At 38.7% G+C, this 72,089-nt stretch overlaps 4 protein-coding genes and 1 long non-coding RNA gene across 7 annotated transcripts in view; 2 read left to right on the plus strand and 3 right to left on the minus strand.

The window, feature by feature from the left end:
• Positions 1-15,495: 15,495 nt before the first annotated feature.
• LOC133546595 (uncharacterized) lies at positions 15,496-15,987 on the minus strand. Its single transcript, XR_009805244.1, has 2 exons — positions 15,760-15,987; positions 15,496-15,565 (listed from the first exon to the last, which is right to left on the minus strand). It is a non-coding gene; the product is annotated as an uncharacterized LOC133546595 (long non-coding RNA).
• Positions 15,988-25,297: 9,310 nt separating this feature from the next.
• On the plus strand, positions 25,298-32,627 carry LOC133546598 (gastrula zinc finger protein XlCGF57.1-like). Of its 3 annotated transcripts, none has more exons than XR_009805246.1 (2): positions 25,298-25,801; positions 30,555-31,220. XR_009805246.1 is itself a non-coding variant. In XM_061892382.1 (2 exons), the coding sequence occupies exons 1-2, from the start codon at positions 25,615-25,617 to the stop codon at positions 32,361-32,363; spliced, it is 1,293 nt and encodes a 430-aa protein (XP_061748366.1). In that variant the 5' UTR covers positions 25,298-25,614; the 3' UTR covers positions 32,364-32,627. The 3 variants fall into 3 exon arrangements, 2 of the variants coding, with proteins under 2 accessions (XP_061748366.1, XP_061748367.1); XM_061892382.1 differs by lacking the exon at positions 30,555-31,220 and adding an exon at positions 31,258-32,627; XM_061892383.1 differs by lacking the exon at positions 25,298-25,801 and adding an exon at positions 31,258-31,344 and having other exon boundaries at positions 29,022-30,697.
• Positions 32,628-37,067: 4,440 nt separating this feature from the next.
• Positions 37,068-47,404, minus strand: LOC133546574 (zinc finger protein OZF-like). Its single transcript, XM_061892349.1, has 2 exons — positions 46,938-47,404; positions 37,068-39,428 (listed from the first exon to the last, which is right to left on the minus strand). The coding sequence occupies exons 1-2, from the start codon at positions 47,059-47,061 to the stop codon at positions 38,005-38,007; spliced, it is 1,548 nt and encodes a 515-aa protein (XP_061748333.1). The 5' UTR covers positions 47,062-47,404; the 3' UTR covers positions 37,068-38,004.
• A 7,627-nt stretch (positions 47,405-55,031) lies between these two features.
• Positions 55,032-56,953, plus strand: LOC133546578 (uncharacterized). The gene is made up of 2 exons (XM_061892355.1): positions 55,032-55,038; positions 55,082-56,953. Exons 1-2 carry the CDS (start codon positions 55,032-55,034, stop codon positions 55,999-56,001), a joined length of 927 nt encoding a protein of 308 aa, XP_061748339.1. The 3' UTR covers positions 56,002-56,953.
• A 10,092-nt stretch (positions 56,954-67,045) lies between these two features.
• The window catches only part of LOC133546580 (gastrula zinc finger protein XlCGF48.2-like), a 10,929-nt gene continuing 5,885 nt past the window's right edge, over positions 67,046-72,089 (minus strand). The window contains exon 3 of the mRNA XM_061892357.1: positions 67,046-68,633. Coding sequence (XP_061748341.1) covers positions 67,204-68,633 — 1,430 coding nt within the window. The 3' untranslated portion in view covers positions 67,046-67,203. The remainder of the gene's footprint in view (positions 68,634-72,089) is intronic.

The following is a 72,089-nucleotide window of genomic DNA, read 5'->3' on the forward strand; positions in this document are numbered from 1 at the left end:
AACTAAACATATATTTAATATTAATACACTAAACATGTAGTTATTATTCATACACTAAACATTTATTTAATACTCATACACTAAACATGTATTTAATATTAATACACTAAATATGTATTTATTATATATCCACTAAACATATATTTAATATTCATAAACTAAATATATATTTAATATTAATACACTAAACATGTATTTAATATTAATACACTAAACATGTATTTAATATTCATACACTAAACATGTATTTAATATTCATAAACTAAACATGTATTTAATATTAATACAAAAACATGTATTTAATTGTAATAAACTAAATTTATATTTAATATTAATACACTAAACATGTATTTAATATTCATAAACTAAACATGTTTTTAACATTTATACACTAAACATGTATTTAATATTAATACACCAAACATGTATTTAATATTTATACACTAAACATGTATTTAATATTCATACACTTAACATGTATTTAATATTTATACACGAAACATGTATTTAATATTTATACACTAAACATGTATTTAATATTCATACATTAAACATGTATTTAATATTCATACAATAAACATGTATTTAATATTCATACATTAAACATGTATTTAATATTTATACACTAAACATGTATTTAATATTCACACACTAAACTTGTATTTAATATTAATACACTGAGTATGTATTTAATATTAATACACTGATTATGTATTTAATAATCATATACTAAACGTATATGTAATTACACACTAATCATATATTTAATATTCATACACTAAACATGTATTTAATATTCATAAACTAAACATGTATTTAATATTAATACAAAAACATTTATTTAATTTTAATAAAGTAAACACATATTTAATTTTAATACACTAAACATGTATTTAATATTTATACACTAAACATGTATTTAATATTTATACACTTAACATGTATTTAATATTAATACACTAAATATTTATTTATTATTTATCCACTAAACATGTATTTAATATTCATAAACTAAACATGTATTTCATATTCATACACTAAGTGTGTATTTAATATTAATACAAAAACATGTATTTAAGTTTAATAAACTAAACATATATTTAATATTAATACACTAAACATTTATTTAATATTTATACACAAACATGTATTTAATATTCATACACTAAACATGTATTTAATATTCATACACTAAACATGTATTTAATATTTATACAAAAACATGTATTTAATTTTAATAAATTAAACATATATTTAATATTAATACACTAAACATGTATTTAATATTTATACTCTAAACATGTATTTAATATTCATACACTAAACATGTAGTTATTATTTATACACTAAACATGTATTTAATATTAATACAGTAATCATGTATTTAATATTAATACACTAAACATTTAGTTATTATTTGTACACTAAACATGTATTTAATATTAATACACTAAACATGTATTTAATATTAATACAGTAATCATGTATTTAATATTAATACACTAAACATTTAGTTATTATTTGTACACTAAACATGTATTTAATATTAATACACTAAACATGTATTTAATATTCATACATTAAACATGTATTTAATATTCATAAACTAAACATGTATTTAATATTTATACACTGAACTTGTATTTAATAATCATATACTAAACGTATATGTAATCATATACTAATCATATATTTAATATTCATACAGTAAACATGTATTTATTATCCTCTAAATAAGGCACACTTGGAAATAATGAATTTCTTTATGCGTGCAGTTGCGGCAGAAGTCCACAGGAGGGCGCACGTTCCCTCTTAATAAGTCCGGTCCTCTACGTCTCTCTATCTCTCTTTATCCTTTTTTTTTGTTTCTTTTATTTTTTTTTTACATAAGTTTGGTTTCTCATGCACTTATATTTATACACTAAACATGTATTTAATATTTATACACTAAACATGTATTTAATATTAATACAAAAACATGTATTTAATTTTAATAAACTAAACATATATTTAATATTCATACACTAAACATGTATTTAACATTTATACACTAAACATGTATTTAATATTAATACACTAAACATGTATTTAATATTAATACACTAAACATGTATTTAATATTAATACAAAACATGTATTTAATTTTAATAAACTAAACATATATTTAATATTATTACACTAAACATGTATTTAATATTTATACACTGAACATGTATTTAATATTCATACACTAAACATTTAGTTATTATTATAAACACTAAACATGTATTTAATATTTATACACTAAACATGTATTTAATATTTATACACTAAACATGTATTTAATATTAATACAAAAACATGTATTTGATTTTAATAAACTAAACATATATTTAATATTATTACACTAAACATGTATTTAATATTTATACACTGAACATGTATTTAATATTCATACACTAAACATTTAGTTATTATTATAAACACTAAACATGTATTTAATATTTATACACTAATCATGTATTTAATATTAATACACTAATCATGTATTTAATATTTATACACTAAACATGCATTTAATATTAATACACTAAACATGTATTTAATATTAATACACTAGACATGTATTTAATATTTATACACTAAACATGTATTTAATATTAATACAAAAACATGTATTTAATATTCATACACTAAACATGTATTTAATATTTATACACCAAACATGTATTTAATATTCATACACTAAACATGTATTTAGTATTTATACACTAAACATGTATTTAATATTCATACACTAAATATGTATTTAATATTCATACACTAAACATGTATTTAATAATAATACACTGAACATGTGTTTAATAATCATATACTAAACGTATATGTAATCATATACTAATCATATATTTAATATTCATTTAGTAAACATGTATTTATTATCCTCTAAATAAGGCACACTTGGAAATAATGAATTTCTTTATGCGTGCAGTTGCGGCAGAAGTCCACAGGAGGGCGCACGTTCCCTCTTAATAAGTCCGGTCCTCTCCGTCTCTCTATCTCTCTTTTTCCTTTTTTTTGGTTTCTTTCATTTTTTTTACATAAGTTTGGTTTCTCATACACTTATATTTATACACTAAACATGTATTTAATATTAATACACTAAACATGTATTTAATATTAATACATTAAAATGTATTTAATATTCATACACTAAACATGTATTTAATATTAATACACTAAATATGTATTTAATATTCATACATTAAAAATGTATTTAATATTCATACACTAAACATGTATTTAATATTCATACATTAAACATGTATTTAATATTTATACACTAAACATGTATTTAATATTCGTACACGAAACATGTTTTTAATATTTATACACTAAATATGTATTTAATATTCATACATTAAACATGTATTTAATATCCATACACTAAACATGTATTGAATATTCATACACTAAACATGTATTTAATATTTATACACTAAACATGTATTTAATATTAATACAAAAACATGTATTTAATTTTAATAAACTAAACATATATTTAATATTATTACACTAAACATGTATTTAATATTTATACACTGAACATGTATTTAATATTAATACAGTAAACAGCTATACAAGTACAACCCATTTATTTAATATTAATACACTAAAAATGTATTTAATATTAATACAAAAACATGTATTTAATTTTAATAAACTAAATATATATTTAATATTAATACACTAAACATGTATTTAATATTCATAAACTAAACAAGTATTTAACATTTATACACTAAACATGTATTTAATATTCATACACTAAACATGTATTTAATATTCATACACTAATCATGTATTTAATATTAATACACTAATCATGTATTTAATATTTATACACTAAATATGTATTTAATATTTATACACTTAACATGTGTTTAATATTTATACACTAAAAGTGTATTTAATATGTTTACACTAAACGGGTATTTAATATTCATACACTAAAAGTGTATTTAATATTCATACACTAAACATGTCTTTAATATTAATACACTAAACATGTATTTAATATTAATACAAAAACATGTATTTAATATTAATACACTAAATATGTATTTATTATATATCCACTAAACATGTATTTAATATTCATAAACTAAATATATATTTAATATTAATACACTAAACATGTATTTAATATTAATACACTAAACATGTATTTAATATTTTAAACTAAACATGTATTTAATATTCATACACTAAACATGTATTTAATATTCATACACTAAACATGTCTTTAATATTAATACAAAAACATGTATTTGATTGTAATAAACTAAATATATATTTAATATTAATACACTAAACATGTATTTAATATTCATAAACTAAACATGTATTTAACATTTATACACTAAACATGTATTTAATATTAATACACTAAACATGTATTTAATATTAATACACTAAACATGTATTTAATATTAATACACTAAACATGTATTTAATATTTATACACAAAACATGTATTTAATATTAATACAAAAACATGTACTTAATTTTAATAAACTAAACATATATTTAATATTATTACACTAAACATGTATTTAGTATTTATACACTGAACATGTATTTAATATTCATACACTAAACATTTAGTTATTTTTTATACACTAAACATGTATTTAATATTAATACACTAAACATGTATTTAATATTAATACACTAAACTTGTATTTAATATTAATACACTAATCATGTATTTAATATTTATACACTAAATATGTATTTAATATTTATACACTTAACATGTGTTTAATATTTATACACTAAAAATGTATTTAATATTCATACATTAAAAATGTATTTAATATTCATACACTAAACATGTATTTATTATTCATACACTAAACATGTATTTAATATTCGGACACGAAACATGTATTTAATATTTATACACTAAACATGTATTTAATATTCATACATTAAACATGTATTTAATATTCATACACTAAACACATATTGAATATTCATACACTAAACATGTATTTAATATTTATACACTAAACATGTATTTAATATTAATACAATAAACATGTATTTAATATTAATACACTAAACATGTATTTAATATTAATACAAAAACATGTATTTAATTTTAATAAACTAAATATATATTTAATATTAATACACTAAACATGTATTTAATATTCATAAACTAAACATGTATTTAACATTTATACACTAAACATGTATTTAATATTTATACACTAAACATGTATTTAATTTTTAATAAACTAAATATATATTTAATATTAATACACTAAACATGTAGTTATTATTCATACACTAAACATGTATTTAATATTAGTACAGTAAACATGTATTAAATATTTATACACTAAACATGTATTTATTATTCATTCAATAAATATGTAGTTATTATTCTTACACTTAATATGTATTTAATATTAATACAAAAACATGTATTTAATTTTAATAAACTAAACATATATTTAATATTAATACACTAAACATGTATTTAATATTTATACACTAAACATGTATTTAATATTCATACACTAAACATGTAGTTATTATTTATACACTAAACATGTATTTAATATTAATACACTAAACATGTATTTAATATTAATACACTAAACTTGTATTTAATATTAATACACTAAACATGTATTTAATATTTATACACTAATCATGTATTTAATATTAATACACTAATCATGTATTTAATATTAATACACTAAACATGTATTTAATATTAATACACTAAACATGTATTTAATATTTATACACTAAATATGTATTTAATATTCATACATTAAAAATGTATTTAATATTCATACACTAAACATGTAATTAATATTCATCCATTAAACATGTATTTAATATTTATACACTAAACATGTATTTAATATTCGTACACGAAACATGTATTTAATATTTATACACTAAACATGTATTTAATATTCATACATTAAACATGTATTTAATATTCATACACTAAACATGTATTTAATATTTATACACTAAACATGCATTTAATATTCACACACTAAACATGTATTTAATATTTATACATTAAACATGTATTTAATATTTATACACTAAATATGTATTTAATATTCATACACTAAACATGTATTTAATATTAATACACTGAACATGTATTTAATAATCATATACTAAACGTATATGTAATCATATACTAATCATATATTTAATATTCATACAGTAAACATGTATTTATTATCCTCTAAATAAGGCACACTTGGAAATAATGAATTTCTTTATGCGTGCAGTTGCGGCAGAAGTCCACAGGAGGGCGCACGTTCCCTCTTAATAAGTCCGGTCCTCTCCGTCTCTCTATCTCTCTTTTTCCTTTTTTTTTGTTTCTTTTATTTTTTTTTTACATAAGTTTGGTTTCTCATACACTTATATTTATACACTAAACATGTATTTAATATTAATACACTAAACATGTATTTAATATTAATACAAAAACATGTATTTAATTTTAATAAACTAAACATTTATTTAATATTCATACACTAAACATGTATTTAACATTTATACACTAAACATGTATTTAATATTAATACACTAAACATGTATTTAATATTAATACACAAAACATGTATTTAATATTAATACAAAAACATGTATTTAATATTCATACACTAAACATGTATTTAATATTAATACAAAAACATGTATTTAATTTTAATAAACCAAACATTTATTTAATATTCATACACTAAACATGTATTTAACATTTATACACTAAACATGTATTTAATATTAATACACTAAACATGTATTTAATATTAATACACAAAACATGTATTTAATATTAATACAAAAACATGTATTTAATTTTAATAAACTAAACATATATTTAATATTAATACACTAAACATGTATTTACTATTAATACAAAAACATGTATTTAATTTTAATAAACTAAACATATATTTAATATTAATACACTAAACATGTATTTAATATTGTTACACTAAACGTGTATTTACTATTTATACACTAAAAGTGTATTTAATATTAATACACTAAACATGTATTTAATATAATACACTAAACATGTATTTAATATTTATACACTAAACATGTATTTAATATTCATACACTAAACATGTATTTAATATTAATACACTAAACATGTATTTAATATTTATACACTAAACATGTATTTAATATTAATACAGAACATGTATTTAATTTTAATAAACTAAATATATATTTAATATTAATACACTAAACATGTATTTAATATTCATAAACTAAACATGTATTTAACATTCATACACTAAACATGTATTTAATATTTATACACTAAACCTGTAGTTATTATTCATACACTAAACATGTATTTAATATTAATACAATAAACCTGTATTCAATATTTATACACCAAACATGTATTTAATATTAATACAAAAACATTTATTTAATTTTAATAAAGTAAACACATATTTATTATTAATACACTAAACATGTATTTAATATTTATACACTAAATATTTATTTATTATTTATCCACTAAACATGTAATTAATATTCATAAACTAAACATGTATTTAATATTCATACACTAAATGTGTATTTAATATTAATACAAAAACATGTATTTAAGTTTAATAAACTAAACATATATTTAATATTAATACACTAAACATGTATTTAATATTTATACACAAACATGTATTTAATATTCATACACTAAACATGTATTTAATATTCATACACTAAACATGTATTTAATATTCATACAGTAAACATGTATTTAATATTAATACACTAAACATGTATTTAATATTCATACACTAAACATGTATTTAATATTCATACACTAAACATGTATTTAATATTCATACACTAAACATGTATTTAATATTCATACACTGAACATGTATTTAATATTAATACACTGAACATGTATTTAATAATCATATGTAACCGGTGGTCTTCTCCTCTGCGTTGTGTGTTTTTTATATAAGACGACCGACACCATGGGTTTCTCCACTGCACTTTACTGATAAAACAGAATACAATCGTCATCAAAACTTTGTGCCATCGTCGAGCCCCTCTCCCGTTATCGTAGACAAAAAGGCGGCATAGTTACATACACAGTAAAATAAAAACATACCTGATAAAACAGAATACAATCGTCATCAAAACTTTGTGCCATCGTCGAGCCCCTACACAAATATATAATAATGAACAAGAAATGAATTAAAGTTTTTAACAAGACATTTTCTGTCGTCGCATGAACGCCTACCTCTCCCGTTATCGTAGACAAAAAGGGAAGTTGGAGGGCGTGTCTAACGCATATAAAAAGACAGGTGTCACAGTAAATATTGCAGTAGGAGGGACAATGAGACAATGGTTCCACATTGACAAAACATCAAACAATATTCAGGTATTTACATGTAACTTACATATTTTGTGTAATTATAACAATAATAAAACTTTAGAAAATAAATTATTTACAAGACGTAATTGACCCTGTTACACTCACCCCCCAAAAATTACACAAAAGTCTGGTTTGCAAGAACAGCATACATATGTAAACACAATGGCCATGAAAATCACAAATTTGCATTAAACAGCAATATACGCTTCCTATTTAAAGGATAAGAGAACAAGAGACTTGCTTGGCGCCTAGCAAGAACTCAAAGTACTCTATAGACAAGGTGAGGTGCCTTATACACCACACATACACAGGCCAAACATTGTGGGTGAGAAGGGAAAAATTACTTTTTCAGAACATCGAGTCCACACAAAGAGCAGCACAAATCAGCTTTTTGATCATATCTCACACATTAATAACAGTATGGACGCCTGGCTCAACCCTTAATATGGACTCAAGTTGAACCATGGACTCTATTAAACGGTAAACAGGTTTAATGACTCTGCCAAACCGTGAGGCAAATTGGTTCTCAGCACCAGATGCTTGAGGTGGAACAACTGGGACTAATTGTAGTGAGGGAGAAGGAAGTGCTATCAGGGGATCCAGAGCAGCAATACAGCCACCGTCTGTAGGGGAGACTCCTTCAGCGGACTCTGAACCTTGAGGCTCATCAAAGGAAGACTGCTCACGGACCCATGAGGCAGTACGGCCATCATCACAAGCATCAGCACTCAAGAGGGAACCAGCATGGGATGTCCCAACAGTTGCAGCTGCTGTATCAGACACCTCTGACTCATACCCATCAGACACTGCAATGGCAGGCATGACCACGGGTCCAGCATCATCATCCAAAGCTCCGTCTAAAGGCAGGAAGTTGACCTGGAGCAACAGGTTACGGTGAACAACCCTTTCATTCCCCTCTGGATCCTTGATCCGGTAGATGTGCAGGTCAGGTTTTGAGGCCACCACAGTGTGTATAACAGGCAACCACTTGTCAGAAAGTTTACGCTTCCCTTTGACACCTTTGTTTGCCAACAAAACCTGGTCGCCAAGTGAAAGAGGCTGACCTTTGACCTGTCTGTTGTACTGGTTGCACTGATGCTTCTGCTCAGCTGAGCAGTTCTTCTGGGCAAGCGTCATGGCACAATGCAGGTCCTCTAAAAGGGACTTTACATATATGTTATAGTCACACACAGTCCCATCCCGAAACACATTCTTAAAGAGGAGATCTACTGGCAATCTCGGGGTTCTCCCAAACATCAAATAAAAAGGCGCAAACCCAGTCGTCTCATGCACAGTGCAATTATACACAAAAGTCATTGTTTGGATCATTTGGGGCCATTTTTGCTTGGAACGAGGGGGCAATGATCTCAACATGTTGCCCAAGGTGCGGTTGAACCGCTCCGTCCCACCGTTTCCCATAGGATGGTAGGGGGAAGTGTGAGACTTTTGAACTCCTGACAACATCAACAGTTCAGCAATCAGTTCACTTTCAAAATTCGCACCCTGGTCTGAATGAAGGCGCTCAGGGAACCCGTAAATGTAGAAGAAGCTGTCCCATAATTTCTTAGCAACCCTCTTCGCAGTCTGGTCCTGACAAGGAAAGGCATGTGCCAATTTCGTAAAGTGATCAGTGACTACAAGTACATCCACAGATTTGTTGTGGCTGTCTTCAGCTGTCCAAAAGTCAACACACACAAGCTCTAGGGGAGCAGAGGTCTTAATGCTCTGTAGCGAGGCCCTTGCTGAAGGCTCAGGGGTCTTGCTAAGAACGCACCTCCGGCACTGTTTCACGTAATTGCGGACATCTTTCTCCATGTCATACCAGAAAAAGCGTTGGCGAGCTAGAGCAAGAGTGCGGGGCTGACCTTGATGACCAGCTTGGTCATGAACGCCAGACAGTGCATCTGCCTTCAAGGACTCTGGCACAACAAACTGGTACCTCTTCTTCTTGGTCAAAGGGTCCTTTGTGACTCTATAGAGAATGCCATCCTGAAGTGTCAGCCTATCCCACTGTTTCAAGACTCTCAGAGTTGGCTGATTTTCATTACATCGTTCGCGTCTGGAGGGCCTGCGTTTTCTGTCAACATAAAAAGTAGCTCTTAAGATGACTGGGTCTTTTTGTTGGTGAGCCTGAAGGTCAGCAAGTGATAGGGAAGGCAAAGTGTCTTGGCCAGGAGGTTCCAATGTTGTGAGGTGGTCAGCTAGTGAGGTAGCACGCTGGCGGGGAGCACAGTCCCATTCATCCAAAGAAGAAAGGATGGAAGAGACATCTTCTTCAGACATTGAACTTTCAATAGCGTCAATGTGAGGATGACACATCAGTGATTGAGGCTGGCAAGTGAGGCGGAACGCATCCTGCACACATCCATCACTGACATCACAGACCCCATTCAGCAGCTTAGCATAGGGCTCACCCAGCAGTCGCTCCCTTAAAGGAGTCACAAATGGGTCTCTACTGAGTGCATCTGCCACAACATTCTGCCTACCAGGGATGTGCTTAATCTCAAAATTATATGGAGCCAACTTGGAGACCCACCGCTGCTCACAGGCATCTAGTTTTGGTTTAGTCAAGATGTGAGTGAGGGGGTTGTTATCCGACCAGACAGTAAACCTGTGACCCTTGAGCCAGTGGCTGAATTTATCACAAACTGCCCATTTAAGGGCCAAGAACTCCAGTCTGTGAGCAGGGTAGTTGACTTGGCTGCGGCTGAGAGTTTTGCTTGCAAAAGCAATTGGTCTCGCTCGTTCTTCGCCATCGGGGACCTGGGACAGGACTGCACCTAGACCATCAAGGGAGGCATCGGTGCAGAGGATGAAGGGCCTTTCAAAGTCTGGATGAGCCAGCACCACACTATTAAGAAGTGCACTCTTCAGATCTTTAAATGCCTTCTCACAGGCAGACGTCCAGTCCTGGGGAGTCAGTTTTCTGAAGGTGCCTGCTCTTCTACGCCCAAAGGAGCCTTTGGCACTCCTTTTCTGTCCTGCAGTCAAGGTGTACAATGGCTTAGCGAGAGAAGAACAGCCAGGGATGAAATGCTGGTAGTACAGCACCATGCCAAGGAAGGACTTGACTTTCCGCTGTGATGGGGTACAGCCGTCATCCTCCATAAGATCCTCTTTTTCAAAAGCTGAGATGACCTTGACTTTCTCCTGGTCGACTGCGACGCCCCCGCTGTTTACTACATGACCCAGAAACTTTACGGTCCTTCGCAAGAAGTAGCACTTCCTCTGCGCTAGTTTCAGGTTGTTGGTTCTGAGACGCAGGAAGACACTCTCCAGCCGCTTCAGGGCTTCCTCTTCGGATGGAGCAAACACGAGCAGGTCATCCAAATAGCAGAGAAGGCTTGAGAAGTTCAAGTCCCCAAAGATGCTGAACATCATCTGCATAAAGGATGCAGGGCTGTTGCACAAGCCCTGGGGAAGTCTGTTGTACTCGTATAGGCCTAAAGGTGTTGTGAAGGCCGTATACCGCCTGTCAGACTCATGGAGGGGGACGTTGTAAAACCCCGATGTAAGATCCATGGTACTGAAAAAGGCATTTCCCCCAAGGGCGGCAAGACAGTCAGCCTGGTGGGGTAGCGGGTGTGCATCCTTCACGGTCTTGGCGTTAAGCCAGCGGAAGTCTGTGCAGATCCTCAACTCCCCTGACTTCTTCCAGACAAGGACAAGGGGTGAAGCATACTCACTGACTGACTTGCTGATGATTCCTTTGAACTCCATCTCAGACAGCACCTCTCTCAGCTTATGATAGTGAGCTGGAGGGACACGGCGATAGGGGAGTCTAAAAGGGCGATCATCAGTGAGGTGGATTCGGTGGACGAAATCCTTTGCTTCACCACAGTCCAGCTTGTCCTTAGAAAATACATCTTCGTAGGTGAGGACTAGCTCAGCCAGACGCTGTTTCCATTCCTCTGATACTTCACACCCTTCAAGATCAACATCTGCCAACCCGCACTCTTTAAGCTGCTGAAGGGGATTAGAGGTGGTACCTGACCTGGAGGTTGGGTCACTTCCCTCACAGGTCTGCTGCATACACACATTCTGTGACAAAGGAAGGTCTTCCATTGCAATACAAGGAAAAACATCTGCTACCTTAGCATTACGGCGCAGTGTCACAGGTCTCTTTGTTGGGTTCAGAATTTTCATCGGGACCCAACGATCACCCCACATGGGTGTCACGACCCGCCCAACAATGATGTCTCTAGGGGTTGAACGGGAAGAGGTGGGCTCCACAATGACAGTGCTCCCAGGTGACACAGGAGCACTGCTGGGCAGCTTCCCCCATACTAGAGACTCTCCCTGAGGTGCAAGAGTGACAGATTGTCTTAGCTTGACTGTACCAACTTTTTCAGGCACTTTGGGACCAGACCAGCGTGTGATACAGCTAAGTAGTCCAAGAAACTGTTCACAATTGGGGTCAGAAGTATTGGAGCAGACCAGCTGCCAGTACTTATTATCCGACTTCATCGCCTGTATAATGGGTCTTATGACATTGGTCCCAATGATCATCTCATCTTTCTGCCCTGGTACAAGTAAAGTTGGCACAATGAACTTAGACGCATAAACTTCAATTTCAAGGTCATAAATGCACCTGGGTTGTGTCATAAGGCCACCACAGCCAATAAGTACCACCTTCTCCGGCACAGGCCGAGGGCTAGGGAGTAGCCCAACAGCTCTAAGCTTTGACTCTGCCTCCACATTTAGCGTGCATGACATGCTACCTGAATCAAGCATCCCTCTTAAAACAGACTGGCGCCCCACAGACACTGGAGCATAAAACAACTCACTAGCTCCTTCCACTCTATGGGAACCCACAACAACCACTGTTTTGTCATCAGAAACACTACTACAACAGTTCACATAGGTCAATTGCACATCTTCATTTTCACTGAGGGTGCTACTAGCATCGCCCATGCTACCCCTCTCACTACACAGGCGGGTTAGTTTAAATCAGCATTGGGTGGAAAAGATGGCGGTATAGCCGGGGAATGTGAGGCTTGTGGGCACTCACGCTTCATGTGACCAGGTCTCAAACAGTTAAGGCACAATCTGTAGAGCTTACAGTGTGCATGAGTTGAATGTTCACTGGACGTACATACTCGACACGTGACTGCCAAAGAACTTTGGTGATTTCGGGGTTGAGCAGTCTGACGGCTGCCTGACGTTTGGCGCCCTGGTCTTTGATTGTTAGCCAAAGAAGCATTGCACAAGGATAGAACTCTATCAAACATGGCCACAACTTGAGCACCAGGGTCGTTAGCTGGTGGGTCAAAAGCGGCTGGCGCCACATTGACAGAAGATGGCTGTAATGGGGAGGCGGACTGATGTGCGACAGCCGCAGGAGCATCAGACGGAGGGTGACTGCAGGAAAGGGTAGGGGAAGGCTGAGGAACAGTATGCAATGACTGCTGGCGTGCTACCGAGACAGCCCCTTGTGAAGAACAATCAGTCACTAGGCTTTGACTATAAGTTGACAAGCCCACCATACATTGAGACTGGGGTGCTGTCTTTCTAACCTTTCGTATGTGAGCATCCAGATGCTCCTGAACCTCAGCTGCAGTCCACTGCTCAGGCGACTTTAGTTGAAACAACAAGGCAAGATGAGGGTCAGGACAGTGGTTAATAAACATCATGACGACTTCAGCACTGGGGTCCTCAACAGATTTACCCTGCCTATGGAGACACTCGTCGGCAGCATCGATGGACTTATTAAGGCGGATCCAGTAGTCCATAGCACTCTCACCAGAATGGGGAATTGTGAAGTAAAAGTCTTTCATAGGTAAGTTAGAATATGATAACTCACTGAAGTTACCTTTCAAAATGTCAAACATTGCAGTGGGCAGGTCAGGTGCATTCAGATCAGGGGGGCTGCGCAGCGACACTTTTACAACATCCCTCGCTTTACCTGTTAGTCTGGACATAATTAGCTCAAACATTTCAGGAGGACTGTCACATTTTACTCTATTTAGGTAACATTTCATCATGTCTACCCATTCGTGAATTGAGAACAAATCTGAATTATCGCCCCTAAAGTAAGGTGGTGCTTTGACGTCAGGCTGCACGACAACTTTCACTTGTGGCGAACCATCTTGCCCGGAGGAAGGGCTCACAGCGGTGGACTGAGGCTGCAAGGCACTTGGCTGGTGCATCATGCTGATGTTGGCAGAGATGTTGTCTTCTATCTGTTTAGCTAAAGATGTGATCATGTCTCCAAAAGCATCAACAGTTATAACTTGTGTGGGCTCACGCACTGCTTGAGTAACTGGTGTAGAGCTAGAGATGGGGTTTAGTAGCGGGTTAAAAACTGGTTGGTCTATCATGAAACTAGGACTGCTTGACACCAACCTACCCCTCCCCATTCCAAATGTGACACCATGCCCACGACCAGCCATTGCAGGAATTTCAAATACTGTACTAATACTTCACCAACACAACAAAGACAAATTCCCACAAAGGTAGTATAGCAAAACAAGGCCAATAGTGACACAAGTTGACACATAAAAAAAAATACTTCACGGTAAAGCCCACTGTAAATACCCCTGACAAATCAATACATAGCACAGCACTGTAGCAAAAAAAACACAAGTGCTATTAGGGCATATCAAGCCTCTCATAAGCCCACACTGATCAATAGATGAACAAAATAAAACACAATCAAAAGGCTTCACTAATCACTCATACAAACAGGCATGCCCATTATACTTTTTTTTTTTTGATAGGACTATCTGTCACAAAATGTTCATAAAATGTACCAGCTGGATATAATAACATCACCAGCACAAACCTAAACGAGCTTAAATCCCACACACACACTTTAAATCAGCGTGGTTTGTCAGCACACCTTGCGCGCACGCGGGAGCGCGCACCTTTGTCCGCGGCGAAAGGGAGAGAGAGGGAGGAGCAGCAGAGTGCAGCGGGCGGGAAACTCCGGCAGCTTTCCCGGGCACCAGACGAGGGCTGGTCGGCGATGCAACGGGTCGTACGGCACCAAGTGTAACCGGTGGTCTCTTCCTCTGCGTTGTGTGTTTTTTATATAAGACGACCGACACCATGGGTTTCTCCACTGCACTTTACTGATAAAACAGAATACAATCGTCATCAAAACTTTGTGCCATCGTCGAGCCCCTCTCCCGTTATCGTAGACAAAAAGGCGGCATAGTTACATACACAGTAAAATAAAAACATACCTGATAAAACAGAATACAATCGTCATCAAAACTTTGTGCCATCGTCGAGCCCCTACACAAATATATAATAATGAACAAGAAATGAATTAAAGTTTTTAACAAGACATTTTCTGTCGTCGCATGAACGCCTACCTCTCCCGTTATCGTAGACAAAAAGGGAAGTTGGAGGGCGTGTCTAACGCATATAAAAAGACAGGTGTCACAGTAATTATTGCAGTAGGAGGGACAATGAGACAATGGTTCCACATTGACAAAACATCAAACAATATTCAGGTATTTACATGTAACTTACATATTTTGTGTAATTATAACAATAATAAAACTTTAGAAAATAAATTATTTACAAGACGTAATTGACCCTGTTACACATATACTAAACGTATATGTAATTATATACTAATCATATATTTAATATTCATACAGTAAACATGTATTTATTATCCTCTAAAAAGGCACACTTGGAAATAATGAATTTCTTTATGTGTGCAGTTGCGGCAGAAGTCCACAGGAGGGCGCACGTTCCCTCTTAATATTCCCGGTCCTCTCCGTCTCTCTCTCTCTCTTTATCCTTTTTTTTTGTTTCTTTTATTTTTTTTTTACATAAGTTTGGTTTCTCATACAGTTATATTTATACACTAAACATGTATTTAATATTAATACACTAAACATGTATTTAATATTTATACACTAAACATGTATTTAATATTAATACAAAAACATGTATTTAATTTTAATACACTAAACATATATTTAATATTAATTGTTAAGATTGTATATATCCACGCTCTTACTCAGTGACTGTGTTATAGAGGTAGGATGTTGTAGCGCATGTTATCCCCTTGAGGGCGCTCTGGAACTGTGTAGTGTTTAACACAGAAGCAGTTGTGTGTTCAACAGAAGAAGAGAATAAAAGTCTCCTCGGTGAGAGGACGTTGATGTTCAAGACTCGTTGAAAGTGTCGTTCATGTGCACGCATAAAGAACTCTGTTAAGCTCAAACACCTTAACAGGTTATGGGCCCAGCAACCCAAATAACGCCAGGAACTGCAGCAACCCCAGGAACCGCAGTAATTCCAGGAACCGCAGTGATTCCAACCAACTCAAGCAAACAAGGCAAGGTAGCGTTGAGTCGACGCACGGACACAGAAGCCAAGGAAGTTTGCAGGTGTGGACTTGAGCTAACAGAGGAGAACTACTTGACCAAGGATAAAGGTAATGCAAACGTGAAGTATTACACGGAGCATTAAAGGGACTTTAGCCAATGAAGTAGCGTGTACTCTCGAAGAAGAAGTAACCGCGGCAAAGTTTGAGCTAATTAGCATAGCACAGTGCTAAAGTGCGGAGCTTAAACAAAAATGGCGGCTCGTACTACTGGAGCAGTATCCCCGCAACTGTACTTCGATGGATCCGAAAGCAAGTATGACCTTTGGGAAGCAAGGTTTTTGGGACACTTACATATTTTAAAGTTGAAAGACACTGTTCTAAATGAACCAGTTGGAGAAGAGCAAGCAGCAGCGGACAGAATAAAGAATCCAGACTGCTATGCAGAGCTCATAAGGTTGATCGATGATAAAAGCCTGTCTTTAATTAGACATGATGCTACATACGATGGAAGGAAAGCACTGAAAATGCTGAGGGAGCACTACTCAGGAAAAAGCAAGCCACGAATAATCAACCTGTACACGTCCTTGACAAAACTACGGAAAGTAGATAGAGAGTCAACTACGGACTACATTATCAGAGCAGAAAACCTGATTACAGCACTTCGTGATGCCGGTGAGACTCTCAGTGATAGTCTGATCATAGCCATGATTCTTGGAGGACTTCCTGACGCTTACAAGCCATTAGCTGTACATGTAACACAAAACGAAGACAATGTGACATTTACAGATTTCAAAAGGAGATTACGTATTTACGAAGAGTCAGAGAAAATTAGTACTGCCGAGCCAACAGACAATGTGATGAAAATGTTCACAAAACAGGATAGAAATATCCAGAAGACGTACACCAGCAGCACTCAAAGTAGAAGTGGAGATGAAGATCTGACATGTTTCAAATGTGGATTAAAAGGACACAGAGCAAGAAATTGTATCCGAAAAGTGTGGTGCAACTTTTGTAAGAGCAACACACACCAAGAAACCATATGCAAAAAGAAAGATAAACGAGACAATGTCAAAAAGGTTACTGATGAACATTCCAGTGATTACCTCTTCAAAGCAGCACAAGAAGAAAGTGAGTCAGCACCCAAAATAAAGATGAAAGGCATTATGGTGGATGCAGGAGCGACATCCCACATTGTAAATGATGTGAATAACTTTACAAGCTTTGACAACACCTTTCAGCCAGAGACTCATTCAGTGGAACTAGCTGATGGGACAAGATGCAGTGGAATGGCCCAAGGAAGAGGAACAGCTACGATACATCTAATGGATAGCAATGGACGACAGCACAGGGCACAACTACAAAACGCTCTGTACATGCCCTCCTATCCCCACAACATCTTTTCAGTGGCGAGAGCAGCTGACGGAGGAGCAACCATAACTTTCAAGAAAGGACAGAGCCACATGACCACTAAAGATGGTAACAGATTTAAAATACACGAACATGAGAAGCTGTATTATCTACCAACTGTTGATGCAAATGAAGATCAGTGTAAAGTTTTTCATGACGTACAAACATGGCACGAGATTCTAGGACACTGCAACTATGACGATGTAATCAAACTCCAAACTGTGGTCAAAGGTATGGTAATTAAGGGAAATGTTAAGCCGGATCAGATGTGTGACATATGTACAAAAGGCAAGTTTACCCAAACGAGAAATAGGGAGCTAGATGCTAAAGCAAATAAACCCCTGGAGTTAATCCATACAGACCTAGCAGGACCAATGAAAACTGAGAGCATAGAAGGACACAAATACGCACAATGTTTCACAGATGACTATTCAGGTGCTGTATTAGTATATTTCCTTAAGTCAAAAAGTGATACAGTTACTGCAACAGAAAAGTTCTTAGCAGATGTAGCACCCTTTGGAGATGTAAAGTGTATACGTTCAGACAACGGCACTGAGTTTACAAACAGAGAGTTCCAAATGTTACTAACAAAGAACAAAATAAGACATGAGACGTCAGCGCCTTATTCGCCACACCAAAATGGCACAGCAGAGAGAGGATGGCGAACACTGTTTGACATGGCTAGATGCTTACTGATAGAAAGCAAACTACCAAACTATTTGTGGAACTATGCCATTCAAACAGCAGCTCATGTTAGAAACAGGTGTTACAATAGACGGATAAAGAAAACAGCATATGAGTTACTTTCAGGAAAAGTACCAAATGTGTCACAAATGCAAAAATTTGGGTCTACATGTTTTAGTTACAAACAAGAAAAAGGAAAACTAGTCTCCAAAAGTGAACAGGGCATTTTCATAGGATATGATAAAAACAGCCCAGCATTCCTTGTATATTATCCAGAAATGGAAAAAGTCCAAAAGATCAGATTGGTGAAATTCGCAACCAAAACAAGTGTAGAGAGAGACACACAAACTTTAGAGCCATACGCAAGACATGACATTGGAAACAGAGACAATGCAGTCTGTGACAGTGACCAGAAGGATGAGGACGGAGTTCAACCTGAAAACAAAACTGAGGATTTAAATGAGCAGGAAGATGTGGAACAATCAGCGGCAAATGCCGAAACAGAAATCAGAAAGAATCCATTCAGAGTAAAACAAAAGCCATCTTATTTACAAGATTATGAGACTGATGATTCATTGGACAGATTACAAACATGCGTTGATTTCTGTTATCGAGCAGTTTGTGACATTCCAGAAACTTATCAAGAAGCCGTGTTATCATCCGAGTCAATGCACTGGAAAAACGCCATGAATGAGGAGATGAAGTCACTAGTGGAAAATGACACATTCCAGTTGACTGACTTACCACCAGGTAAGCGAGCTTTAAAAGCTAAGTGGGTTTATGCACTCAAAACAGACATAGATAGATCTAATAAATTTAAAGCAAGATTTGTTGCTAAAGGATACGACCAGAGAGCAGGAACTGATTACGACGAGACGTTTTCACCGACAGCTGACATGTTAAGTGTAAGAATTGTCATGCAGAAGGCGGCACAGGAGGACTTAATCTTACATCAGATGGACGTGAAGACCGCGTATCTACACGCACCCATCGACTACGAAATCTATTTAGAACAACCACAAGGTTACGAGAAAAACTCTAACACTGGTGAAAAACTGGTATGTAAACTAAACAAATCATTGTATGGACTCAAACAGTCGGGCAGAAACTGGAATACAGTGCTACACACTCATTTATGTGGAAATGACTTTGTGCAAAATGATGCAGATCATTGTGTATATACAAGAGAAAAATATGGTCAAAAGGTAATTCTTATTATTTGGGTAGATGACCTTATTTTAGCTACCTCAAGTGAAAAATCAATGCAGGATGTCAAAAGAATGTTAACTCAGAGATTCAAAATGAAGGATTTGGGAACCCTAAAACATTTCTTAGGAATAGACTTTGAACAAACACATGGACTAGTCAAAATGTCACAAGACAGATATCTGAAAAAGGTTTTACAAAGGTTTGATATGGAAAATTGTAAACCAAGAGAAACTCCTTGTGAACCAAAACTTGATTATGCAGAAAATGTTGAAAAGTTGAAACAACCAAGACAGTAAGTACAGAGAAGCAGGGGGAAGTTTAATTTACTTATCAACATGCACTCGACCTGACATAAGCTTTGTTGCGAGTAAACTATCTCAACACTTTAATGAACCTACTATGGAACATTGGAATACAGTGAAACATGTATTCAGATACCTAAAAGGTACATCAGAACAAGGACTTCACTTCAAGAAGAATGTAACTGAAAGACTCGGTCTGACAGTTTACTGTGATGCAAGTTGGGCATCAAATGAAACAGACAGACGTAGCACATCAGGCTATTGTGCAACTTTGTGTGGAGGCAGTTCATTCATTTCATGGAAGACAAGAAAACAACCAACAGTAGCTCTTTCTACTTGTGAAGCAGAATACATTTCTTTAGCTTCAGCTATACAGGAGTGTCTTTACATTGAACAGCTACTAAAAGGACTTGATAACTGTCAATATGTTAAAAGAAAAGTGTACGAAGACAATCAGGGTACGATTGCACTCACTAAAAATCCTGTTAACAAACAAAGATGCGAACACATTGATGTGAAATACCACTTCATAAGAGACATTGTTGCTACTGGTAGGGTAATACTGGAATATTGTCCTACAGAACAAATGGTTGCTGATATTCTGACAAAACCAGCTACTAAACAGAAGTTGAAATGTTTCTCACAGAATATGTTTGGCATGTTGGCATGAAGACTTGAAGGATAAATCCTAACAAAACAGGATGATGGAAAATGTTCTTGAAATATTGTTTAACACAGTGCGCTAATAGCGAGTGGGGGTGTTAAGATTGTATATATCCACGCTCTTACTCAGTGACTGTTATAGAGCTAGGATGTTGTAGCGCATGTTATCCCCTTGAGGGCGCTCTGGAACTGTGTAGTGTTTAACACAGAAGCAGTTGTGTGTTCAACAGAAGAAGAGAATAAAAGTCTCCTCGGTGAGAGGACGTTGATGTTCAAGACTCGTTGAAAGTGTCGTTCATGTGCACGCATAAAGAACTCTGTTAAGCTCAAACACCTTAACATCTATATTTGTTTTGGCGGTTAAGCATAAGCTGTAGTGTGACTGGATGGAGATGGAAGGGGATTGTGACGGGATGTATGAGGAAGGTATGGACATGGATAGGACTAGAGGGGAGAGAGGAAAGAAGGGGAGAGGAGGTCATGAAGGAAAGTCGAGTGCTAAAAGAGTGCACGAAAACGAGGAAAATGTTGATAAGAGGAAAAGGGTTATGGTAGATAGTTATAGAATAATTTATACATTTAAATCAAATCAAGATATGAATGACGTTAGTTTGATGACACTGTTTCATATAGTTTATGAAATAGTTCATGCAATCTACAGAATAAATAAAGCGGGAGGTGTGGTAACCAGAGGTGGGTAGTAACGCGCTACATTTACTCCGTTACATTTACTTGAGTAACTTTTGGGATAAATTGTACTTCTATGAGTAGTTTTTATGCAACATACTTTTACTTTTACTTGAGTATATTTATAGAGAAGAAACGCTACTTTTACTCTGTTCCATTTATCTACATTCAGCTCGCTACTCGCTACTTTTTTTTATCGATCTATTAATGTTTATTTTGGTTAATGACAGAGCTTCAAAGTAGAATCCACGCATGCCTGCGTTTCACCAATCACATGCAGTCACTGGTGACGTTGGACCAATCAAACAGAGCCAGGCGGTCACATGACCGTCACACGTTAAACGTTTTGACAAACTTATTGGGGTGTTACCATTTAGTGGTCAATTGTACGGAATATGTACTGTACTGTGCAATCTAATAATAAAAGTTTAAATCAATCAATCAAAAGTTTAAAGGAAAAATGACACTTTTTATTTCAACCGTACTTCCCGTCAAAAGCCTAAAGACTGATCGCACAGTTCCTGTCTTCACAATAAAAGCGCCGCTCCATCGCGCCTGCGCTAACAAAATAAGAGTCTCCGAAAGCCAGCGCAAACGAGCTAGCAAGCCACGGAGTTTGCCGCCAATGTATTTCTTGTAAAGTGTATAAAAACGAATATGGAAGCTGGACAAATAAGATGCCAAAAACCAACGACGTTCATGTGGTATTAGACAGAAAAGAGGAACTTTTTTTCTCCTCCATTTGAAAACTTGGACGTCTGATTCCAATCAATGCAAGTCATCAGAATCAGGTAATACACCAACTTATATTCTTGTTTTTCATGAAAGATAGGAATCTATATGTTAAACATGCATGTATATTCATTAAAACACGTTCAACATGAGAACAAAAACGGCAAAATGAATAAATATAGATTATATACTGTATATATAAATGTATGTATATATATATATATATATATATATATATATATATATATATATATATATATATATATATATATATATGATATGTGTGTGTATAAATGGTTTGTGTGTGTATGTATGATATGTGTGTGTATAAATGATATGTGTGTGTATGCATATGTATATATGAGGTATATCACCTCGACTTGGTCATTTATTAAATAATTGATTGAGGATGAAAAACTTATTGGGGTGTTACCATTTAATGGTCAATTGTACGGAATATGTACTGTACTGTGCAATCTAATGATAAAAGTACCAATCAATCAATCAAATCAATGAATGCCTACTGAGGCTATGGTGCTGTTAAGTTATTCTGGCTCAATGTGCCATTTTTCATTTTAATTTTAATGTACTATTATTTAAAATATATTATTGTTTTAGTAGCTTAAGAGATATTCCTGGCTCTGAATTTGCTCATTGCTATTCTTGCATTTTTGTGCATTATTTGTTGCCGTAATCATTAAACAAACAGGTTACTCATCAGTTACTCAGTACTTGAGTAGTTTTTTCACAACATACTTTTTACTTTTACTCAAGTAAATATTTGGGTGACTACTCCTTACTTTTACTTGAGTAATAAATCTCTAAAGTAACAGTACTCTTACTTGAGTACAATTTCTGGCTACTCTACCCACCTCTGGTGGTAAAATTTCTCTGGGTTCCTGCTCATGTAGGAGTTGTGGGGAATGAGTTAGCTGATAAATATGCAAAAAAAGCAAGCACTAAAACAGAAGTAAACATGGAGATGAAGCACAGTAAAGAAGAAGTGAAGAGCATCATTAAGATAGAACACAATAAAAAGTGGCAGGATAATTGGAATAAGGAAACAAAAGGAAGAGAGTATTACAAAGTCCAGAGGAGAGTAGGTGTCATGAGAGGAGGGGGTAGAAATAGGAAGGAAGAAGACATTATTACTAGAATGAGATTAGGACATACATGTCTAAATAGACATGTATGTCAGCCTTCCCGGTAAGGTTTATTCAGGTGTACTGGAGAGGAGGCTACGTCGGATAGTCGAACCTCGGATTCAGGAGGAACAGTGTGGTTTTCGTCCTGGTCGTGGAACTGTGGACCAGCTCTATACTCTCGGCAGGGTTCTTGAGGGTGCATGGGAGTTTGCCCAACCAGTCTACATGTGCTTTGTGGACTTGGAGAAGGCATTCGACCGTGTCCCTCGGGAAGTCCTGTGGGGAGTGCTCAGAGAGTATGGGGTATCGGACTGTCTTATCGTGGCGGTCCGCTCCCTGTACGATCAGTGCCAGAGCTTGGTCCGCATTGCCGGCAGTAAGTCGAACACATTTCCAGTGAGGGTTGGACTCCGCCAAGGCTGTCCTTTGTCACCCATTCTGTTCATAACTTTTATGGACAGAATTTCTAGGCGCAGTCAAGGCGTTGAGGGGTTCCGGTTTGGTGGCTGCAGGATTAGGTCTCTGCTTTTTGCAGATGATGTGGTCCTGATGGCTTCATCTGACCGGGATCTTCAGCTCTCACTGGATCGGTTCGCAGCCGAGTGTGAAGCGACCGGAATGAGAATCAGCACCTCCAAGTCCGAGTCCATGGTTCTCGCCCGGAAAAGGGTGGAGTGCCATCTCCGGGTTGGGGAGGAGACCCTGCCCCAAGTGGAGGAGTTCAAGTACCTAGGAGTCTTGTTCACGAGTGAGGGAAGAGTGGATCGTGAGATCGACAGGCGGATCGGTGCGGCGTCTTCAGTAATGCGGACGTTGTACCGGTCCGTTGTGGTGAAGAAGGAGCTGAGCCGGAAGGTAAAGCTCTCAATTTACCGGTCGATCTACGTTCCCATCCTCACCTATGGTCATGAGCTTTGGGTCATGACCGAAAGGATAAGATCACGGGTACAAGCGGCCGAAATGAGTTTCCTCCGCCGTGTGGCGGGGCTCTCCCTTAGAGATAGGGTGAGAAGCTCTGCCATCCGGGAGGAACTCAAAGTAAAGCCGCTGCTCCTTCACATCGAGAGGAGCCAGATGAGGTGGTTCGGGCATCTGGTCAGGATGCCACCCGAACGCCTCCCTAGGGAGGTGTTTAGGGCACGTCCAACCGGTAGGAGGCCACGGGGAAGACCCAGGACACGTTGGGAAGACTATGTCTCCCGGCTGGCCTGGGAACGCCTCGGGATCCCCCGGGAAGAGCTAGACGAAGTGGCTGGGGAGAGGGAAGTCTGGGTTTCCCTGCTTAGGCTGTTGCCCCCGCGACCCGACCTCGGATAAGCGGAAGATGATGGATGGATGGATGGATGGATGGATGTCTAAATAGTTCACTAAAATTGATTGGAAACATACTACAGGGCTGTGTGATTTTTGCCATCAAATAGAGAATGTTGACCATGTTTTAATACAATGTAGGAAATACAATAGAGAAAGAGAAATACTGGAAAATAAGTTAGCAAAAGAAAATATTAGGTTAGAAGTGGGAAGTATATTAGGATTGCATTCAGAAAACATAGGATATAAAGCAATATAAACATATTTAAAAAACACTGGTTTGAATAAAAGAATATAGAGTAGGGATCCACCTCGGTCCACACTCCATTACAGTAGGTAGCGCTAATGCACACCACAAGGTTGCTTGCCAACCGCCTTAAAAAAAACAAAAGAAGAAGAAGATGTATGCTTTGTTCAATCGAACGAATCGTTCGCGACCGACACAACGCTAGCACATCGACGCAGAAAGCCGCGAGCAGGACGCTAATAAGTCAGTCTTATTATTTGTTCTCCAGTTTATAATATTCACGTCGTATAAAATACATCTGTGATTCTTTATTTAAGGATAAAGTGGTCTCGATGCGCTATAAGCACTGTGCCGCTTCTCCTGCTATCTTTGCTTGTTAGTTAGCTTAGCTGGCTAGTTAGCTTAGCTTGTTAGCTGCTAACAGAAGACACAGAAGTTATCAACACATCGCTAAGTAGAGATCAAGTGTGAGAGTAAAGTGTTGTGATTGTGTGAAAATGTCTACATTACACATGTTGAGAGCGTTGGTGGATCAGCGACTAACTGCTGCCGTTGAAGAAATATTTGTAGTGTTAGAAAGAACGATAGCAGAATACGAGGAGGAACTTTCTAGAACAAAGGAGGAAAACTATCAACTACTGGACGCTGTTTTCAAGAAACATCAAGTTGTGTTACACAGAACAGGTTTGTTGACTTCTTACTCTCACATCTTTACTAACTTCATACTTGATTGTTAACAAGACAATGACATTTATTATGTGAATGGAGTAGCCTTGTCAAGTGAAAGTAAACAATCCGGCATGCAAATGAAAGAAGATTCATGGAACAGAGTAATGTAACTAAAGAAGAACATGGGTAATCAACAGAAAACATTCCTAGGTTTTGTTACAGAGGTAGTCAGCAAATCATAATGACAGCAAGCACTAAAGTGTCCGTTCGCAACTTGCTTAAAATTACTTTTTTTTTTTTTCCTACAAAACAATACAACTAGATCATCCCTGACTTGCTTATGTTACTATTCGTGGTTTAACAGAATGTATACATATTTTTAAATGTCCATTATCTTTCACAATGACTAACTGAGAAAGGCTCCGGCGACCCCGAAAGGGACAAGCGGTAGAAAATGGATGGATTGATAATTATATAGAATAAAAATGGTTGGGAATTAGTGCATGCTAGTCACTTACTGCTGTCTCGTACACACACTGGGAGCGTGTGCACGTACACAGAAACAGTTCGAGAGAAGCAACTAACACTTTGCAGTCATGTTGTTGTTGTCATAATAGAATATACTTTCAGTGATAACTAGGGATGTACGCTTTGCTTTTTCACTCGGGCACTGGTGCTATTAAATGAAAACATTTAGTAAGTAACTCAGAAAAAAAATTGAAGTAATATGAAGTGTTCTAAATATTAATTATAATATCAGCACTCAAACAACAATATACAGTAACACACATGTGCACTCATACTAATAAGACCTCATTCAGCTTTTTATAGCCAAGTAATACTATAAAAGTATAGTCCAGTAGCATGTATCAGTAACATAACATGACTGACAGCACATGCATGTCCATTACTGATCATAATGCCACGCATACACATGCCAGAATGAGAAGTGACACTGATAGGTTTTCAATGGAGTCAGTCCCCAGGAACGGGGATTTGTTTAAAGTCTGTAAAAAATCGGATAATGTTAACACAAGGTCTAAAGGGCAAATATTTATCCATGAAAGCAGAATATCACATACTACACATGGCTTTTAGCACAAAATGATGTAACTCCACACATGCAAAACATGTACACGCACATTAGCTTTGTGTGTTGATCTAACGCAGGGGTCGGCAACCTTCAGCATACAAAGAGACATTTTAGCCCGTTTCCCCCCAAATAAAACCCACCTATAGCCACAAACTCTGTTAGATTCCTAAAACGATGATAACACCACTTATAGTTGTGTTACACGTGTGCTATAGGATTTATGAAATCAAACACTTATTTGATTTATCTCTGGGTATAACAAAGCAAATCATCAAATTATTTTGAATATTAGAAACAAAATACACTCTTCCTTCCTTTAATAATTAATTGAAATTAAAAAATCAACTCATTCCAATGTTCTGAAGGCATAAAACTGTGGATTATTCATTTGACTAAAAACAACTACTTGGTCATCAATAAAAACAGCAAATTAATAACAATGTAAGTAAATAAAATATCTATCTTTGTTGATCCGTCATTGCTAGGGGTTGATCGCTAAAAACAATACAATTGCATGGCAGCAAGAGATGTCGCATAAGGGCTGTGACATACATTTACATCCACAATATATTCACATGGGTTTTATTTTCCTATGACAAGATCCCAGAACTCTCCAAAATTACAACTGTAAAATTCAAATGAACTAACTAAATAAAATGAAATATAATAGATCAAGTAACCATTATTTGTTGACATTCGGTTTCAAAGCCAAAGGGAGCCACGACGGAGGCATGAAAGAACCTCATGTGGCTCCAGAGCCGCAGGTTGCAGACCCCTGATCTAACGCTAGCTATCATTGAATATAGATTCAATATAATAAGATAGTGTAAGTCAGTGTTTTTCAACCTTTTTTGAGCCAAGGCACAATTTTTGTGTTGAAAATATCTGGAGGCACACCACCAGCAGAAATCATTAAAAAATAAACCTCAGTTGACAATAAAAAGTCGTCACAATTGTTGGATATGACTTTAAAGCATAACCAAGCATGCATCAATATAGTTCTTGTCTCAAAGTAGGTGTACCTGTCACACCGTGCCGTGACTTATTCTGAGTTTTTTTTGCTGTTTTCCTGTGTGTAGTGTTTTAGTTCTTGTCTTGCGCTCCTATTTTGGTGTCTTTTTCTCTTTTTTTGGTATTTTCCTGTAGCAGTTTCATGTCATCCTTTGAGCGATATTTCCCGCATCTATTTTCTTTTAGCAATCAAGAATATTTTTTTTTTCTTTCTTTGTGGGGACATTGTTGATTGTCATGTCATGTTGGGATGTACATTGTGGGCGCCGTCTTTGTTCCACAGTAAGTCTTTGCTGTTGTCCAGCATTCTGTTTTTGTTTGTTTTGTAGCCAGTTCAGTTTTAGCTTTGTTCTGAATAGCCATCCCCTAGCTTCAATGCCTTTTCTTAGGGGCACTCACCTTTTGTTTATTCTGGGTTTAAGCATTAGGTACCTTTTGACCTGCAAGCTGCCTTCTCGCGGTTCCCGACATCTACAAAGCAATTAGCAACCAGCTGCCACCTACTGATATGGAAGAGTATTACACGGTTACTCTGCCGAGCTCTAGATTTCAGACACTCAACAACAACACATCATTTGCAGACTATAATTACTGCTTTGCAAAAAATATTTTTAACCCAAATACGTGAAATTAGATAATCTCCCACGGCACAGCAGACTGTATCTCACGGCACAGTGGTTGAAAAACACTCGTGTAAGTAATATAGATGCTAAAATGTTCTGTTAAACCACAAATGGTAACATCTATCCTTTGATGTTCTGTGTGTGTGTGTGTGTGTGTCTGTGTGCGTGCGTGCGTGCGTGCGTGCGTGTGTGTGTGTGTGTGTGTGTGTGTGTGTGTGTGTGTGTGCGTGCGCGTGGGCGTGTAAGTCAACATTGAAGAGTTATGACATGATGGTGTTGTTACAGTGTACACACCCCGTTTCCATATGAGTTGGGGAATTGTGTTAGATGTAAATATAAACGGAATACAATGATTTGCAAATCCTTTTAAACCAATATTCAATTGAATATGCTACAAAGACAAGATGTTTGATGTTCACACTCACAAACTTTATTTTTTTTTTGCAAATAATAATTAACTTAAAATTTCATGGCTGCAACACGTGCCAAAGTAGTTGGGAAAGGGCATGTTCACCACTGTGTTACATCACCTTTTCTTTTAACAACACTCATGGTTCTCGAGCTGGAAGAATCCTCAGATCCTACAGTGAGGAATGCACAGGTACCAATCCGAACAGGCCGGAAGTGGCAAGCAGGGCCAGAGGTTGCCAAAGCCATTGGCAGGCTCCAACACCAGGAGATAGTTGGCAGGGTGCAAGTAGGAAGAGCGGGGCTTGGCTGGGGAGATTCTCCACGCCTTTGGTCCAAGGCCACAAAGAGGGAACGCAGAGCCATGGTTGTGGAGGAGGTCTCAAGGGCGAACCAGGAGCAATATACCATCAAGGCCGTGTCTCAAGGTCGCCAAGGAAGATGGACCACTTGGGAAGGTACCCTTAGCAGACCCATCAGCTGGGCCGACCTATGGAAGATGCCCCAAGCCAGACTCAGCTTCCTACTCAGGGCAACTTATGACACCTTGCCATGCCCCAGAAACCTCCACCAGTGGTACGGCCAGGAGGAGAGCTGTCCCCTGTGTGGTGCTCCCAACGCCAGCCTGCAGCACTTGCTATCAAGCTGCAAGATCGGGCTGACACAGGGTCGCTTCAGATGGCGACATGATCAAGTCCTGATGAAACTGGCAGAAATCCTGGAGAGCAGTAGACGAGAGGCCAACAGCCAACCCATAGCCAAACAACATTCTGTCATGTTTGTGAGGCCAGGGGAAGGCAAAGGAGACACCAGCCGAAGAGGCCCCCGCAGTGTCCTCTCTCTGGCAAGGGACTGGAGTATGAGGGCTGACATTGGCAAACAGCTCCAATTCCCCCGTGAGATCACCACCACTTCACTCCGCCCAGACATTGTGCTGTGGTCTGCTGTTACCAAGTCTGCCATGCTGGTTGAGCTTACCATCCCCTGGGAGGAGGGAATCCAGGCAGCATACGAGCGCAAAGCAGCCAAGTATGCAGATCTGGCTGCTGAGTGCAGAGAGGCAGGCTGGTCCACTCCCATCTACCCTGTGGAAGTAGGCTGTCGGGGCTTCGTCGGTACATCAACCATAAGGCTGCTCCGAGATGTGGGATTGACTGGGGCTAAGCTCCGAAGGGAAACAAAGGCCCTTGCTGAGGAAGCAGAAAAGGGAAGTTTCTGGTTGTGGCTGAGGAGGAGAGATAAGTACTGGGGGTCGAGGCAATAAGATGGGTCAGCTGCAGGGGGTGGCAGGGAGACGTCCCTGCCACCGCTCCGCCACCAGGAGGCGTTCCGGGGTTAAAGAGAGCGAAACTCCTATGAGCGGTGGTCCCCGGCTGATGACCCTGCAGCTGACCCAAGGCGCTGTAGGAGGCGCGTCAGGCATACTTGCCCAGCAGAAACAACACCATATCTGTACAATCAATCTGCTTTGCAAAAAATATTTTTAACCCAAATACGTGAAATTAGATAATCTCCCACGGCACAGCAGACTGTATCTCACGGCACAGTGGTTGAAAAACACTCGTGTAAGTAATATAGATGCTGCCGTGTGTGTCTTTCTCTCTCCGTCACTCTCATCATCTTTCCCCTCAAGATTTCCAACGCTGCTGATAAAGGGAACAGGTGATTGGATCACTCGCTCCAGCTGAGGTATCTGCTCACCTGTATGCTGCTTCCTGGCCGGCCCCTGCACACGCCCCGCCCGCAGGGAACGCGTAGGCCACGCCCCTCTCCACAGTTATATTATTCTTTTATTTTTCCATATTTAACATATTGTGTTGAAGTTTGTGGAAATGTTTACAGCAACAGTCTTCCAGCTTGTATTCTTAGGTTATTTCAATTAAGAGGAGAAAACTATCATTTACGGGGGATATTGATTTTTGAAATAGGTAAAGTAAGAAGGAATATAAAATGCAAATTTATCACAGTTTTAGGAGTTAAATGGTGGAACAAGCTCAGTGATGAGTTGAAGACATGTAGTTCTCTCACTGGGTCCATGTGTACACTCTCAGTTACATTAACACTGATATTATACATGTGGGCCAATAGATAGAAATGCTGTTAAATGTAGCTTTGATGTGGCAAGCTACTTTTGCAGTGTAGCGTGTAGTGTAGCTTGCTACAATTCTCTGAGGATAGTTTAGCTACATTTAATGGAGAGTAACTTGTAGCTTAGCTTACTACATTTTCCAGGTCGCTTGCCCATCACTGTCTGTTTGGCCTAGCTCACATGTGAATAGTTTGAATACTGCAAACTTCAATACAGTAACACCTCATTTGTGTTCTATGTTCTGCAGACGTCCAGCAGGTGTCAGCAGAGAGTCATGAAGAGATTCCCTCCAAGCAGCAGGAGTGGAGCTCCAGTGTGGGACAGAAGGAGCTACAGGACCCCTCCCACATTAAAGAGGAAGAGGAGGAACTGTGGGATCAGCTTCAAAGGTTGGTGGAGGATAATGATGAAGATGAAGCTCAGTCCTTACAGCTTCATCACAGTCAAAGTGAGGAGAACAGAGGGGCGGAGCTTGTAAGTCAACACATCACAGAAGCTGATGGAGAGCATTGTGAAGATATAAAGTCAGAACCAGACAGCATCTTTGCTCCACTGTCAGACATGGACCACACGATGTCACACTCTTCTGATCACAGTGACCACATCCAAAAACCTTTGGAGAGTAAAAATGACTCCAAAGGTGATACGAGACATCACACTAACAACAAACACTTGGACTGCTCTCAATGTGGGAAATCATTTAAAAGAAAGACTGATTTTACAAGACACAAGAGAATACATACTGGAGAGAAACCTTTTACTTGCTCTGTTTGTAAAAAAAGTTTCTCCACAAAGCAACACATGACCACACACATGAGAACACACACGGGAGAGAAACATTTTACTTGCTCTGTTTGTAAGAAGAGTTTCTCCATTAAGTCTGCCATGACCAGACACATGAGAACACACACTGGAGAGAAACCTTTTCCTTGCTCTGTTTGTAAGAAGAGTTTCTCCAGAAAGCAACACATGACCACACACATGAGAAGACACACTGGAGAGAAACCTTTTCCATGCTCAGTGTGTCCCAAAAGATTCTCCATAAATGAACAAATGAAAAGACACATGAGAACACACACTGGAGAGAAACCTTTTACTTGCTCTCTTTGTAAGAAGAGGTTTTCCAGAAAGCTTAACATGTCCACGCACATGAGAACACATACTGGAGAGAAACCATTTACTTGCCCTGTTTGTAAGAAGAGTTTCTCCACAAAGCTTGTCATGACCAGACACATGAGAACACACACTGGAGAGAAACCGTTTAGTTGCACTGTGTGCGATAAAACATTCAGGGTTAAGAATAAGGTCAGTAAACACAAGTGTGTAACAGTCATGGAAGCTGCAGGGATTTAAAAACACTTAAACAGTGATTGTGCTAAATGTACTTTAAAACACAGCATGTTTAATATGAATGAATATTTGATGTTGTATGTAGTGCCTCTCATCTTCTACTGTTATTCTATGTTGTTCTGGAATTACTTTTAAGTTGTGTGCATTTATTGAATATCATGTATGTAGCTACTATTTTATTTCATTTTCTCATTGTTAAAGAGAGAACTTCTTATTATTTACAGTTGTTTTTTGTTCACACATTTTCTTCCATTGCATTTTTATTGATGTTATTATCCAATTAAAAGAATGAATGAATAAAATTGTTAACAAAATGTGGACTGAGCAGCATTATTACATCATGGATGTTAACTCCTGCAAAACATCAACAAAGAAGAAAAAGGCTGAAGTTAGCAACACATCACTGAACTTTAGAGTCATCGTGAGTGGAGTTGCTTGTTTTTATTGCTGCATTTGTACTTATTTCACCTCACATCTTCACTTTCAACTCTAAAGTCTTCTTCAAATATATTGTTGAAGGTTTTGAAGATCGATGTTTATGATGTGTGTGTAGTCTGTGGAAAGGGTTGTTGTCCCTTGTGGATCCAATTGTTCACTTGCACAGATACATCTTCATCATCATCATCATCATCATCATCATCAGACATAACCGGTCCACTACTGGATGAAACCTTAGCATTAATGTTCTAATATCAGTGTGACCTCATTATTCCTTGATTATAAGACATAAAGGCCTACTGAAATGAGATGTTCTTATTTAAACGGGGTTAGCAGGTCCATTCTATGTGTCATACTTCATCATTTCGCGATATTGCCATATTTTTGCTGAAAGGATTTAGTAGAGAACATCCACGATAAAGTTCGCAACTTTTGGTCGCTAACAGAAAAGCCTTGCCTTTACCGGAAGTCGCAGACGATGACGTCACATGTTTGATGGCTCCTCACATCCTCACATTGTTTTTAATGGGAGCCTCCAATAAAAAGAGCTATTTGGACCGAGAAAACGACAATTTCCCCATTAATTTGAGCGAGGATGAAAGATTTGTGTTTGAGGATATTGATAGCGACGGACTAGAAAAAAAATAAATAAATCAAGTTTAAAAAAAAAAGGCGATTGCATTGGGACGGATTCTGATATTTTTAGACACATTTATCAGGATAAACCTGGGAAATCCCTTATCTTTCTATTGTGTTGCTAGTGTTTTAGTGAGTTTAATAGTACCTGATAGTCGGAGGTGTGTCTCCACGGGTGTCTTGAGGCCAGTGTTTGCAGGAAGTTGACGGCAGCTTTATGGATGGCACAAGCTCAGCTGATCTCCGGTAAGTGGCAACTTTTTACCACAATTTTCTCACCCAAAACTGCTGGTTGACATTTGGTCAGGATCCATGTTCGCTTGACCGCTGTGATCCATGGGAAAGCTTCACCTCCGGGAATTTCAAACAAGGAATCACCGTGTGTTTGTGTGGCTAAAGGCTAAAGCTTCCCACCTCCATCTTTCTACTTTGACTTCTCCAATATTAATTGAACACATTGCAAAAGATTCAGCAACACAGATGTCCAAAATACTGTGTAATTATGCCGTTAAAGCAGACGACTTTTAGCTGTGTGTGTGTGCAGCGCTCATACTTCCTATAAACCTGTGACGTCTTGCGTACACGTCATCATTACGCGACGTTTTCAAGAAGAAACTCCCGGGAAATTTAAAATTGCAATTTAGTAAACTAAAAAGGCCGTATTGGCATGTGTTGCAATGTTAATATTTCATCATTGATATATAAACTATCAGACTGCGTGGTCGCTAGTAGTGGCTTTCAGTAGGCCTTTAAAATACAGATTTCAGCACTGTATTGCTGTGTTGGATCCGCTTTGGACTGGACTCTCGCGACTGTGTTGGATCCATTGTGGATTGAACTTTCACAGTATCATGTTAGACCCGCTCGGCATCCATTGCTTTCCTCCTCTCCAAGGTTCTCATAGTCATCATTGTCACCGATGTCCCACTGGGTGTGAGTTTTCCTTGCCCTTATGTGGGCCTACCGAGGATGTCGTAGTGGTTTGTGCAGCCCTTTGAGACACTAGTGATTTAGGGCTATATAAGTAAACATTGATTGATTGATTGATTGATACTCCAACTCACCACACTGAGAAGTGGGGGCGATCCTGAGCTAGCAGATGCATGTTGCTATCATGTTTTATCAGCGAGGAAGACAGCAATTGTGTATACTTTTTTGTCGGAAGCAAGTTGTATTTGTGGTATACTGAAGTTTCATGATGTTGTTTGCACATCAGATTGACTCTCTCTCTCATCCACAGTCTGGAGTGCAGCTGACGCTGGTCAATCCAACACACCTGAGGTTGATTAGCGTGCCTTTATTAACTGGCTGCTTAGCGCCGGTACTTTGTGGTTACTGCTGTTCCTCACGCATGACTGTCCTTCTCGTCTCACTTGCTAAACCCTCCTGTTTTTGCTCGTGCATCTTGCAGGTTTGCCTGTTTATCCAGCGCCGACTAACGCTTGCAGTTTATCATTTTGTGTTTCTGTTTTACTTCATTCTTGAAGTATGTTTCCTAGCTTCGTCTAGAGATTTATTTTTGTACTTTGCTCTTTTATTTTTTATCTTATCTGTCAGTATTATTCCCAGTCTTTACTAGCGCTTTTGGTTTAGTTTTGGTATTTATCTTAGTAGTTTTTATGGTGTGTTTTTGTGCTCCACCATCGCTTTATGTTTTTGTGGCTACATCTTCCTTGCGCCCAGAATAAAAGAATACATTTTGTCTACAAACAATATGTCTCTGCATCCTTGGGTTCCATCTAATTCAGCTCCTAACAGTATTGCTCTGCTGAATAAATGAATCACTATAGCTGCCAATATGGAAGATTATTTATATATTTAAGAAGATATAATTTCCTAAACAGGTAGCAAAATGACACCACAAAAAGTGAACTAGCAGCAGGACTCAGTTAGTATTTTATTAATTTAAAAATGAATTAACTATAAAGAGTAACATGAGAGTGGATTTTTCACAAGAGTTCACCAAAAACTGGAAATTGGGAATGCTAGTTACAATCATTTCGTTATTTTTAAGATGCAGAAGAACGAGGCGGCACCGTGCAGTGAAAAAAGGGATATTTATTGATAAAAGAACAAAAACCCAGAGCAACTTTTCTATGAAGCAAACAAAACAAACTGCTGAAATCCAGCAAAACACTCACAGAAAATCAGCAAAAAAAGAAAAAAAAACTAACCAAAGTAATATTAACAATAATAACGATAATAATAATAAAAAAAATGAAAGAATATGAACAGTTAGTAAATAAATAAATAGAAAAAACTATGTACATATAGGGAGTCATCTTTAAAAAAAAAATAACAGTTTAATCACGAATTGGAAAAAATAAAATCAGGCTTATGTGGCGTGACATAATGGAGCCAGTATTCCCAGTATGAAGTACATTTCTCTAGTTTATCATTTAAAAAAAGCTGTTATCTTCTGTGTTTTATAAATGTCCATTGTGATTTCCATCCATTTCTTCAAAGTTGGGCTCTCCTGTAATATCCATTTCCTGGTAATGCTCTTTTTACAAACCACTAGTAGGATATTCATGAAGTATTTCTCTTTTTTCAGCCAATCCTGAGGTGCGATGTGTGAAAAACAGAATGTTACTTTCAAGGGGTGATTTGAAAATATCCTGTAGAGCTTGGTGTATCTCTTTCCAATAGTCCTTTATGGCAGAGCAGTCCCAGAAAACATGCTAGTGGTTTGCCTTTAGATTCCCACAATTTGTCCAACAGGCAGGGGAGTTGTTATCATACTGAGACTTCTGAGAAGGTGGAATAAAACTTTCCCAGCCAAACTCTCCACTTGGGTGAGCTGCTACAAGTCCATTGATATCTCCATTTTATTGTCCATTCTTCCTCAGATATAGTTATCCCTCCTTCCTTCTCCCATTTTGTTTTAATATATAAAGTTGAATATGATTTCCTATACAAGCATGAAACACTTCTATCAATAGTTTCTGAATTGTAAACTTTTGTAAATAGTTCAATTAAACATATGCTGGTCTTTGTTACATTTTTCACCTTCATATTAACAAAATGCCGCAACTGCAAATATCGATAGAAGTTTTGTTTTTTTAATAAATGTGTCAAATTTGTCACTGACAGTTTAGTTAGGTTTTGTCCTCTGTGTTTGTTTTTATTTCCTGTAAGCGCTCTTATTTTGGTTCAGTTTCCTGCTTGTCTTTCTGAGAGCTGTTTCCCCTCAGATGCGGCTGATTGGCACCTGGCCACACCTGGACTGTCAATAGGCCGGTTGCTATTTAGACCTGCTTTGCCCTCCAGTCAAGGCTAGAGTAGTGTTGTTGTACTGGAAACTAATTTACAAACACAACTTCATCACACACAATACTCCACTATGGAATTGTTCTTATATTAAAATGAGAAACAAATCCATCTTTGTACAGCAATGGTTTGAAAAAGGCATTTGGTCGCTGATGCACTTATTGAGTGAGAAATGTATTTTATGAATTGAAGATTTCATTAACGACATCCTGCAAATAAAAATAATTACTAAAAATAAAAGGCTTTTGTAAAAAACATTCTAATTACAGCATACCATCTTTTGTAATTATTTACTATTTCTTCAATAGTATATTAAAAAAAATGGAACTTGAAAGTTTCCAATCTTCCAAAGGCAAAGGGGTTCATTTTGGAAAAAAAACAACATCGGAATTGACCACTTAAAATAATTTTTAGGATATTGAATTGCAATTGAAGACAACACTTGTTCGTTCTGTGATAGGGAATGTATGCAAAGTAAATCTATGTATAATATTGGCTTTTGCCAAAACGACAAACTTTGATTGATATTGATATTGTTTTGGGGATGTTAAAAAGAAAAACAACCATAAAAATGTTTAAAACACAATAATAGGAGTTTTTGTTTTATCCACAAATGTAAGTTTGTAAAAACAAAACCATCCTTGCACAAACAATTCAGCCATTTTCTCTCACTTTTATATTGCATAAAGGTCTGGGGACATACATATGAAACAATCACAACACAATCATCATATTACAAAAGACAGTAATAAAGATCATTAATAAACTGGATTATAGAGACCCAACAAATGATTCATAAAGTCACACATTTTAAAACTGTATAAAAGACAACTGTTCAGATGATGTATAAAGTAAATAATAATATGCTTCCTGAAGTGGTCCAGAAGATGTTTCAGATGTGAACCAGTACATATGTATATCATATAAAGGTGATAATCTATGGGATTATTAACAATTACAAATACAAATATGTCACACTTCAATATTTCATATTATCAAATCTATAAATGTAGAAGCATATTAACCAGTTTGTTAGACAAACAACAATGTCACACATGTTATATGTGCTGATGTTGTTAGAAAGTCAAAATGAAAGTCTGGACAGTTTATTTCAAATCCTGCAGTTTCATTTGCTGCTGCTGTTCTCACCAGCACACTTGTGTTTCTTACACTGGTACTTAGAAGACAATCTTTCACCACACACACTGCAACTCAACACTTTCTCTCCTGGGTGTCTTCTCATGTGTCTTACAAGCTTTGATCGGTCACAAAAGCTTCTGTTGCAGATTCAACAGAAATGTCATTTTTCACCAGTGTGTGTTCTAGTGTGTCTTTTCAAACACTGACTTTGTGTAAAACCTTTACCACAGGTTGAACAGGAAAAAGGTTTTTCGCCAGTGTGTGTTCTCATGTGTACTTTTACAGACTGTCGATTTAAAAAATCTTTACAACAAATTGAACAAGAAAAAGGTTTTTCTACACTGTGTATTTTCATGTGTTCTTTCAAACTCTGACTTTGTGTAAAACCTTTACCGCAGATTGAACAAGAAAAAGGTTTTTCTCCAATGTGTGTTCTCATGTGTATTTTCAAACTCTGACTTTGTGTAAAACCTTTACCACAGGTTGAACAGGAAAAAGGTTTTTTGCCAGTGTGTATTCTCATGTGTACTTTCAAATGTTCCTTCCTTGAAAAAGATAAGCTACAGATTGAACAAGAAAAAGGTTTTTCTCCAGTGTGCATTCTCATGTGTACTTTCAAATATTTACTTAGAACAAAACCTCTACTACAGATTGAACAGATAAAAGATTTTTCTCCAGTGTGCGTTGTCATGTGTACTTTCAAATTGTGACCATTTGTAAAACCCTTACCACAGACTGAACAGGAAAAATGTTTTTTGCCAGTGTGCGTTCTCATGTGTACTTTCAAATGTTGCTTCCTTGAAAAAGATAAGCCACAGATTGAACAAGAAAAAGGTTTTTCACCGGTGTGTGTTCTCATGTGTTCTTTCAATTTCTGAGTTTCGACAAAACCTTTACCACGGATTGAACAGATAAAAGGGTTTTCACCAGTGTGTAATATTGTGTGTTTTTTCAAACTCTGCTTTTCAACAAAACCTTTACTACAGATTGAACAAGAAAAAGGTTTTTCTCCAGTGTGTGTTTTCATGTGTCTTTTCAGACGACAATGGTATTTAAAGGTTTTGTGACAGTGAGGACATGTGAAGTGAGTGTTGTCAGTGTGACATGTCTTATCATCTTTAGAGTCTTCATCATCAGTGTCAGGAGAGTGTGACGTTGTGTCCTCACTATCTGATAGTGGAGCTAAGAGCTTGTCTGCTTGTGATCCTCCACAGTGGTCTCCATCAGCTTCTGTTGTCATGTGTTGTGTTGAGCTGCTGCTTGGAGGCTCCCCCCCTCCCCTCTCCTCACTTTCACCTTTCACCTCATCATCTTCACTCTTCACAGGGACACCAGTCACTGGGAACTCCTCCAGTCCTTCAAGATGATCTCCCTCTTGAGTGATGCTGTGTTCCTCCTCTTCCTCTTTAATGTGGGGCATCAGTGAGTCTTCCTCTTCCATTTTACTGGGAAGGGTCTGTGTCAAAGAGGAAAAGGAGACGCCAGAGGGTCCGTGGTGCCTGGTCTTCCTCTTCGATGGATCCTCCTTCACCATCCTGAAGCTACACTCCTGTTTTTCAGGCAGAACATGTTCTTCACAGACATCTGCAGGACACAAAATGACAAACATGCTTGCGAAATGTCCAGATTCAGTCAGTAAGTTCACATGAACTTAAAAAAAACAAGATATTATATGAATTGGCCTGAAAACCAGCACACTGCTCTTCACAACATTATTAAGAGGAAAATAAGACAACTTTTTACGAGGGCTGGGCAATATGGCCTAAAATCTATATTGCAATAAATTCCCTTTAACCTGAGTGCAGCTGGGATAGGCTCTAGCGCCCTCTGGGATTTTGATGTCAGTTACTGATGTATAAACTTGGAGAAAAGATTAAGTCGTTTACAGTGTAAATCTTTATTCTGTATTGTTGTTGCTGTTATGACGCCATCTTGTGGTCGAGTTTGCTCACTGCGAGTGCTCTGGTTTGAAAGTGTATTTCCTTTTCCTTCGTGCCTTGAACCCGAAGTAAGGTTTCTTCATTGATCTCGCCAAGCAACGTTTGTAAGTGTAACCAGGATTTCCACTGGATGTGGAACGGCAGCGCCACGGCAACAGACTCGATCCGTTTTTTGTTTCAGAGTCAATGTGTCAGTTTCCACCGCCTGGCTTCTATAAAAGGTGAAAAAAGAACAATCCAAACACAAGCACAGACGAAGCAGAAACAGACTGCTTTTTTATACTGTTAATCCTGCTAAAGTGATTTGGGATCCTGCAATGAAACCCAAAGGTATTTTGGGAGGTCACATAAACATCCGAAGCCTAGTTCCCAAGTGTGATGAAATCAGATTATTACTGTCCGAGTCTAATCTTGATTTTCTATGCATAAGTGAAACGTGGCTGCATGATAACATTTTAACCAGCTTAATCAGTGTTCCGGGATATAAATGTTTTAGAAGGGACCGAACTGTAGGAAGGGGAGGGGGTACTGATATATGTCAAAGACTTACTTAATGCAAAGGAAATTCCCCTGACTGCTGATATATCTACTGAATGTTTATGTATCAATGTCACACTATCACAAAACATGCAGTTCAATGTATTGGTGGTATACAGCCCTCCATCTGCGTGCGCTGCAATGCTATGCGAAGACTTAGATGTACTGTTTAAGAATTTTAAGAATAACAGTGAAGTACCTGTCTTCGGAGACTTCAACTTAAATTGGCTAGATAAACACTGCAGAAAAAAAATAAAAGACCTCACATCCAAACATGACTTTAGTCAGAAGATACAAACCCCACATGTATCACTAAAAACACTCAGACACTAATTGAGTATCTTGAGTAATCTTCACAAACAAGCCTGACAGAATCATAAAATCTAGTTACCGGCTTGTTAGATGATAATCTGACATTAGCTGCAAGAAAACCCACAAAGAAACGTCTGACGAGGTTTAAAAGTCAAGATCAGAAAACTTTTAAACTTGAGATCCCTCACCAATCAACAACTGCATTTGAAAACGAATTAAAGGGTCTTACTTGAGACGAGCTCCAACAACATGACCAAGTACACGCCTGTTGTAATCAGCTAATGTCTACTATCGGACGCATTATTGATCAATATATTAGAAAGCGAAAAAATTATGATATCCGGAAATTAATGAAAATAAGAGATTATGCCTCAAAAACTTTTATCAAAACTCGTAGTGACAGATTCGAAAATATTTAAAGACTTACGTAATCAAGTAGTTAAACATCTCGGAATGTCCCAATCAAACTATTACATCCACATGCTTTTAGAGGCCAAAGGAAATGGCAAAATGATCTGGAAACTACTACACAACCTATTAAACCCAGAGGGTAACACCACCCAAACCCAATATAAACTAAAGTAGGAGACAAAATCATTACTGATTGTACTCAAGTCTCAAATGAGTTCAAAGAATTCTTTATAGAATCTGTCAAAAACCTTTCCTCGGGTTTTTCCTGTCTGACTAATGATGATCAAACAACAGACATACCTGATAAACAAGACAGCTCATTTCAGCTCAAGGAGGTTAGTCAGACAACTGTCTTAAATGCCATACATGACCTAAACACCACATACTCAAAGGATATTTATAACCTAGACACAGCTTTTATTTTTTAAATATAGCGGCATCCTTATACAGCCTCTTACCCGTCTTATTAATATTTCCATTAAAACTGTGCAATTCCCAGATGGATGGAAAACTGCACAGGTAATACCACTTTTAAAATCTGGTGATGCTGGATTAACATCTAACTATAGACCCATCAGCCTTCTTCCAGTTTCATCTAAAGTCCTGGAGAAGATTGTTTCGGAACAACTAATGCACCACCTTGAGACAAATCACTATTTGAATCCCTTGCAATTCGGATTCAGACGTAACCATTCTACAGAACCTGCCACTTGTTTTTTAACTGAAAAGATCAAACATTCCCTTGACAAAGGACAGGTAGTCGGTGCAGAATTTTCAGACTTAAAAAAGCATTTGATACAGTCAATCATAACATTTTAATTTCAAAACTACTGTAACTACTGTAAATTCAACTTATTCAAACAGTCATTGTCCTGTCTTGAGTCATATCTAAAGGGCCGTGAACAATGTGTCACCGTTAATAATGTGAGATCTTCCTTCCGCAAAATTGAAACAGGGATACCTCAGGGTAGTGTCTTGGGACCGATACTATTTAGTCTATACATCAATGACCTACCAGATGTATGCACAGATATAGATTTACAGATGTATGCGGATGACACAGTCATATATACATCTGGTAAGACCTGTACTCTAGTTGCTGAAAAGCTAAAAGCCAAATTAGACAAAATAGCATCTTGGCTGGCATCATCCTGTTTAACCCTAAACACTAAAAAGACTAACTGTCTGCTTCTCCATAAAAAAACAACCTCAAAAAAACCTGAATATAAAAATTAATGATGAGGTCATTGAACAAGTACCTGAAGTCAAATATTTGGGCATAATCATAGACTATCAGCTGAATTTTAAAAGTCACATTAAGAAAATGTGCAAAACTCTGAAGGCCAACCTAGGCTGTTTTAAGATTATAAAAAACTGCTTAACTCTCAGCTGTGCTTTTACTTTTATGAATTCAATGATTCTTTCACACATATCTTATAGCTTAACTACATGGTCCCAGGCACACCATCAGCAGTCAAGACCATTGAGTGTCTTTATTACCGTGCCTTGAAAGTCCTAGACAAGAAGAGAATACGATATCATCATTGCCAAATTTTAACCACATTTTAATATTTCCATTAAAACTGGGCAATTCCCAGATGGATGAAAACCTTGCCAAATTTTAACCAAATAGAATATTTTAAGTTTTACCAATTTTATTTTGTTACATACAGTCGAACTGGTTTTTAAATGTTTGGATAACTCTGCTCCCCAATTGCTCTGCAAGGCCATTACAAGACTGCAAAGTGGTACCAGAACTACCACCAGAGCAATGTCAAAAGGCAACTGTTGTGTTCCATTCTGTAGAACATCTTTTGCCCTGACTGCCTTTTCAATAAAAAGACCACAACTATGGAACTCTTTACCTGACACTTTGAAAAGTATGACTGCACTTGTCACTTTCAAAAAACAAACAAAATTATGGCTAGTTGAGCAGCAATCGTGTTCCCATGTTTAGTTTTTTCTAATTTTTACTAATTGTTTTTTATCTAGCCTGCACTTTGTGTTGTTGTTATTATTATTGGCTTTTATCTAGTTTGCACTTTGTATTATTTCTATTATCATTATTATCGACTCTTTTTTGTCTTATTTTCATTTTCTTGTTTTAATGATGTTGGATCTGTGTTGTTGTTGTTGTTGGGGACAAGTGTTGTAAATTAGCTTTGGCTACAAACACTATGATGCATACATTGGATAACTGTTTCAGATGTCTGAGTTTTTTGGATCCGTCCCTATTTCAAATAAACCTTAATATATAATGTATGTGAGTGGAATGTGTTGATGTTGGAATGGTTTGAATAGGTTAAAAAATGTGGGGATGGTGCAACTTGGAGAAATGTTACTCAGGTGGGTGTACGCATGTGTGGAAGGTACGTAGACACAGAAAACTCCCCCACAAGAATGTTTGTGTGAGAGGTAATAAAACGGAGGTATTAAAACATTAGTCAGTCAATCAAACAAACGGTCAATGAACTTTGCAGTCATGGATACACTGTGTGTTTATTTTCTCCAGCTGCGGCTCTCAAACTTCGTTCGTTTGGTCTGAAAGCGTAAAAAAGCGCTGCCTCAATAAGACAAAAATAAAGCGGGTCTGGGGGCCCAAACGTTGCCATTCTTGTGTGAGTGTAGGCGTGTAGTCCTTATGTGACATCATCATGTCATGTTCATGAGGAAGCTGAGCTTGTTTCATACACGACTCCCCTCAGCCGTCTCCACTCCAACACACATGAGCAGCTAACTTAGCTAACATTAGCAGGTGACCTATGAGAAAATTCTCACAAGACCACAACTCATCTTCTCTGACCTTCCCAAAGTAATAATCCAATCAATAATCACTGAACTCAACAAAAAATAAGGCATATTATTTCAAAAATGACTTCCGGTGTCACAGAACTGGCTAATATAACAAAATCTGCTTTTCATTGCACAATATCAGGGAAATTGACAAAAAATGTAAGAGCAATGTTGTCATTCTTAGGAGAAGCAACATTTGTCAGGGAAAATAATGCCTTGCCGGTAAAGTCTATTCAGGTGTACTGGAGAGGAGCCTAGGCCAGATAGTCGAACCTCGGATTCAGGAGGAACAGTGTGGTTTTAGTCCTGGTCATGGAACTGTGGACCAGCTCTATACTCTGGGCAGGGTCCTCGAGGGTGCATGGGAGTTTGCCCAACCAGTCTACATGTGCTTTGTGGACTTGGAGAAGGCATTCGACCGTGTCCCTCGGGAAGTCCTGTGGGGAGTGCTCAGAGAGTCTGATTGTGGCGGTCCGCTACCACTATGATCAGTGTCAGAACTTGGTCTGCATTGCCGGTAGTAAGTCGGACCCGTTTCCAGTGAGGGTTGGACTCCGCCAAGACTGCCCTTTGTTACCGATCCTGTTCGTAACTTTTATGGATATAATTTGTAGGCGCAGTCAAGGCGTTGAGGGGATCTGGTTTGGTGGCAGCAGGATTAGGTCTCTACTTTTTGCAGATGATGTGGTCCTGATGGCTTCATCTGGCCAAGATCTTCAGCTCTCACTGGATCGGTTTGCAGCAGAGTGTGAAGCGACTGGGATGGGAATCAGCACCTCCAAGTCCATGGTTCTCGCCCGGAAAAGGGTGGAGTGCCATCTCCGGGTTGGGGAGGAGATCTTCCCCCAAGTGGAGGAGTTCAAGTACCTAGGAGACTTGTCCACGAGTTAGGGAAGAGGGAATCGTGAGATCGACAGGCGAATCGGTGCGGCGTTTTCAGTAATGCGGACGCTGTATCGATCCGTTGTGATGAAGAAGGAGCTGAGCCGGAAGGCAAAACTCTCTTTATCGGTCACTCTACGGTCCATCCTCACTTATGGTCATGAGCTTTGGGTTAAGACAAGATCACGGGTACAAGCGGCCGAAATTAGCTTCTTTCGCCGGGTGCCGGGGCTCTCCCTTAGAGATAGGGCGAGAAGCTCTGTCATCTAGGAGGGACGGCGTGGCACAGTGGAAGAGTGGCCGTGCGCAACCCAAGGTCCCTGGTTCAATCCCCACATAGTACCAACCTCGTCACGTCCGTTGTGTCCTGAGCAAGACACTTCACCCTTGCTCCTGATGGGTGCTGGTTATCGTCTTGCATGGCAGCTCCCTCCATCAGTGTGTGAATGTGTGTGTGAATGGGTAAATGTGGAAGTAGTGTCAAAGCGCTTTGAGTACCTTGAAGGTAGAAAAGCGCTATACAAGTACAACCCATCTATCATTTATAACTCAAAGTAAAGCCGCTGCTCCTCCACATGGAGAGGAGCCAGATGAGGTGGTTTGGCCATCTGGTCAGGATGCCACCCAAACGCCTCACTCGGTAGGATGTCACGGGGAAGACCCAGGACACTTTGGAAAGACTATGTCTCCCGGCTGGCCTGGGAATGCCTCCGGATCCCCTGGGAGGAGTTGGATGAAGTGGCTGGGAAGAGGGAAGTCTGGGCTTCACTGCTTAGGTTGCTGCCCCCGGAAAATAATGTGTTCTGGACCACTCATTCATCCTTTAAACACGCTCTCATTCAAAATAGCGACTAAACTACGAAGCTAAAGCTAGCAGGGAAAATCCATACACCCGCAACACATCTCATCTGCTTGTGTTGTTGTGAATGACATCATCAATGTTGGAATAATGTACAAACAGGACAGCAGTCGCAACTGTCGCCTCCACACATCGTTATGAGAACAGCAACACACTTCCCCCTCACAATAATAGGTCTGACTGCGCTAACAAAATAAAGTTTTTAAAAAAAAAAGCACCTTAAACAAGCGTAATGAACTTATTGATGCATTTACACAATTATTATGCTTTGATCCAAAGTACGGGTCAACATTGTCTAAAGATTTATTGCACAAATAAATGTGAGCAATTCTACATTTAATTAACAAACTGGAAAGAAAATAACATTTGCCTTGGTGCCCTAAAATATGAACCCTCCTTTTACGCAACACTTGTCTTGACCTTAAAAAGTAAAAATTTGAGGGCTGTCTATAATGTCCCATCCATCCATCCATGTTCTACCACTTGTCCCTTTTGGACTCACAGGTGGGCGGAAGGCGGGGTACACCCTGGAAAATTCCATAAAACCTTTACACTATTTATTTAAAATGTGTCCTAATTAAAATGTATCCTCCAGTTTGTGGCTATTAAAAGACATATTTCAAGAGGATATGCATTTTTAGAGCATGTTTTAAAGAGATAGCATTTAAAAAAATTACTTCTGGCTATATTATATTGATCAACTAATTCTTATTAGTGAGCGGAATAGAGGCGCTCTCATTGACTCCATTGTGAGAATTAGGATGGTCAAGATTGTGCTAATGTTTGTTTAGGACTTAGAATGCATACAATATAAAAACATGTTATTGTCTTACATATGGATTGTGAATGATATAAGAAAAAAATAAAAAAAATCAGATCCCCTTTGATAATTGTTCTACATCCTGTGAACAGGCTGATGCTGTGGTGAAAGTGAGAAAATAAATGCATGTCGGGAAAATGCAAATTTCAGCAAAAATGGCTGGCAAACGTTTTAAAACCTGCTTAGAGATTGTTGGTAGAAAACCCAGAAAGGCATGTGTGTGTTATAAAATGATGGTAGAGTTACCTTTATTATTTGGGTTTAGGGGGCCATGTCATGGAGCTCGTCCACAGCCCAACTCTGACTTGTTCCACCACTGACAGTTTATTGTAGAAATAGACTGGGATATGTAACTCATCTTTAGTAGTTACATTCCACAGAACACAGACAACCACGTGGTTGCAAGACCACGTTGCAAGTAGCAGACGGAATGCATCATCCTCACAAGACAACACAACTTCTTATACACAATATATTAAACATAGTGTTATTAATAAATGTAAAGTTAGTAAAGATGTGAGAGTAAGAAGTAAACAAACCTGTTCTGTGTAACACAACTTGATGTTTCTTGAAAACAGCGTCCAGTAGTTGATGTTGTCGCTCCTTCTCCTCTTTTGTTGGACAAAGTTCCTCCTCATACTTTGCTATCCTACTTTCGCACATTTTCACACAATCACAACACTTTACTCTCACACTTGATCTCTACTTAGCGATGTGTTGATAACTTCTGTGTCTTCTGTTAGCAGCTAACAAGCTAAGCTAACTAGCCAGCTAAGCTAACTAACAAGCAAAGATAGCACGAGAAGCGGCACAGTGCTTCTAGCGCATCGAGACCACTTTATCCTTAAATAATGAATCAAAGATGTATTTTATGCGCCGTAAATATTATAAACTGGATAACAAATAATAAGACTGACTTATTAGCGTCCTGCTCACTTGGCACACTTGACGTTACAAGGCAGTACTGCTCTCTTCTGCTGCTTTCCGTTTACACCGGAAGCTGGGAATGACGTCACAGCTGAGCGGTGGAAGAGGTAGCTCTATATAAGATATTGCCTGCTGTCACTGTTACCATGCTTTTATAACCTGTAATATTTGTTTGAAATACAATGTGATATAAACGAGTGTCTTGTTTTTCAAAAATAAATTCAAAGTATATCAAACAAAGCTTTAATGTTGGGGTTCAGTGGCGCCCCCGTGCGACATTCATTGCAATGACAAGAGTGAAAGTGCTAGAAATTGTAGCGATATTACTGCCTGATTCCACATGTTTTTATTGTTGTTCCCTTTTTCTCCAAGATAATCTATTTTCCTACAAAACATTAATAAAACATTCAAATATCACAGAACGTGATTTCGCACGAACTCTGACATAAAACAAATTGTAAATGCAGGAAGTGACGTAATCTTCGAGCATGCGTGGACCGATCGTGTCGTGAATTTATATCAATTTTTAAAAAGTGTGAAATATTTGCTCTCATACACAAAAGTGTCTTTCTTAAAGTGAAATCCAAATTCTATCATTGTGTTAATGATTTGAATTTATTAATCCAATCTTGGAAGATTGTACAAAATAGAAAAAGCCTTTATTATATTTACTGAAATAGTTTAAGTTTATCATTTATTTATATATATTTTATTTTAATCTTATTGGAATGGTCTCTCATATTTACTTTTACTTTCTTTAACGGGTTTTGTTTGTAAGAGGATTGGATTTAATGTGATGGGTTTTTTTTATATTGCTGAGTAAAATATTGAAAAAACATTGACTCATATTGTATTGAAAGAACCTTAATGTGTCCAAACATTGTTTATGTGTGTTTAATTGTTCAATAAGAAAATAAAATAAATACTCAGAAGTAGAACTGGCTAGCAAATAAACTCTTATGTTAACATAAGACATGTTGAATTCATATTACATGACATTATATAAATATGTATATTAAATATAATTTGAATAGTTGGCAAGTAAACAAAATGCATTTGCTATACCTAATTGTATTATATCAATTATAACTCAACCCCACACTTTATAACATGTATTCACACTTTGTTGTGTGAAAATATTTTACACAAACTTACATTCAATTATAGTAATCATTATAATATAATAAGATATATAACAATGTGTGTTCTGGATCTAAATTAATGCATGGAAAATAAATAGATAAACAATTAATCTTTTTTACCTGGAAACTTATCTCCTTAAGTGTGCAAATAAAGTCTTACGTATTACTTGTATTACATTTGAATAGAACCTTAGTGAGCATATTAACAAGATTCTGTTAGAAAATGTGCTGAGTATGAAAAAAGTCATTTTGAATATGCGTACAGGATGTAGAATGACGATGATCTCGACCCACTATAAATAAACAAATCAGGAAGATTGGAGCATGTGGAAGGAAGTTATGACTGTTATAATTTTCCACCACAAGGGGGCGATTTAGGTGTCAATATCAATGACTGGACATCAGACCCCGACCTAAAGGCCCACTGAAAGCCACTACTAGCCACCACGCAGTCTGATAGTTTATATATCAATGATGAAATATTAACATTGCAACACATGCCAATACGGCCGCTTTAGTTTACTAAATTGCAATTTAAAATTTCCCGGGAGTTTTTTCCTGAAAACGCCACGTAATGATGACGTGTATGCTTGACGTCACAGACTGTTAGGAAATATGAGCGCTGCAAACACACACACACACACACACACACACACACACACACACACACACACACACACACACACACACACACACACACACACACACACACACACACACACACACACACACACACACACACAGCTAAAAGTCGTCTGCTTTAACGGCATAATTACACAGTATTTTGGAGATCTGTGTTGCTGAATCTTTTGCAATTTGTTCAATTAATATTGGAGAAGTCAAAGTAGAAAAATGGAGTTGGGAAGCTTTAGCCTTTAGCCACACAAACACACGGTGATTCCTTGTTTAAAATTCACAGAGGTGAAACTTTACTATGGATCACAGCGAACATGGATCCCGACCCAATGTCAACCAGCAGGTTTCGGTGAGAAAATTGTGGTAAAAAGTCTCTTCTTAGGTCAGCTTGTGCCGCCCATAAAGCAGCCGTCGACTTCCCTGAGACACTGGCGTCAACACACCCGTGAACACACACATCTGACTATCAGGTACTGTTAAACTCACTAAAACACTAGCAACACAATAGAAAGATAAGGGATTTCCCAGAATTGTCTAATCTGTCCCAATGCAATCGCGTTTTTTTTTTAAACTTTTTTTTTTTAAACTTTTTTTTTTTTTTTTTTCTTGTCCGTCGCTATCAATATCCTCAAACACAAACCTTGCTCCTCTCTGAGCTGCTACCTTACCGTGGTAGAGGAGTTTGCGTGTCCCAATGATCCTAGGAGCTATGTTGTCTGGGGGCTTTATGCCCCCTGGTAGGGTCTCCCAAGACAAACAGGTCCTAGGTGAGTGATCAGACAAAGAGCAGCTCAAAGACTTCTATGGAATTACAACAAAATGAACTCAGATTTCCCTCGCCCGGACGCGGGTCACCGGGGCCCCGCTCTGGAGCCAGGCTCGGAGTTGGGGCACGATTGCGAGCGTCTGGTGGCTGGGCCTCTCCCCATGGGGCCCGGCCGGGCACAGCCCGAAGAGGCAACGTGGGTCATCCCTCCAATGGGCTCACCACTCATAGGAGGGGCCATAGAGGTCGGGTGCATTGTGAGCTGGGCGGCAGCCGAAGGCAGGGCACTTGGCGGTCCGATCCTCGGCTACAGAAGCTAGCTCTTGGGACGTGGAACGTCACCTCACTGGGGGGGAAAGAGCCTGAGCTAGTCCGCGAGGTAGAGAAGTTCCGGCTGGACATAGTCGGACTCACCTCGACGCACAGCAAGGGCTCTGGAAACAGTTCTCTCGAGAGGGACTGGACTCTCTTCCACTCTGGCGTTGCCGGCAGTGAGAGGCGACGGGCTGGGGTGGCAATTCTCGTTGACCCCCGGTTCAAAGCCTGCACGTTTGAGTTCAACCCGGTGGACGAAAGGGTAGCCTCCCTCCGCCTTCGGGTGGGGGGACGGGTCCTGACTGTTTGTGCTTACGCACCAAACGGCAGTTCAGAGTACCCACCCTTTTTGGGAGCACTCGAGGGAGTACTGGAAAGTGCTCCCCCGGGTGATTCCCTTGTCCTACTGGGGGACTTCAACGCTCACGTTGGCAACGACAGTGAAACCTGGAGAGGCGTAATCGGGAAGAATGGTCGCCCGGATCTGACCCGAGTGGTGTTTTGTTATTGGACTTTTGTGCTCGTCACGGATTGTCCATAACAAACACCATGTTCAAACATAAGGGTGTCCATATGTGCACTTGGCACCAGGACACGCTAGGCCGCAGTTCCATGATCGGCTTTGTAGTTGTGTCATCGGATTTACGGCCTCATGTTTTGGACACTCGGGTGAAGAGAGGGGCGGAGCTTTCTACCGATCACAACCTGGTGGTGAGTTGGCTGCGATGGTGGGGGAGGATGCCGGACAGACCTGGCAGACCCAAGCGCATTGTGAGGGTCTGCTGGGAACGTCTGGCAGAGTCTCCTGTCAGAGAGAGTTTCAATTCACACCTCCGGGAGAACTTTGAACATGTCACGAGGGAGGTGCGGGACATTGAGTCCGAGTGGACCATGTTCCGAACCTCTATTGTCGAGGCGGCTGATTGGAGCTGTGGCCGCAAGGTTGTTGGTGCCTGTCGTGGCGGTAATCCCAGAACCCGTTGGTGGACACCAGCAGTGAGGGATGCTGTCAAGCTGAAGAAGGAGTCCTATCGGGTTCTTTTGGCTCATAGGACTCCGGAGGCAGTGGACAGGTACCGACGGGGTAAGCGGTGTGCAGCTTTAGCAGTCGAGGAGGCAAAAACTCGGACATGGGAAGAGTTCGGGGAAGCCATGGAAAACGACTTCCGGACGGCTTCGAAGCGATTCTGGACCACCATACGCCGCCTCAGTAAGGGGAAGCAGTGCACTGTCAACACCGTGTATGGTGCGGATGGTGTTCTGCTGACTTCGACTGCGGATGTTGTGGATCGGTGGAGGGAATACTTCGAAGACCTCCTCAATCCCACCAACACGTCTTCCTTTGAGGAAGCGGTTCCTGGGGATTCTGTGGTGGGCTCTCGTATTTCTGGGGCTGAGGTCCCTGAGGTAGTTAAAAAGCTCCTCGGTGGCAAGGCCCCAGGGGTGGATGAGATCCGTCCGGAGTTCCTTAAGGCTCTGGATGCTGTGGGGCTGTCTTGGTTGACAAGACTCTGCAGCATCGCGTGGACATCGGGGGCGGTACCTCTGGATTGGCAGACCGGGGTGGTGGTCCCTCTCTTTAAGAAGGGGGACCGGAGGGTGTGTTCCAACTATCGTGGGATCACACTCCTCAGCCTTCCCGGTAAGGTTTATTCAGGTGTACTGGAGAGGAGGCTTCGCCGGATAGTCGAACCTCGGATTCAGGAGGAACAGTGTGGTTTTCGTCCTGGTCGTGGAACTGTGGACCAGCTCTATACTCTCGGAAGGGTTCTTGAGGGTGCATGGGAGTTTGCCCAACCAGTCTACATGTGCTTTGTGGACTTGGATAAGGCATTCGACCGTGTCCCTCGGGAAGTCCTGTGGGGAGTGCTCAGAGAGTATGGGGTATCGGAATGTCTTATTGTGGCAGTCCGCTCCCTGTATGATCAGTGCCAGAGCTTGGTCCGCATTGCTGGCAGTAAGTCGGACACGTTTCCAGTGAGGGCTGGACTCCGTCACCGATTCTGTTCATAACTTTTATGGACAGAATTTCTAGGCGCAGCCAACGCGTTGAGGGGTTCCGGTTTGGTGGCCACGGGATTAGGTCTTTGCTTTTTGCAGATGATGTGGTCCTGATGGCTCCATCTGACCGGGATCTTCAGCTCTCACTGGATCGGTTCGCAGCCGAGTGTGAAGCGACCGGAATGAGAATCAGCACCTCCAAGTCCGAGTCCATGGTTCTCGCCCGGAAAAGGGTGGAGTGCCATCTCCGGGTTGGGGAGGAGACCCTGCCCCAAGTGGAGGAGTTCAAGTACCTAGGAGTCTTGTTCACAGGGGGGGGAAAGTGGATCGTGAGATCGACAGGCGGATCGGTGCGGCGTCTTCAGTAATGCGGACGTTGTATCGATCCGTTGTGGTGAAGAAGGAGCTGAGCCGGAAGGCAAAGCTCTCAATTTACCGGTCGATCTACGTTCCCATCCTCACCTATGGTCATGAGCTTTGGGTCATGACCGAAAGGATAAGATCACGGGTACAAGCGGCCGAAATGAGTTTCCTCCGCCGGGTGGCGGGGCTCTCCCTTAGAGATAGGGTGAGAAGCTCTGCCATCCGGGAGGAGCTCAAAGTAAAGCCGCTGCTCCTCCACATCGAGAGGAGCCAGATGAGGTGGTTCGGGCATCTGGTCAGGATGCCACCCGAACGCCTCCCTAGGGATGTGTTTAGGGCACGTCCAGCTGGTAGGATGCCACGGGGAAGACCCAGGACACGTTGGGAAGACTATGTCTCCCGGCTGGCCTGGGAACGCCTCGGGATCCCCCGGGAAGAGCTAGACGAAGTGGCTGGAGATAGGGAAATCTGGGCTTCCCTGCTTAGGCTGCTGCCCCCGCGACCCGACCTCGGATAAACGGAAGATGATGGATGGATGGATGGATGGTTCCTAATTATGTTGTCCATGAGGACCGTGAAGATTCTGGACTAACGGCACAACTATTTGTATTTTTAATTCCAGCTGACTGACATAACTATGATACATTTTCACATTGAGTTCAGCTGCCGCTGCTACACATTACAATCAGCTTTGAATAATGACAAATAAGGAAGCAACTACGCGCCAAAGTTTGATGTGTGTGTTATTGAGAAGAAGATGACATTACTGCATTTCACCTTGCACTGCACACATAGTTGACTTCTTTTAATTTTCCTGAAGGAATCAATGAAGTACTATCCATCTATCTATTTAAGACTTCAAATAAACAGCTGCTGATAAAAGACTTCCCTGCTTTAAAATGTTACAGAACATCATGTTGGAGGTGTTCAAACTCTTGTGCTAATAGAAATGCTATTTAAAATGCCTTTTTTCCAGGTTTTTATTTCCACAAATGACATGTAGTACCGACAAGAGTACTGATAAATACTGGTATCGATAAGGAATATTTATTAGGGTATCATATCAATAAATCTATAAATTTACAAACACTACTGAAGATACAAGCCAGATATCTTAAAAAAATAAAATCATTTTTTATTTGGATTTAGTTACTACTCCGGTGTCCAGCAATGTCTCAACACCGTTGAGAGATTAATTAATGTAGTTTATTTTTACTAATTAGCTATGTTTTGTTGATGTTAAACATCAGAATCAGACACATTTTATTAACCCCCGAGGGGAAATTAAAATGTTCAGCAGAATCCCATTCAAGGTCAGACAAACATTCCAGGGAGACAGAACAGGATCGCTGACGGGTCTGCCAACTTGCGGCGCCCCTTGCAAAAAAGGTGAGATACATACAGGTAAACAAGTGGGGGCAATGAGAGAGAAAAAAAAAATCGGTCTAAGCCTGGGCCCCTGGAGAGGGGGTCCAGACTGAGGCCAAGGGAAGAAAACAACTTATTGCCATAGCACACATTCCTCTTTCATGTGTGGAAGAGGGAAACTTCAAAGAAGACAAAGGACATTAAAAGAGCAGAGCTGATGCAACCATCCACTTCTACATACATACATGAATAAAAAGTAAAAGAAACATATACACTGTGGTGGCTTTTGTGGTGTCCCACGCCATCGTCTGCTGGGGTGAAGGGAGCTTGGCCAGAGACGGGAGCAGACCCAACAAAGCAACCAAGAGAGCCGACTCCACTCTTGGCCGCCAAACCAAGTCTCGGCCAGTGTCCAGTCCGCATGGATGAGTGAGGATATGTCCAAAGAGACCGAGGTGTCCGATACCTGCTCATTCAGCCAAGACACTGTGAAGCTTTTCCGTCCCGGCGCTCAGTGCTAGCTCCGCAGTCCTGTCTCTTCATCTGCATCTCCTCCAGTCTCTCCAAACGGACTCTGGTGTGGCAGAAACCCAGCAGCTGGTCTCCATGGCCAAAAGGCTCTCAGGAGGCAGATCCAGAAGTTCACAAAAAAGCACCGCAGAAGTCACGAAAGTGCCACCCCTTGTCACACAGTCCCAAAAGGTCCGGACCAAAAGGCAAAAAAAAAAAATATATATATATATATATATATATATATATATATAAACATGAAAAGAAGAAGGAAACACAAAAGGATGACACAAGAGCACAGAGTTCCTGCCAACAGCAGCCACTACAGGGTCGCCATCTTGGGGGGGAAAAAATAAAAAAAATTGCAGCATACCAGCTACAACAACACACAAATCATAAAAGTTTCCTAAAGGAAAATGTTCATATTTAAATAAGTAGAGTAAATAAATCATAAACAGGATTTTACAGTTTAAGTGCAAATGTTGATGCTCCTCTTAGACACTGTTCTTTGTTCTCTTTCGGGTGTACAAGCAGCTGTCTTGTTTGTATGTAAGTGTTTTACTGCTGTGTTTATTTTTTTCATGAGTTTTTGTATTGCTTCGCTGATGTACCGTATGGTTTTGACATCTTGAAAGTCAACGTGGGGACTGATGAGATCCTCAGAGACAGAACAGCGGCAAACAGCTTCCCGCCAAGAAAAAGAAGAGGGCCAAGAAAAAAGTGTCGGCCGCCAAGTCCGCCGCCAAGGGCAAGAAGAGCGACGCCCAAGCAGGACGCTCCTCGTCCAGCCCCAAGAAGTCCAGAGCGGGGAGCAAGTCCAAGGCCATCGTCATGGACTCCAGCACAGACGACGAGAAGCATGGCGAGGAAGAGAAGGTGACGGCGAGGGACAAGTCGTTGGAAAAAGAGGAAGAGTCGTCGGAAAAAGAGTTGAAAACTTACCTGCACGACGAAGTGTGCACTTGGATCTTCAATCCGCCAAACTCTTCCCACATTGGAGGAGTGTGGGAAAGACTAATTGGCATCACTCGCCGTATCCTGGATGCATTGCTCCTTAAGGAGGGAGGCTCTCACCTTTCTCATGAGGTGCTCACCACTCTCATGGCTGAGGTCATGGCAATTATAAACGCAAGACCTCTCATTCCAGTTTCAACTGACCCAGAGATGCCAGCAATACTAACACCTGCAACCTTGCTGACACTGAAGAGAGACGTCATATCTGCACCGCCAGGAGACTTCAACGTGAAAGACATCCACTCACAACAATGGCGGCAAGTCCAATCTCTCTCTGATAGATCCGGGAAGCGATGGAAACAAGAATACCTGTCAACCATACAAACTAGGAGAAAATGGAATGCAGAAAGGCCTAACCTGCAAATTGGAGACCTAGTACTACTGAAAGACGGCCAGGTGAGAAGAAATGAATGTCCCACTGGACTCATCGTCAAGTCTATCAACAGCCATGACAACAAAGTAAGAAAAGTAGATGTTAAGATCATCCGACAAGGTACTCCAATAATCTACACTAGACCTGTTTCAGAGGTTGTGTTGCTCCTTCGTAAAGAGACTGTATAGTGGTATAAAACATTATACCAAGCGGGGAGTGTTATGCCCGTTTGATTGTGGACTATTACTGACACCTTGTGGCGATGGGAAATGCTGCGCGTCATTAGTTTGGGCACTTCCGGTTTACTTTGGGCACTTCCGGTTTACGATGTTCGTCTAGTTCATAAACAATAAGAAGTAGTCGAGTTGTGTTAACTCTTACAAGCCTTGGAAAAGATAAGTCTGTAAGTAAACTGTTTAACTTGTTTATGTAACTCAATACTAAGGTGGAAAGTTGCTAAGTTTGATAGTAAGATGTGTATTGAAAAACGATTTTTGGGCACTAATTTAATGAATGTTTGAGGATTTAAAATGGCTGCTGGTCGCATATTTCCACCATCGAAATAGTTTCAACACTCAGCAGTATTTGTTTGGCGATAATGCTGTATATTTGTGTGAAGCTAATGTTTAGATATTGTGTATAACATTTCAGTATGTTAATTGAATCATATAGCTTATACATTGTCATTGTGTGTATTTCAGTTTTACAATAATAAAAAATAAAAGTTAATAAATAAAAAGAAAAGTTCTTTTTCAATTTCGTTTTCGCTATCTGCCTCCATACTCCAACCATCCCTTTCAATACATGCGTAATCTGTTGAATCGCTTAAGCCGCTGAAATCCGAGGCTGAATCCGAGCTAATGTCGCTATATCTTGCTGTGGTAACCGCCATGTTGTTTGTATTGGCATCGCTATGTGACGTCACAGGAAAATGAACAGTGGCTTCGCACATAGCCAAAATCAAGCACTTTAAAGGTTTTTTTAGGGATATTCCAGGACGGGTAAAATTTTGAAAAAAACTTCGAAAAATAAAATAAGCCACTGGGAACTGTTTTTTATTGGTTTTAACCCTTCTGAAATTGTGATAATGTTCCCCTTTAAGAAAGTCAGTGATTTCACTATAAAAGTGGGTGACATTGTTATCACCAGGAAAGATGAGATCACCTACCTACGTTCCATTCTAGAAGCTAATCTTTCCTGTGATAAAATGGCAACCAAGGTAATAAAAAAGGTCAACCAAAGAACGAGATTCCTCTACAGAATCTCCTCTCTGGTCAACAAAAGCACCTTGAAGATTCTAGCGGGAACTCTCATTCAACCCTTTTTCGATTACGCTTGCACCTCCTGGTACTCCAGCACCTCCAAAACCCTCAAATCTAGACTCCAAACATCCCAGAATAAGCTAGTCCGGTTACTTTTAGACCTCCACGCCAGATCACACCTCACTCCAACCCACTTCTCCAAAGTGGGCTGGCTCAGGGTGGAGGACAGAGTAAAACAACTTGCACTGAGCCTAGTCTATAAAATCCGCTACACCTCCTTGATACCGAAGTACAAGTCCAACTACTTCCTTAACGTAAATGACCGCCACAATGACAACACCAGGGGGAGCTCCACAAACCACGTTAAACCCAGATTCCGATCTAACAAAGGTCTTAACTCGTTCTCTCTCTATGCCACATCAATGTGGAATGCACTCCCAACAGGTGTAAAAGTAAGTGCATCTCTATATTCCTTCAAAACCGCTCTAAAACAACACCTCCAGGCAACTTCAACCCTTTACTAATACCCTCCTCCATTCACATCCCATGTCCCCGGATTATAAATAACCTAATGTAAATAATCAAATGTACTTCTAATGTATATACTTGTTCTTATGCTATCTGAACTCACTATGTTCTCTGCTGGCTGTACATATCCTACTGTAAGACCTACACTGTTTCAATGTCCACATTTCTCTGTTGATGCAATTGTTGATGACTGAAGTTCTGATATCAACCAAAGCTCCTCATCCCACCCCCCGGATTGTAAATAATGTAAATAATTAAATGTATATACTATGATGATTAACTTGTGTGATGACTGTATTATGCTGATAGTATATATTTGTACCATGAATTGATTAACGTGGACCCCGACTTAAACAAGTTGAAAAACTTATTGGGGTGTTACCATTTAGTGGTCAATTGTACGGAATATGTACTGAACTGGGCAATCTACTAATAAAAGTATCAATCAATCAAGCAATCAAATTCAGAAAATAAAGACTTATACTGTGATTGAAAACAAATGTATTTAAGGAGTGTAAGATTGTCATTTATGTCCCCTGTGGACGACTGAGGAAGTGCCTGCTCTAAAAACAATTCTTAATCCCCACTATGTTCTGGGGACGTAAGAGGGCTGACGTCACCAGATCAGATTTCTTCTATTGACTCCGGGGGAGTCAATAGAAGAAAAACAAAAAGGATTACCAGGCGTGTATGGTGAGTCCTGGACGAGTTGAAAGTGGCTGTGTCTGTGAAGGGGTGATGGTGGAGTTAGCTACGCGACGCCCTTCGCCGCGGCTTCCGCCTCTGCCGACGCGTGCGAGGGGGTGAGACGGGGTGTTGCTGGACCCAGTGGAGTCAAGCGGGACTTGGAGACCTCCAAGCCCCAAGATCATCACATACGGCGCGCCGCGGAATGTCCCAGCCTGCATTGCTTAGGCTAACGTCCACGTTATCCTGTCGAATTCTTCGACTTCCGCTGCGAGAGAAGCTTCATTAACTCGGACTTTACTGTGACATCTTGCTGGCATCGTGGTGAAAAGCTGTTCTCTCGTGGGTGCAGTGGAGGATGGAACACAGCGTGAGGATAAGGATAATGATTTGTTATACACTACAAAAACAATTTTTGAACAAAAAACACTTGCATTAGGCACTAAAGACAAAACAAACAGAACTAACGTGGAAGATAAAAGGAACAAAAAGCGCTAGTATATAAACTAGGGACAAGCAAACAAACAAAATAGCATGGAAGCTAATCGTATAACAAAAAGTCTTTTACCACAATCGGGAAATGGGACATCATCTGTTTTGTGTAGCAAACTAAACTCCGAGAACAAAAGGCAAACAAAGACAGGCATATATAGGGGCAGAAATAATCAACAGTCCGGGGTCTTGTTGTTGTATATTACGCTTCATAATGTGCCACACATTTTCGATGGGAGACATGTCTGGACTGCAGGCGGGCCAGGAAAGTACCCGCACTCTTCTACTACGAAGCCACGCTGTTGTAACACGTGGCTTGGCATTGTTTTGCTGATATAAGCAGGGGCGTCCATGTTAACGTTGCTTGGATGACAACATATGTTGCTCCAAAACCTGAATGGACCATTCAGCATTAATGGTGCCTTCACAGATGTGTAAGTTACCCATGCCTTGGGCACAAATACAACCTCATACCATCACACATGTGTAAGTTACCCATGTCTTGGGCACTAATACACCCCCATACCATCACACATGCTAGCTTTTGAACTGTGCGCCTAGAACAATCCGGATGATTATTTTCCTCTTTGTTCCGGAGGACACCATATCCACAGTTTCCAAATATAATTTGAAATATGGACTCGTCAGACCACAGAACACTTTTCCACTTTGCATCAGTCCAACTTAGATGAGCTCGGGCCCAGCCAAGCCGGCGGTGTTCCTGTTTGTTGTTGATAAATGGCTTTCGCTCTGCATAGTAGAGTTTTAACTTGCATTTACAGATGTAGCGACCAACTGTAGTTACTGACAGTGGTTTTATGAAGCGTTCCTGAGCCCATCTGGTTATATCCTTCACACACTGATGTCGGTTTTTGATGCAGTACCACCTGAGGGATCAAAGGTCCGTAATATCATCACTTACGTGCAGTGATTTCTCCAGATTCTCTGAACCTTTTGACGATTTTACGGACCGTAGATGGGAAAATCCCTGAATTCCTTTCAATAGCTCGTTAAGAAATGTTGTTTGACAATTTGCTTACAAATTGGCGACCCTCGCCCCATCCTTGTTAGTGAATTACTTAGCATTTCATGGAAGCTGCTTTTATACCCAATCATGGCACCCACCTGTTCCCAATTAGCCTGCACACCCGTGGGATGTTCCAAATAAGTGTTTGATGAGCATTCCTCAACTTTATCAGTATTTATTACCACCTTTCCCAACTACTTTGTTACGTGTTGCTTGCATCAAATTCTAAAGGTAATGATTATTTGCAAAAAAAAAACATGTTTATCAGTTTGAACATCAAATATGTTGTCTTTGTAGCATATTCAACTGAATATGGCTTGAAAATAATTTGCAAATCATTGTATTCCGTTTATATTTACATCTAACACAATTTCCCAACTCATATGGAAACGGGGTTTGTAGAATTAGCTTTCATCATCTTAGAGGTGAGAAAACAGTTCAGTATGTCAATATAGCAGCATAAGCTAGTTACTTCTGTGATCAACGCGCCGCTAAAAGTAGGTCCTTAATGTTAGCGCTTATAATAACAATATCATTAATACTTGGTTAATATTCAGGTCAAAAAATGTAAAATGAGTATTGTTGGCAATTTTTGGATGTTTTTTTGGAGGACTTTGTGGGTCTAACAGAGGAGCTCCCATTGACTCCAATGTTAGCTGATTTTTTGCTCATGATTATTTAATAATTCAAGTTCATAATAGTTTGAAACAAATGTCTTACATAAGGATTGTGAATGATAGGTAACATTTTTAAAAAAGTGCAGTTTCCTTTGAATTTGTCAGATAAGTAAACAGCCCTTCAAATTAAAGATGTAAAACAATTGAGGTTGTTTATAGATATTATCCACTATGAAGTTACAGTCAAACGAAGCACACAAGGGAAAGTACATTCATATACACATGAAGTACACACATGTGTAAGAATCATGTTTACCACCAAAATATTGTCTCGTTCTCCTAAAGCCAATATCGAGTATCCTTTGGTGAGCTGACCGTATCGTCACACCCTTAGTTGAAAGCACACCATCCCCATGACATGACACTTCCACGAGATGTAGAACAGTAGTCCCACATTTTAAACATACACACACATCTGAAGAATATTAAAATTAAATATATTTGGTGGGCCAAACAAAATGACTCGACGAACCAATGTTTGGTATGGGCGATATGACCTCAAATCTATATCCTAATAACAATATATGTCACGATGTATGATTTGATATATGATTGAGAATAGAATAATTTCAAAACTAGGTACAAAAGCTCCTAATTTGGCAGCTGACATATGCAGTTACATATTGTTCGTTTCTAATAGTATTATTTTGTCAAAACAGTTATTAATAATGTACTTGTTTATTTACTGTTATATCTGGTTACTTTATTTGAGAAAATAATACTGGAAATGTAATATTTTACTGCATATTTCAGCAACTAAATTAGGAGCCTGTGTAGCCTGTTTTAAAATGGTTCTATCAGTAATTCTAAATGAAATACTGTATCGCAAAATCAATTTTAAACCATATCGTTCATCCATAGTAAAAAGTCCTGTCGTCCTGGTTTTTGTTTCTTTTCCTGTGAATAATGTTGTAAAGAGCAGCGTGTTTGTGCGTCACTGAGATTTCAAGACAGTTCATACGATAACTTGTTTTTCCTAAGTGCATGTAAAAGTACTGAATGCATTGTGTGACTGAGCAGAGATGCTGTGTTTGTCTTGCAGACGTCTGTGAAGAACATCTTCACCCTCAGCAACAGAAGTGGAGCTTCAGGATGCGGACGGAGGAGCCACAGCCCTCCCACATTAAGAAGGAAGAGGAATACCCACTGATACCCCATTTTAAAAAGGAAGAGGAGGACCTACTGACCCCTTACTTTAAGGAGCAAGAGAACCCGCTGACCCCCTACTTTAAAGAGGAAGAGGAGGAGCAAGAGCCGCCGCACATTAAAGAGGAAGAGGAGGAAGAGGGCATCAGTCAGCCTAAATGGTTGGAGGAGTTCCCAGTGACTGGTGTCCCTGTGAAGAGTGAAGATGATGAGGTGAAAGGTGAAAGTGAGGAGAGGGGAGGGGGGGAGCCTCCAAGCAGCAGCTCAACACAACACATGACAACAGAAGCTGATGGAGACCACTGTGGAGGATCACAAGCAGACAAGCTCTTAGCTCCACTATCAGATAGTGAGGACACAACGTCACACTCTCCTGACACTGATGATGAAGACTCTAAAGATGATAAGACATGTCACACTGACAACACTCGCTTCACATGTTCTCACTGTCACAAAACTTTTAAATACCAAAGTCGTCTGAAAAGACACATGAGAACACACACTGGAGAAAAACCCTTTTCTTGCTCAGAATGTGGTAAAGGTTTTACACGAAGTCAACATTTGAAAGTACACATGAGAACACACACTGGAGAAAGACCTTTTTTATGTTCAATCTGTGGGAAAGTTTTTATTCAAAGGTACTATTTAAAATCACACATGAGTACACACACTGGAGGAAAACATTGTTCCTGCTCAGAATGTTGTAAAAATTATACTCAAAGCCATAATTTGAAAACACACATGAGAACACACACTGGAGAAAAACCTTTTTCATGTTCAATCTGTGGTAAAAATTTTACTCGAAGGCAAAATTTTAAAACACACATGACAATACACACTGGAGAAAAACCTTTTTCATGTTCAATTTGTGTCAAAAATTTTACTCAAAGGCAATCTTTGAAAGTACATATGAGATTACACAATGGAGAAAAAAAATGTTTCCTGCTCAGACTGTGGTAAAAGTATCGTACTAAATCAAAGTTTAAAAGTACATATGAGAACACACACTGGAGTAAAACGTTTTTCATGTTCAATCTGTGGTAAAAATTTTACTCGAAGGCAACATTTTAAAACACACATGACAATACACACTGGAGAAAAAACCTTTTTCATGTTCAATTTGTGTTAAAAATTTTACTCAAAGGCAATCTTTGAAAGTACATATGAGATTACCACTGGAGAAAATAAAATTTCCTGCTCAGAATGTGGTAAAAGTTTTGTAATAAATCAAGGTTTAAAAGTACATTTGAGAACACACACTGGAGAAAAACCTTTTTCATGTTCAATCAGCGGTAAAGATTGTACTCAAAAGAAGCATTTCAAAGCACACATGACACTACACACTGGAGAAAAACCTTTTTCATGTTCAATCTTTGGTAAAAAATCTATTCGAAGGCAACATTTAAAAACACACATGAGAATACACACTGGAGAAAAACCTTGTTCCTTCTCATAATGTGGTAAAAGTTTGGTCATAAGACAAAGTTTAAAAGTAAAAATGAGAACACACGCTGGTGAAAAACCTTTCATATGTTCAGTATGTTGTAAAAGTTATATAGAAGGACGACAATTAAAATTACACATGATATAGCACTCTGGTGAAAAACCATACTCCTGTTCAAGCTGCGATAAAAGCTTTGGTCACCTAAACACTCTTACAGTGCATATGAGAAGACACCCAGGAGAGAAAGTGTTGAGTTGCAGTGTGTGTGGTGAAAGATTGTCTTCTAAGTACCAGTGTAAGAAACACAAGTGTGCTGGTGAGAACAGCAGCAGCAAATGAAACTGCAGGATTTGAAATAAACTGTCCAGACTTTCATTTTGACTTTCTAACAACATCAGCACATATAACATGTGTGACATTGTTGTTTGTCTAACAATCTGGTTAATATGCTTCTAACATTTATAGATTAGACATTTCAGATTAGTGCTTTTATTTCAGTCAAGTACATGAGTTAATACACACATTTGTGTACTTTGAAATGAACACAACAATTTGACTGAAAAGGTGAGAATAAACAGTACATACAATTATGTTACATACAATAAACATTGTATGTGTAAATATCCATAATTTACCTCTATACTTATTCATAATAGTGTTTTATATGTTTTTTGAAAAATGACGTGTTACATATTTTATTTTCTAATTGTAGATGATTCCATAGATGAACTCCTTTATATGATGTACATATTTGTTTTACATGTGTTCATACCTTTGCTTTTGAGTACACATAAATCCCTCTTAGTTCATATTTACTGCTTCACATCTGAAACATCTTCTGGACCACTTCTGGAAGCATATTATTATTTACTTTATACATCATTTGAACAGTTGTCTTTTATACAAGATCTTTTACTTTTATAATGTGTGATTTTTTGAATAATTTGTTGGGTCTCTAGAATCCATTCTATTAATTGTCTTTATTACTCTCTTGAATATGATGATTGTTGTGTGATTGTTTTATATGTATGTCCCCAGACTTTTATGCAATAAACAATGTATGCTTCAACTAAAGTTGGCTACAATAATTCTAGTTAATATTTGTACGTATTTTATTCTCTTTAGTATTGCACTCCATTGTTTTATTGTTTTCTTTATATGACTTACATGTAGTGTCCAGTTTACTTCATCATCTATATTAACTCAGAAAAATGCGATTACCTTAATTCCTTTAATTTCAATATTATCCATCATAATTTGTGTTTTACATTTTTACAATCTTCAAATATGATGTATTTAGTTTTATTGAAGTTTAGTGACGGCTTATTGATGTGCAGACATCTTTTTATGGTTAAGTTCTCTATGGATAAAATAAAATGAGAGTTAAATCAAGCGGTAATGAAGATTATTATATACATAATTACACTCAGTAGTGACAATTAAAGACACTTCCATCCTGTTCATTTGAGCAAAGAAAAAGAGTAGACTGTAATATTCTAAACAATAGAAGAATATTAATATCAGCAGTCAATATTCCAACATTGTGAAGCTGAGCTATCGTAAAAAACATATTCAGCATTGAAGGCTTTATGAGAGTGATGTAATGATCAGAATCAGAAATACTTTATTAATCCCCACAGGGAATTTAAATTGTCAGCACTGTTATGACCATGTGTATATTAAATGTAATATTATATGAATACCATAATAAATTGGTACGTTTGGGGGATGTGTAATATTTTTTGTATGAACATCCTGAATGTTTTTGTGCTAGAATAGTTTTAATTAGTAGAGAGTGAAACAAATGAGGCAGTAATGATAATAATGGTTTGTTTTAAGCCTGTTTATGAATAATTAAAGATAATTAAGATACCAAAATGTAGCTTACATCCTCAGTGAGCTGAACTCCAGCAGTAAAGATGAGATAAATAATGTGGAAAGGTCAGAAGTCAAATGTTTCTTCAGGTGATACATGGAGCCTCTGCTGCCACCCAGCGGCCGTTGGAAAGAATGCATACATTTTGTTTTGACCTCCTTAAAGCTGCTTTTTACTTTCTGTCCTGTTTGTGTCCAAGTCTGTAGTGTGGGCCATAGGACAGAAGGAGGAAATGTCGTTAATAGACTGTGGAGGGCAGCAATACACCTAAGATGTTCTACTAGTCTGCTGGAAATAGAAAGGAGGAGAAAGCAAGATGGCGTTGGATGGAGAAAGTCTAAACGTGGGCATTATTGTTCTGTATTTTTAATCAGTGCATACATGTAAACATATGTGTCCTTTAATAGAGTAAACATCAAAAATAATTGTTTGTATCTGAATGCACTTTGTATTTAACACCACCATTCTTAAATATGTTGTTTGTAAGAATGTGGGTGTTGTTGAGAAGATGATGCAGGTGTTCTGTCCAATTTAGCTAACTGTAAAAATGTGTTACTTAATCTAGTTTATTAGTAAAATAAATTGTTTTCCTGAATTATATTCTCCTCACTTTATCCAGACAGTCATTAGGACAAAAGACCCTGGGAGGAATTTGCCCTTTTAAAAAGGGAAACCTATTCACTGTGGCAGGACAATATCAAGATGAATTGATCACATTTGTATAATCGGCTACGAGGCATTTTATTCTCATTGTACAGCACTTATCTTTGGGCTGATACTGATACTGATACTGATACTGTGTTGACCAGTTTGATGATTGAATGTCCAGTACTGTAGAAATGTGTTTGGATATGACAATCCCTTTATTCCAAGCTATCAAAATGAAATGAAAAGTAGGTTCTAGAACATTATGTATGCTGACCTTGGCTTGAATGGCACATTGTCACAGCAGTGAGACCTGACCACACACCACACCACACGCTCCAAAACTGTTTGTCCTCCATGCAATCACCCCCCCAGTGTTCCCAGCTGAACACAATTAAAGGAGGCTACCATGGCAACCACACCACAGCAACAGTCCCATCCCTGTCTACACTTCCTGGTTCTCAACAGGAAGTGGGCGGAGCAATCTGCAGAAAGGGACATTCAGCATGAACTGAAGCCAGCAATCAATCAGAGAAAGCAAAATAAAAACAATATAAGCAAATAAGGAAATTTGGCTCCAACAGTCAGTTTTCGTCTTTTGGCGCAGTTGACCTTGTTCTTACATTTCTCCTTCCTCCTAGAGTTCCTGTGTTGCCTTTGTGGGCGGAGTTGTGGGACGTGCACAGCTGCTTCCAATTGACCCTGGTGCTACTTAAGCAGCACCTTGACAGCTGGATGGCACTCGGCGATTCCACTCCACGCCAGTTGATTCCATGCTTTGAGTATTTTGCTACCTTGGCCATTCCCAGTGCCATCCATCTTGGTGTTGTTTTGTAGTGTGCACGTCTTGTAACTCCAAACCAAGTTGACTTTATTTGTGTATAGAAGTAGCTTTTGTTATTTTTTCCAAAATGCACATTTAGTCTTCTCTTTTTCGCACCATCGTTTTTTGTTTCCTACTGTTTGGATTGTTTTTGCTAGTAGATTTCCGCAGTAAAAGAAGTGTGAACAGCACTCTGACAGAAGGAGTTCCTCCAAAACGCAACACCCTTTGGCGGACAAGTATGTGATTAAATGCTATACATATAAAATGAAAGAGACAAGTGGTAGAACAAATGGATGGATGTACAGTAAAGCTCTGTGGGATGATGTACATAATTAACTTTTCCCAAACATTCCAAACGTTCCCATGTTTTCTGAAATTGATAATGTTTGAGGAATTCTAAAAAAGGGGGATAAATCATGAACAACTTTAAAAAACACTTGTCATGTGTAGTACTTGACTGAAAAAAGGCAATAATCTAAAATACCTCATCTATAAATCTTAGAAACTATGTGCTGATGTTTTTAGAAGGTCAAAGTTAAAGTCTGGACAGTTTATTTCAAATCCTGCAGTTTCATTTGCTGCTGCTGTTCTCACCAGCACACTTGTGTTTCTTACACTGCTACTTAGAAGACAATCTTTCACCACACACACTGCAACTCAACACTTTCTCTCCTGGGTGTCTTCTCGTGTGTCTTTTCAAATGCTGACTTTGTAAAAAACTTTTACAACATACTGAACATGTAAAAGGTTTTTCTCCAGTGTGTGTTCTCACGTGTTCTTTCAAATAGTGTCGTTGCGCAAAATATTTACTGCAGATTGAACAGGAAAAGGTTTTTCTCCAGTGTGTATTCTCATGTGCTTTTTGAAATTTTCCCTTCGAGTAAAATCTTTACCGCAGATTGAACATGAAAAAGGTTTTTCACCAGTGTGTGTTCTCATGTGTACTTTCAAATGTTGACTTCTTGTAAAACCTTTACCACAGATAGAACATGAAAAAGGTTTTTCTCCAGTGTGTGTTCTCATGTGTACTTTTAAATCTGGCCTCTGAGTAAAATGTTTACCGCAGTTTGAACATGAAAAAGGTTTTTCACCAGTGTGTGTTCTCATGTGTCTTTTCAAATGTTGACTTTCTCTAAAACCTTTACCACAGATTGAACAGGAAAAAGGTTTTTCACTGGTGTGTGTTCTCATGTGTACCTTCAAATTGATACTTTGTGTAAAACCTTTACTACAGAGTGAACAAGAAAAAGGTTTTTCTCTAGTGTGTGTTCTAATATGTATTTTCAAACTCTGACTTTGTGTAAAACCTTTACCACAGGTTGAACAGGAAAAACGTTTTTCACAAGTGTGTGTTCTCATGTGTGCTTTCAAATTGATACTTTGTGTAAAACATTTACCACAGATTGAACAAGAGAAAGGTTTTTCTCCAGTGTGTGTTCTCATGTGTGATTTTAGACGACAATGGTATTTAAAAGTTTTGTGACAGAGAGAACATGTGAAGTGAGTGTTGTCAGTGTGACATGTCTTATCATCTTTAGAGTCTTCATCATCAGTGTCAGGAGAGTGTGACGTTGTGTCCTCACTATCTGATAGTGGAGCTAAGAGCTTGTCTGCTTGTGATCCTCCACAGTGGTCTCCATCAGCTTCTGTTGTCATGTGTTGTGTTGAGCTGCTGCTTGGAGGCTCCCCCCCTCCCCTCTCCTCACTTTCACCTTTCACCTCATCATCTTCACTCTTCACAGGGACACCAGTCACTGGGAACTCCTCCAACCATTTAGGCTGACTGATGCCCTCTTCCTCCTCTTCCTCTCTAATGTGCGGCGCCTCTTGGTCCTCCTCTTCCTCTTTAAAGTGAGGGGTCAGTAGGTCCTCCTCTTCCTCTTTAAAATGGGTTATTAGTGGCTTCTCCTCTTCCTTTTTAAAATTGGGGGTCAATGAGTCCTCCTCTTCCTCTTTAAAGTAAGGGGTCAGTAGGTCCTCCTCTTCCTCTTTAAAATGGGTTATTAGTGGCTTCTCCTCTTCCTTTTTAAAATTGGGGGTCAATGAGTCCTCCTCTTCCTCTTTGATGTGAGTGGTCAGTGGGTCATCCTCTTCCGCTTTAAAATGGGGGATCAGTGGGTGTTTCTTTTCCTTTTTAATGTGGGAGGGCTGTGGCTCCATCCTGAAGCTCCACTTCTGTTGCTCAGGGAGAAGATGTTCTTCACAGACGTCTGCAGGCCACAAGAAGACAAACACGTTTTAGAAACATCCATCTGTGCTCAGTCACACAATGCATTCAGTACTTTTACATGCACTTAGGAAAAACAAGTTATCGTATGAACTGTCTTGAAATCTCAGTGACGCACAAACACGCTGCTCTTTACAACATTATTCACAGGAAGGAAAAACAAACCAGCACAACAGGACTTTTTACTATGGATAGACGGTTGATGGTTTAAAATTGATTCTGTCATATATTATTTCTTATAGAATTATTAATAGAACCGTTTTAAAACAGGCTACAGAGGCTCCTAATTTAGTTGATGAAATATGCAGTAAAATATTTCATCATTTCCAGTATTATTTTCTCAAATAAAGCAACCAGATATTAACAGTAAATAAACAAGTACATTAATAATAATTGTTTCGCCAAAATAATACAATTAGAAAAGACACAATATGTTACTGCATATGTCAGCTGTCAAATTAGGAGCTTTTGTAACCCATTTTGAAATTCTTCTATTAGCAATCATATACCAAATGATATATCGTGACATATATTGTTATTAAGATATAGATTTTAAGTCATATGGCCCATACCAAACATTGTTTCGCCGAGTCATTTTGTTTGGCCCACCAAATATATTTATTTTTATATTCTTTAGATGTGTGTGTGTAGGTTTAAAATGTGGTACTACTGTTCTACATCACGTGGAAGTGTACATTTAAACCAATGTGGGTGGCACTGGGAGCAGGTGGGTAAAGTGTCTTGCCCAAGGACACAATGGCTCAGATGGCAGAAGCTGGGATTGAACCTGGAACCCTCAAGTTGCTGGCATGGCCGCTCTACCAACCGAGCTATACTGCCAGGCCACCTTAACAACATCAACACATTACCCACCGCCTAAACTAAAGTCTTAAAAAAACCAAAACATTTTTTGTTTTTTTGTCCTGTCCGGCTTCTCAGGCAAATCATATAGTCGATGTAGATGCCCATATCGCATGTTCACATTTACTTTACAAAAGAGAAGTGTAGGATACTTCTCTGGTTGCCTTATTTGTATTTGACTTCATTAGACGTATTGATATTATCATTTTGTGCTAAACTAAAGTCTTAACAAGCTGGTACGCTTCGTACTGCCTCTGTCTCTGTCACTATGTCTCTGCAGCCCCCAGCATTGTCCCACCCACACAACCATCTGATTGGTTACAGGCAAAGCGGTAAGAGCCAATCAGCAGTGCGTATTCAGAGTGCATGGAATCAGGGCTCACGGCAGAGGCAGGCAGAGAGGAGAGACGGTGCATGTTAGCAGAAAGGTGTTCAGCAGGTGAGCATAATGCAGCGGACGATCCCCATATCATAATAAACACCTCCCAGTCAACTACTTGTAACATCACTATGAGCCCGTTGACGATCTGGAGGTATAGGCGGTAGCTCAGCTTGCTCACAGTCCTTGAGGTGAAGGCTGATTAGCTTTTAGCGTAACGTTAGCTCATTTTGCGATGTGTGCGTGCGTGCGTGTGTGTGTGTGTGTGTTACGGACAGTAAAGCCCTGTCTGTCTGAGAGAAAGACAAGCATTATTGACCGATAGTTAACATCTAAGTTATTTCACTTAACCTTTTTCTGTGTTGACGCAGCAAAAAGTCAGTGAGTCCTACTCTTCCTCTTTATTGTGAGTGGAGCTGTGACTCCTCTTTCTCTGTAAGGTAAGGGAGGGCTGTGATTCATTTTTCTACTTAATGTGAGAGCTATCTGGCTCCTCCTTCCCTTTAATGTGGGGTTGCTTTGAATCCTCTTCCTCTTTAATATTGGGGTACTGCAGAACCTCCATTTCCTTTTTAATATAAGGGGTTGTGACTGATTCTGCTCCATCCTTGAGGTCCGCTCTTGCTGCTCAGGGAAATGTTCTTCAATACACAAGTTAGACGAACAAATGCTTAAGAAAAGTCCAGATTTACCCAGTCACATGACACTTTGTCCTGCATATATTCTGATAATGTCTCTGAGGATTTTATCAGTCCCCATGTTGACTTTCAAGATGTCAAAACCATACGGTACATCAGGGAAGCAATACAAAAACTCATGAAAACAATAAACACAGCAGTAAAACACTTACATACAAACAAGACAGCTGCTTGTACACCCGAAAGAGAACAAAGAACAGTGTCTAAGAGGAGCATCAACATTTGCATTTAAACTGTAAAATCCTGTTTATGATTTATTTACTCTACTTATTTAAATATGAACATTTTCCTTTAGGAAACTTTTGCGATTTCTGTGTTGTTGTAGCTTGTATGCTGCAATTTTTTTTTTTCCCCCCAAGATGGCGACCCTGTAGTGGCTGCTGTTGGCAGGAGCTCTGTGCTCTTGTGTCATCCTTTTGTGTTTCCCTCTTCTTTTCATGTGTTTATATACATATACATATACATATATATATATACATATACATATATATATATATATATTTTTTTTTGCCTTTTGGTCCGGACCCTTTGGGACTGTGTGACAAGGGGTGGTACTTTCGTGACTTCTGCAGTGCTTTTTTGTGGACTTCTGGATCCGCCTCCCGAGAGCCTTGTGGCCATGGAGACCAGCTGCTGGGTCTCTGCCACACCAGAATCCGTTTGGAGAGACTGGAGGAGATGCAGATGAAGAGACAGGACTGCGGAGCTAGCACTGAGCGCCGGGACGGAAAAGCTTCACAGTGTCTTGGCTGAATGAGCAGGTATCGGACACCTCAGTCTCTTTGGACGTATCCTCACTCATCCATGCGGACTGGACACTGGCCGAGACTTGGTCGGCGGCCGAGGGTGGAGTCGGCTCTCTTGGTTGCTTTGTTGGGTCTGCTCCCGTCTCTGGCCAAGCTCCCTTCACCCCAACAGACAATGGTGTGGAACACCGCAAAAGCCACCACAGTGTATTTGTTTCTTTTACTTTTTATTCATGTATGTATGTAGAAGTGTCTGGTTGCATCAGCTCTGCTCTTTTAATGTCCTTTGTCTTCTTTGATGTTTCCCTCTTACACACATGAAAGAGGGATGTATGCTAGGGCTATAAGTAGTTTTTTTCCCTTGGCCTGAGTCTGGACCCCCTCTCCAGGGGCCCAGGCTGAGACCGATTTTTAATTTTTTCTCACATTCCCCCCACTTGTTTACACGTATGTATCTCACCTTTTTTGCAAGGGGCGCCGCAAGTTGGCAGACCCGTCAGCGATCCTGTTCTGTCTCCCTGGAATGTTTGTCTGACCTTGAATGGGATTCTGCTGAACATTTTAATTTCCCCTCAGGGATTAATAAAGTATGTCTGATTCTGATGTTTGATATCAACAAAACATAGCTAATTAGTAGAAATGAACTAGATTAAATCATCTCTCAAAGGTGTTGAGACATTGATGGACAGTGGAGAAGTAACTAAATCCAAATAAAAAAATGATTTTATTTTTTATAAGATATTTAGACTTAGACT

Source organism: Nerophis ophidion, unplaced genomic scaffold (assembly GCF_033978795.1).
Source record: "Nerophis ophidion isolate RoL-2023_Sa unplaced genomic scaffold, RoL_Noph_v1.0 HiC_scaffold_33, whole genome shotgun sequence".
NCBI classification, from domain to species: Eukaryota; Metazoa; Chordata; class Actinopteri; order Syngnathiformes; family Syngnathidae; genus Nerophis; species Nerophis ophidion.

Bases quoted from the DNA above. Each gene is read 5' to 3' on its own strand.
- LOC133546598 (XM_061892382.1), top strand. From the start codon at position 25,615: ATGTCTACATTACACATGTTGAGAGCGTTGGTGGATCAGCGACTAACT. The intron at 25,802-31,257 runs GTTTGTTGACTT...TATGTTCTGCAG, and splicing joins AGTTGTGTTACACAGAACAG to ACGTCCAGCAGGTGTCAGCA.
- LOC133546574 (XM_061892349.1), bottom strand. From the start codon at position 47,061: ATGTGCGAAAGTAGGATAGCAAAGTATGAGGAGGAACTTTGTCCAACA. The intron at 39,429-46,937 runs GTTTGTTTACTT...TGTGTCCTGCAG, and splicing joins AGTTGTGTTACACAGAACAG to ATGTCTGTGAAGAACATGTT.